This window comes from Polypterus senegalus, chromosome 3, assembly GCF_016835505.1.
Source record: "Polypterus senegalus isolate Bchr_013 chromosome 3, ASM1683550v1, whole genome shotgun sequence".
Lineage (NCBI taxonomy): Eukaryota > Metazoa > Chordata > Cladistia > Polypteriformes > Polypteridae > Polypterus > Polypterus senegalus.
The window spans coordinates 5,252,951-5,325,039 of NC_053156.1; positions in this window are offsets into that span (position 1 = coordinate 5,252,951).

Here is a 72,089-nt window from a genome sequence, read left to right on the forward strand (position 1 = left end):
CTTTTGCTGTTGTATTATTTTGTGCTGTTCCACGTGTTATGAAATTGAATCAGCCTCATTGTAGTGTGGGGGCTGCAGACCCCTTTCTTTTTAATGCTATTAATAAAATACTTTGTTTCCTCAGTATTACACATGAACATGTCTGCTATGCTAGAAGATGACAGCTTCAGGAGTGGCACCGGAATTGTCACATGCACAGAGTACAGCAGCTTTAGAAAATACATTCAGAGCTATGGCTGCTGTTTGTCACTAAACACACAATCCATCAGTGGTGCAGAAATGTAAAATACTTCAGGAAAAAGAAACCAACTGGGCAACACAGCTGAAATGGCGGAGCACAAATGAATTTGGACTTCTGCTTTAGTTTCATTTCAGGATGGCATGAGAATATTTTACAATTGAGAAGAGAAAGGATATTTTTCTCTTATCTGATTACTTCTCAGATTTGATATCCTCACACTCTAAGAGTGTCTTATTTAATGTAATTAATGAAGGTATTTACCCCCATTCAGAAACAGCGTTAAATAGTACTATTCATTCACAGTGCAGTTTCTTTCATTCTTTGCCAGCAAAATCAATAAAGTCTGCTCAGCATTCTTTTAACGGGTTATGTACTTCCTATTGTTAATCATGGTATTGCTTTGGAATCCTTTGATGTTGTTTCACTTTCACAGCTATAAAGTACCATTAACACACTTACTACTTACTACAAGACCTACTTTTGATCCTCTTGATGTTGTTCCACCAGGCCTCGCACTGGAAGCTTTTGATATCTTGGGTCCAGTATTGTTGGCTATAATAAATGCTTCTGTTAGTGAGATAAATTCTGTGTTCAAGAGTTGCTTTGCCCAGCTTTGTCGTTTTGCCAATATTAAGCCTTTCTTATCTCCTAGGGATCTTAAAGAAGTTACTCCTGCTTTTATCGTTTCTCATCTTGATTACTGCAACTCGTTGTATTCTTGGATCAGCAAATCCCTGATAACTTGCAGGTTGTAATTGTTCCAAAATACTGCTGCATGTTTTTTGGTTGGGGCAAGAAAATTTGATTCTATTTCTCTAATTTTAGCCTCTTTATACTGGATGCCTGTTAGTTTCAGAACCGATTTTAAAATTTTACTGCTGGTTTTTAAATCAATACATAGATATGTTCCTGCCTATTTATCTGAATTGTGTGTTCTACAGCAGCCATCCAGAGAGCTTAGATCTACCGGTCAGTTGTTTCTTGTTGTCTGTCGTACTAAGTGCAAAACTAAAGGGAAACGGGGCCGCTGCACCTCGTCTGTGGAATTTATTACCTAATGACATTAAGGAGTCACCCTCACTTAACTTTTAAACCACCAGAACTGGCTATAGTTGTGTCTCAGTGATATTTGCCAGCACATCACAGCTGATCAGTCAGTGCCGTATATTCGTTGAACGGCCAGCTCATGACCACTGCCGGCCCCGGCAGCACTGCAGCATCACCGTCCCTGGGATTCAGCCGCTGCACTAGACTAGCCTGCGAGCATCAGCGTTGGCCTCTGTGTGCTTGCGTGCCACCAGTTCAAATGCAGTTGGCTCAGTGATTAATGAATTTCATCAATGGTTTCAGTTGCATCTTGTACATATAATAATTGATTGTTGCAGTAGTTTTTTTAATAGTTTCTATAGTTCATTGGCAGTGTGTAAAATGATCTGTGTTACAGTAATTGCGATGCTCTTTACATGAAAAAAAAATATGTGTTACATTAAAATTTCACATTTTCTTTGTGAATTGTGATGTTCACTTAAAAAGTACAGCAAAAAAGTATTTGGCTTCAAGAGGTGCATTAACCCCCTCATTGTGTGGATGGAAGTGGAGATCGGTTAAGGTACAGGCTTTTCTTTTCTGTAGATGAAAAGGAGGGATGAGTATTAATACAATGTCTCAGACCCCCATCTCTTGTAGTTACACGCACAATCGAGCCCGCTGACTGTCGCCTAATCGCGTATGTGTGTGACACAACCCCTACCTCCAACTCAGACCCGTCAGGTCAAGGGCCCGAATCAACAGGTTGAAAACACAGGATAGGGCATTGGCGTTGGCTTGAAGAGCACCCCGCCGATAAACAACTTTGAACTTATAAGGCTGCAGGTCCAAAAACCATCTAGTGACACAAGGGTTTGATTCCATATGCACAACAATCCACTGGAGGGTGGTGTGGTCCATAACCAAGGTGATCTCCTGCCCCAGTAGATAGTACCTCAGCTGATTTACAGCCTATTTGATCACCAGGGCTTCCTGTTCCATGGCCGCATACCTTGTCTCCCGGTCTAGCAGTTTCCGGCTCAGGTATATCACGATGTGTTCAGCACCATCAATACTTTGGCTCAACATGGCACCTAGACCTGTCTCTGAAGCATAAGTCTACAGAATAAAAGAAGCATTAAAATCAGGAGCCCTTAATACAGGCTGAGGTTAGGGACTCTTTTTATCCCATACATTGAAGGAAGCCCTCATCTTTGTACAATGTGGATCGTCCATATGGTCAAGGAGCAGGGCTTCGACCTCCTCAACCTTCTTGGAGAATTTTTCCACCTCCAGGTTTGTCGATGGGGCGTCTGTTCCGTCATTGTGGTCAGTGACGTCAGTGGAAGTTCACGGCATGGGGACAGCCAAGTCTGGAGGAATTCCTATCCACTATAAGGCCCAAATTCTCTGAGGGAGTGGTTGATTTCATACCGAGTTTAATCTCAGAACAGTACCACTCTGATATCACCGGAAAAGGAGGATTAGGTAATACTGCTACCAACAAAGATTTAGGGGTGCCATCACAAGTTATAACTTTTTTGGCATCTCTATAATATCTGGTCTCCCTGTGTATACAAGTTAAACTTGTCATTGATTTTTTAAACTGTCGCGGTAGGACAAAGAGACGAGCAACAGTAAACATGTTACTCCTGGAGTCAAACACAGCAACCACCCTGTGAACGTCCACTAATAGCACTCCTGTATTGGGAAGGGAAAGGGGATTAGACACAGCACAATAATTTCTTCTTTTGCCCATGTACAGTCCATTGGCTCTGTGGAGAGCAGGCAGGCGTTGATTATGTGTCCCAGCTCCCCAACTTGAAACAGTGCAGGAGGCCAGGCTGTGTCACTACTGTGTTGGAGGGGCTCAGGGTTATCAACACACACCTACTCCTAGAAAAGCACACTTACAGTTAAATTATACAGCAATAATAACATTAAAAATAAAATTGTGATCTAAAACATAATAAGATCACTTTACACTCATATTTGATCATTACAGTCATATTTGATATTTTTATATTTTGTTCTCTCCTGGATTTTTGCAACAACACTACAAAGACAAATTCCTCACCATATTAGGTTACCAGGCCAATAAAGAGAATTCTGGGAATTCTGGCATTTCACTTGAACAGACATCACAATCAGGAAATACGATACACTGAATCAAATTTAGGATTTGAGTGGACAGTCACATAGTTATTTGGGATTAGTGACACGACACAAATTACTTTCACGTGTTTGAAATCAACATGCTGAGGTTTATCTAAACACACTGACATAAAGCACCAGGAGCATCATGCATAACACTCTGCGTAGAATTCACACTATAACATGGCGTAAGCACAAAAGCGGAAATGTGCTTACACATAAAAAATCCAGATGCATAAATCTGTGCGTTCGCCAGCTTCCACGTTCTTCCACTACATAAATCCCAGTCAGCATGAAAAGTCCCAGAATTACACCTCTTTGAATATGCAAATCAATATAAATAGCCCTTAACTCAGCCTTCTGTGAAAAGGCCATGGCAAAAGCACGGGGAAAAATAGAAGAATTTCAGCGAATACCAAGTGGAGGCAAAGGAAAAACATACTATTTGTGTGTTTAAACAGTGGTATAAACAACAAAAGGAAGTTCATCGAGTGACATAGAGTGTCAGAGAAACTGGAAAGTTCAAGTTCACAAAGTAGCACAGTGCCCAAAATTTAAAAAAAGTTGTCAGATATCAAAGTCGCCATGAAAAGGCAAGTCGTAGCCCATCGTCTGAGTGTCATATGTAAGCTTATTAGGGAACAGAGAAACAAAAAAAGGCTCACAGTGGGAAAAAAGCACGAAATGTCATCTTTAATTTTGAAATTTCCAATTTAATCATGTAGTTTATTTTGTCATTAAAGTAGACACTCTCTTTTTCATTCTTTCCAAGGGCACGAAGCGGAAGCTGAAGCAAACAATGACCAAAGGGGAGATGAACTGCGTCGTCGAAGAACTCCAGGCTCTCCACATCCAGATCCAGAAACTCCAGTCCAGACGGAGGCACCTCAGGGATCTGTTAGTAAATCCTCCCTGGAATCAGAAATCATCAGAGCAAATCGTGGTTTGGTAACTTCGACTTTCAAGGCCAAGTGAGCTTCACCCCTGCGCCGGAGTGACAACGCCAACGATGAAGAATCTGGCCTGTTTCAGCTTTGCAGGCGGGGGTTTAAGGCTAGAACACCTCCATTAGCACAGGCAGGTATCAACACCCAGAACCAGTTCGACTCTGTCTGTGCCCCCAGTTTGCCTTCAACCCCAGGTGATTATTTGTGATTGGTGATTCAATTGTAAGAAACCTAAACATCACATGACCTAATCAGAAATCTTTTGTCTCTTCTTTTCCTGGTGCTTGTGTCCGAGATGTAATGAAATGTGCGCCAACAGTCTTCGAGGGGCACAAGAACAGGGCAGTGGGATCAATTGTGATACACGACGGGGTTAACAACGTGAGACACAACAGTAAGAGATTTTCAAGGTGGACTTCGCAGCACTAATTAAAGCCATTAAGGAGAGGACCCCGGCTGCAAGAATTTTCATCTCAGGTCCCTTACCTCTCGTGAGAAGATGAAATGAGTATTACAGTTGTCTGCTGGCATTAAACATCTGGCTGAAAGGCTTCTGCGAGGGACAAACATCAGGTTCATAGACAACTGGGACCTCTTCTGGGAGAGGCCGCGTTTCTTTAAGAGGGATGGACTGCACCCAAATAGATTCACCACCCGGGTCCTCTCCAAAAACATCACTAAGGTAATTCATTTCTCTTGACTCTCTATTTTTACTTCTAACCCCTTCTGTTATGCTTGTGATATTTTGGTAAGAAAATCTTCCTCAAAAGTGCACTGCATTAATATTCTAATAACTAACTTCAGTGCACGTAAAACATCTAGGCACTACAGCATAAATATGAATAATTTAATTATAATTACACCTCTAGATGAACAATGCATTAAAACTATAAAAACAGATTATAGATTAAATAAAAAATACCCACAGAGCGGTGCTAATAAAAATAATTTAATTTCTATCTAAATACCCATAAATCTTATTAGTGACAGGAAAATTGATTTTATTGTGTAAGTGAAACGTGTTTTAGCTCAGATGATGCGGCTGTTTTAATCGAATCTGCACTTCCAAATTACAGCTTTGCTCATGCGGATCGCCAAGGTAAGAAAAGTGACGGCATAGCAAACATTTACTCAAACCGGTTAAAGTGTAAAGATGTCGGCTTTGGCAAATTCAAGTCCTTTGAGTATCTTGCCATTGTTATTCATGGAGTTTCTCAGTTTCTTGTATTATCTATATATAGACCTCCTAAATACAATGCGTCTTTCTTTGAGGAATTCTCAGACTTGGTGTCAATTGTAATTACGAACTATGGCACACTCCTAATAGTCGGTAACTTTACCTTTCATATCGATAATCAGTGTGACCTAAAAGTAAAAGAATTCATGAACCTCCTGGACTCTTATGATTTTAGCCAGCACATTAGTCAGCCTACACATAAAGCAAGTCATACATTAGTCTTAGTAATTACTTAAGGACTAAAAGTTGATGTGAAGCAGATCGTTGATATAAAAATAATGACAGAAAATATTCACGAGAAGAATATTGTTAAAAAACACTTCTTTGATTCATCAGCAGCTTCAAAATTTACAAACCCGATTCCAAAAAAGTTGGGACACTATACAAATCGTGAATAAAAACTGAATGCAATGATGTGGAGGTGCCAACTTCTAATATTTTATTCAGAATAGAACATAAATCACGGAACAAAAGTTTAAACTGAGAAAATGTATCATTTTAAGGGAAAAATATGTTGATTCAGAATTTCATGGTGTCAACAAATCCCAAAAAGTTGGGACAAGGCCATTTTCACCACTGTGTGGCATCTCCCCTTCTTCTTACAACACTCAACAGACGTCTGGGGACCGAGGAGACCAGTTTCTCAAGTTTAGAAATAGGAATGCTCTCCCATTCTTGTCTAATACAGGCCTCTAACTGTTCAATCGTCTTGGGCCTTCTTTGTCGCACCTTCCTCTTTATGATGCGCCAAATGTTCTCTATAGGTGAAAGATCTGGACTGCAGACTGGCCATTTCAGTACCCGGATCCTTCTCCTACGCAGCCATGATGTTGTGATTGATGCAGAATGTGGTCTGGCATTATCTTGTTGAAAAATGCAGGGTCTTCCCTAAAAGAGATGACATCTGGATGGGAGCATATGTTGTTCTAGAACCTGAATATATTTTTCTGCATTGATGGTGCCTTTCCAGACATGCAAGCTGCCCATGCCCCACGCACTCATGCAACCCCATACCATCAGAGATGCAGGCTTCTGAACTGAGCGTTGATAACAACTTGGGTTGTCCTTGTCCTCTTTGGTCCGGATGACATGGCGTCCCAGATTTCCAAAAAGAACTTCGAATCGTGACTCGTCTGACCACAGAACAGTCTTCCATTTTGCCACACTCCATTTTAAATGATTCCTGGCCCAGTGACAACGCCTGAGCTTGTGGATCTTGCTTAGAAATGGCTTCTTCTTTGCACTGTAGAGTTTCAGCTGGCAACGGCAGATGGCACGGTGGATTGTGTTCACTGACAATGGTTTCTGAAAGTATTCCTGAGCCCATTCTGTGATTTTATTTACAGTAGCATTCCTGTTTGTGGTGCGGTGTCGTTTAAGGGCCCAGAGATCACGGGCACCCAGTATGGTTTTACGGCCTTGACCCTTACGCACAGAGATTGTTCCAGATTCCAGTGAGAAAGAGAGTTAGTGCACTCTGCCACATCCCGGCATGCCTCAGAACTGCCTTCACCCGAGCCCTTTAGCTGCCTCCCATGCGCGCGCGTGCGTGACAATACACACACACATATATAAACATATATATACATATGCATACATATCTACATATATACATATACACACACACATACATATATATATATATATATATATATATATATATATACACATACAATCTTTGGGGTGCAAGCAACTGTTGCTAGGGGTGCCAGAATCCATCAAGGAAGAAAAATGAAAAACATTATTTGTACAAAATCTTAATTTATTTATCCATTCCTAAATAATTAAATGGGCAGGCTATTCCGTATCAGTGCAATACGCTGTTTGTTAAAACGGATGACTCCGCCTTACGCATACAAGTCTGCGTGGATATTATGAACTATCCTATCTGTTCAAGTTCTATTTAAATTTTAAATAGAAGGAATTTTTATTTAGTCAACAGAAATATCTTTGGTAGGAATGTAAGTTAAATGTAGGCATCATTGCATAAATTTTTCTTCACCATACAAATGTAAATTCGCCTTACATTCCAACCAAAAATATTTGTGTCGACTAAATAGAACATGAAAAGATATATTTTACAAATGTGATCACGCAATTCAGATCGAGTTGACGCGCACTACATCGAGCCCGCGTGCTATTGTGGTTTTGCCTGCATGCCTCAATAAGTCACCATCCCCTCGCTCTTACATTTTACCGTTCATCTAATGAATACACTGAGTATGGCTTCACCAAAACAATCATTGATGGCGAATAAAGTATCCATTATTCATAAAGCTTCAATTGGTGATCTGTCTTTCTGCTAACCGCATATTTTTTCATACGTCTCAAACCAAGGGGATGCGAGGGTAAAATGAATTGGGAAGCACGCGTACATACTCAGTGCACCCCCTCTTGAGAATCAAACCTTGGCGCTAGAGGCGAAGCCTCTACAATGCGCCACGGTGTGTGGTTTGTCTATTTGAGAGTATGTAGATCGGGGTATATATATATATACTAGCAGAATACCCGCGCTTCGCTGCGGAGAAGTAGTGTGTTAAAGAAGTTATGAAAAAGAAAAGGGAACATTTTAAAAATAATGTAACATGATTGTCAATATACAGTAATTGTTTTGTGAGTGTTATGAGTGTTGCTGTCATCAAGGATTTGATTATTACTATTTCTTTCAATCAGGTTCGTATTTGTAGGATGCGTTGTGTTCAAGTTACATTCCGTGTTTGTCAATCGTTGTAAAGATAACAGGTGTCATTCATCGATTCGTTTCTTACTGCATCAATAAACAGCTCGTCTTCCTCTTTATCTTAAACGTGACACACTGCATGCACGGGTTTTTTTTACACTGTCTTCCTTTAGTGGGACATTGACTTTTCCCACTGTGTTCTTTGTTTCCGCAGTAGCTGCACTTATGAATATGCTTGTATGTGTCACACGCTTCATATTTTCTTGCTGCCTTCTCAATTGTGTAATTCGGTTTTTGTTCAGCACTCTTTGGAACTGTTGCTTTTTGTCTGTGCACTGCGTCATTTCACGTGAGCCGCTCAGTGTACATGCATCAAAGGTTCCCAGCTGTGCTGGTGCCATCTCGTGCTATGTCCATGGCTGTATTTAATGTTAGCTAAGACCCGGCACTTAAAAGTTTCTCTCGCAGTTTCGCTGAGTTTGTGCCAAACACCACCCTGACCATTTCATCTTCCTCTGCATAAGCACAGTCCTTCACCTGTGAATATTTAGCGGCAGTGTTTCTATTGGATTGCCGCAGACGGACGGCCTTATATGGGCAGGCATTAAATTACGTGGGAGGCGTAACTCTGCCTCCCACGGCCATCGAGCTGCTACAGTATATGGATGAAAAAACAGGTTCCAGTTATGACCATTACACATAGAATTTCGAAATGAAACCTGCCCAACTTTTGTAAGAAAGCTGTAAGGAATGAGCCTGCCAAATTTCAGCCTTCTACCTACAAGGGAAGTTGGAGAATTAGTGATGAGTCAGTGAGTGAGTGAGTCAGTGAGTGAGTGAGTGAGGGCTTTGCCTTTTATTAGTATAGATTATCATTATTATTTATGGTGGCTCCAAAATCCGTACTAACCCCTAATTTCTCTTCTGTTCTTTTTCCAGGTTTCTAGGGAGGCGACCTGTGCCACCACCACCTGATCAAAGCACCGTTATGTCCCTACATTGATGGACTAAAAGCCAGAAGTCTACGTGACCATCATCATCAAGTCCTTCCATGAGAACCCTAAATCCAAAGAGGACTGTTTCATTTATGTTAGGTAGAATGCCCAGAGGAGTCCACATGATCATCATCATCAAATTCTTCCATAAAAACCCTGAATGCCATGAGGACTGATTGAGGTCATTTGTGTTAGGTAGAATGCCTAGAGGGGGCTGGGTGGTCTTGTGGCCTGGAACCACTGCAGATTTCTTTTTCTCCAGCCATCTGGAGTTTTTTTTTTTTGTTTTTTCTTTCCTCCCTGGCCATCAGACCTTACTTTTTGCTATGTTAATTAGTGTTCCCATATTCTAATTTTTATTTATTTTGTATTTTTTCTCTTTCTTTATCATGTAAAGCAGTTTGAGCTACATTGTTTGTATGAAAATGTGCTATATAAATTAATGTTGTTGTAAAACATCATAAACTTCATCTTAAAATCGTTTAATTTACTAGTTTCTCAAATCCTATCATAACTAAAGTAGCATGTTAAATGCTTTGTTTTGTATTTGTTCTTCTATGTGCTCCATGTGTGTGAATCACTACGTGCTTCCGGGCATCCTCTTCCTCTGACAGGATACAGAATCCATAACATCTATATATAATTCACTAAATAAGTCCATGGCAAGCAAGACGCACGCAAGACATGGCAAGCAAGACGCACGCCAACTCACAGAGCCCCGCCCACCAACAATTCACTAAGCGGCCAACTATGGCACACAAGACAGACCATGGGATACGCACAACAGAGCCCTGCCCACCAACAATTCAAGCAAGAGTGAAAGCATTTGCCAAGAATGTTTTCATTAATCAAGAATATATAATTCATTAAGCAGCCAACCAGGGCACGCAAGAAGCAGCACACAAGACAATCCATGTGAAACGCACGACAGAGCCCCGCCCTCCAACAATTCATTAAGCAACCGACCATGGCACGCAAGACAGGCCATGGGATACACACGACTGAGCCCCGCACACTAACAATTCGAGTGAGAGCAAAAGCATTTGCTAAGAATGTTTTCATTAATCAAGAATGAAAGTCGGAGGTTCAAAGACGATCAGATACCGTCGTGGTTCTGACTATAGACGCTGCCGAGTGGCGATCCAGCGGCATTATTCCCATGACCCGCCGGGCAGTCAACCGGGAAACCAAAGTCTGTGGGTGTGACAAAAGTGCAGAAAAAGAACTCGCGTTAGGGTGCGACATTGACACCCCTTTGATACGACCACTTTGGTGTGCTGACTCATAGTCTAAATATCAAATGAACACTTTCACAGAAGGTACAAGTAAAACAAAACAAGTGCACTTCTATTCAAGAATATTACTGAAGAAAAACAAATTGGGTTAGGGTACAACGCTGTGTCATAATCAAGAGGCTGTGGGTTCGATTCTGGGTCCTTACAGTATTTACATTTTTGAGTAGTGAGATGCTATTATTATTATTATAATAGAGTAAAAACATAAATTTGACTTGAGTCTGTACCAGCTGGTGTAAATTTATTGCATTTGCAAAGGTTAGCATTTTTTTATTTTAATTTGATGTATTTTTATTATTATTTTTTTTATTAAGTCTGACAAGTGTTAAGCAGCTGCGGCTTATCTCAAAAAGTAAAGACTCTTCCAAGGACTTGTTCTATAAGCAATTACTGTTGACAAGGCCCCTCACTCTTACAGCCTTCATGAATGATCCACAGACCACCCCTTTGATTGTTCTAAGGTCCTCAAACTCCTTTAATATGTAATAAAAGTCGTCTTATACAATACCTGTATCTTTTTTATCTGTCTGATCACTGTCCATCTCCATATTGTATCTTCACACTGGTAATGCTCCGGCAATTGCCAATAAAAATAATCCCTCACTCCAGGTATGTCCTTATTCAGCTTAAACCAAGCTGTCAGGGTGGTATCTCTACCCCACCTCTATCCAATGTGCATACTTCAGTTTCCTCTCTAAATACAACTGCATACTTATATGAGAATGCTAACAGACAACAAATCAAAACAGCCGCCACACTGCTTTGGGGGCGCAGATATACCGAAAGTTCATGTTCAGGAGTATTCCAATGACAATGCTGACACAATCATGTCCCTTATATACGTATTTGAAGACGTACTTCACATGACTCAGATACAGGTTGAAATTTACTAGCCTTTCATTCGTCGCTGTCCTTCCACTTATCATAACTCTTTAACACTTTCTATTTTTTTAATACCTGTATGGAAATAGTAGTGAATATACTTTAGCATCCAAGTTTGGATGAAGGAAATAAATCCTCTGGCTGTCCCTATTTACATTCCATGAATCTGCTCTAGAACAGATTAGGAGGACCCGCTCCAGAGGTGATTCTCCATCTGGGTGCTTAAACAATGATGGCTACCTCATTTGTCCTTACAGAATTATGTCTCTGTGGATTCCTATCCAGTACATTTGCCACTGTAACAGTGTTTGGTCGAGCACCTGCTGCTCTGTGTATTCCTTTTCAATTTCAAACATCATTCTACACGGTGGAGTGAAAGGATTAATTTCACTCATTCGTCACCTTACCTGATTCATCAGTGCAGGACGGCACCTTGAATTGTCCTGTTGGTGACCTTGTCTGGGTTGAGGATATACAGTTGAGCCTATGGACTTTACTCATCATTTTTTGGTTGTAACACACCTGCCTTATGCTAAAAGTCATCAGTTATCTGGAAACAATAGGGTCCTCTATGAGGAGGAGGGATAATATTCACAGAAAGAACAATTAGAGTACCAGATGTTCTTTAAAGAAATTCACTGAATCTGCACTTTGACCTGTCTGGAACCGGAAGTGGAGTAAGACAAGTCTCTCTTCTGCTCCTCCCCAATAAATCTTTAGCCATAATATTTGCACTGACCGCCCTGACTACACTATAGTCTACAATCCCTACTAAATAATTTAATTCAATCTTGTGAGTTGTTGTAAGATTTTGCGGTCCCCTGCCCCAATGACTTCACACCCCCTGACGCTGAACATCACTCTGTAGTTTGGCTCTGGTTGTTTTTGGTGTCTCCTTTGGCCCGCACTGCTGCAATGGCTGTGGTATTCTTATGATTTCACTCTCCATGTTCCTCTGGATTTTCTACTGCCTGAGTACTGAGTGTTCACAGATGTCCTTAGTAATTTACACATTCACATCCTCATGAAATTCATCATCCCTGGTCTGGTGCATCATATCTTCATTTCCTTTCTCACTGACTTCCTTAGCTTTGGGTTGTTCATGCTGTCTCATCATACGTTTATACATGTGATCCCTTTCCCTAATGAAAGCTTATTGCTTTTGAGATACAGCTGCCTGTTTCTGCCCATCTGGCAGTTACTCTCTGTTTGACATATTTTGTGTTGACATTTTCAGTGCACCATCTACTGGAATGTGTTTTTGTAATTCAGTTAGCAAGAATGTGCACTGCATTTGTCATTTCAACACACGGCGCCTCACAAACATTAGCACTACTTTTACAAATCCCATTCCAAATATCTTATAACAGAGATAGAGAAACCTGACAGGCACAGAGATACACAGAAACACAGACAGACACTTCATATGACTCTGTTATAAGCCATTTAGTACAACCTTCTGTTGGAATGTCAAATGTGATGAATTGTATTACTACAAATGTTTGTGAAGCACTCACTATATGTTGGAATGACAGAGACATGGCTACTAGATGGACACACAGATACGCAGACACACAGACTTGTCCTTTTATTAAGGTGGATAAGCTGATTTCTGTCCGTCTGGCAGTTACTCTCTGCTGGATGTATTCAGTGTTAATGTTTGCAGTGCTGTGTGTCTGCCCCATTGCTATGTCTCTGTGTCATTTAGTACAGAATTTGTACAAGCAGTGTTATTAATGTTTGTTGTATGCCATTTATTGGAATGACAAATACAATGCATTTTAAGACTAATAATGTTTGTGAAGCACCATGTGTTGGAATAACAGAGACAAAGCAAATGGAAGAACAGAACACACAGAAAGATTAACTAAAGTGGATTTCATGGGCTGACCTGCTGTTTTGTGGACAGGAAAACTGTCCGATAATCTGGTGCTGATGTGTGGACTGAAAGTTGGGAAATCTGCTGTACACATCAGGGCGCTACATAACCTGACCTTCTCTTAACTGTGTTAATGGCTGCTGAATGAGTCCATTATAACACCCAAGACTTTCTCATAATCAGTACTTTCAAGTTTCAGACATGCCATTGTGTATTCAAACCTAACATGTTTACTTTTTGTGTAGATGTGCGTGTGTCCGATGATGGGTGGGCTTCCTGAGCAGAGCTGATTTATGACCTAAAGCCTGCTGAGCTGCTGTCCCCTAAAATGCATTGCACTATGTGGATGAATGACATAAATATGTGACAAGTGACACTGCAAGGTGCCTCAATGACTCAAAGACAGATGAGGGGGTCTCACATGAAGTTTGTATTAACAGACCACCAGTGTGCCACGTCTGAACTCTTGTGTGGTGAGGACCACTTCACTGTCTGTGTTGATGAGGAGGGAATGACAACAAAATGACATACAAACTCCTGTAAAGTCGTACGTCTGCCATCACTGAGCAGCTGCTGCTAATTGGTTAATCAAAACTGAACTCGTATGATGGAGATGGCGGTCCTCTCGTATTGTTTATTGTATGGTTCAAAGGAGTTGGTCTCGTCCGATGCGAGAGATGGATGTCTGAAGTGGAGCTCCGCTAGCAGTGGTGCTATTTTTCATATTATTTGCTTATTATTCTGAGATATCCTGTATTTATTCAACCCGAGAGGGACCGCTACAGTATATGTAAGCACATATAAACATGGCCAACAAGAAGGGGGGTTTGAAAGAATCGAAAACTAAAGCTACATCCAAGCTGTGATCAGCAAGCCCCGGTTCAAGATACGGCCTTTCAGAGACAGATCTGGATCAGATGGGCGAAAGCACAGACTCCTCTGGACCACGGTCCGCTACATCGTCGCTGGCTGAGAGTGAAAAGGGTAGCGAAGGTGCGATTGTGAGTGCAGATCTGGATAGCTCGCCGATTGCAGAAGATTACCCGAAACTGGAATGGGCTGTGAAGTTCGCGGCTTCAACGCAACTACGCGAGCCGGAGCAGCAGGGACACCAGCTACAGCAAAGTCTGCTGCTTCGTCTAGGGTACAAGAAAGCACAATTGAGCTATCTGAACTGAAAGTGTTGCTCGCTGAGCTCACGCAAGATATAAAGAAAAGCGAAAAGGCTAATGAGAAAGCAACGGCAAAGGCACTTGAGAGACTGAAACAGGAATTGAAACAGGAGATGAAACAGGCCAATGAATGGCTGCGACAGGAATTCCAACAGGCAAATGAAAGGCTGCGTCAAGAGGTGCAACTTGAGCTTCGACAGGTGCTGGGTAAAATTGAAGAGCGCATTCAGGAAAACTCGGTTAAACTGAGCACGCTTACTGATCAATTGGAGGATTTCAAGGAGACATTCACGAATCGGATTGAAATTGCCGAACATTTAGCTGCCAGTGCCGAGGAAAGAGCAGTAAATGTCAGTTCTGAATGCAAAAACTCGAGAAAAACTTGGAGACAGACTGGCTGCTTTAGAAGATGGGAGTAGAAGGTATAATGTCAGAATTGAAGGTCTGCCGGAGAATCGAGAAAGTTCAAACCCTGTGAAATTCGCAGCTGAACTTTTTTCTAAAATAATCGGGGACGACTTTAAAGCAGAATCTGAGATAGCAGCGCTTACGCGACGCGGATCAAACACCGCCAGACCCGACCAAGATCTTTTATAGTTCGTTTTGAACGATTATCATTTAAGCTAGAGGTGATGGCACTCCTCAGAAACAAGGAAGATATTATATATGAAAATAACCACATTCGTATCTTCCCTGACTTCTCTCCAGCAACAGCTATTAAACGCACAGCCTTCTATAATATTAAACAGCGACTACGGCAAGCCAGTGTCAAATACAGCCTCTGTATCCGCAAAACTGAAAGTGGAATGGCAGGTCAATTCTATGTCTTGCTAGCAAGGAAGAAGCAGAAAATGAATTAAGAAAGCTGATCCCGGGACTATTCTGATACATAATAGTGAGTCATGGCGGTAAATGATAAAGCTAGGATTAATAATCTACTGTCTGATCTATTCGTTTTAAAATACGGGTTTTTTTATCAGCATATATTCTCATATATTCTCATATATTCTTATTATTACTTAGTATTACTAGGGCGCTATCTGTTTATTGTTTTATTGTGCTTAATTACTTTTTCCTCTTTTTTTCTCTCTAATTATTTCATCTCTACCCTAAACGAGACTGTTCAATATCATACCCTTGGTTTACTGTTATTGCTATTACTGCATTAAGACTTGTTATGCTTATTTTGGACACATCTTTAACACCATCACCTGGGTTTATTATCTGGGTGTATCATCTTAATGCACTAAAATTGCTGAAGACTATATATATATTTTAAGTGCAAAATTCTTTTTTTTCTTTTTAAAGACTATATTGGTAACAGATATCTTTATCTTTTAACCATAAAGCGCCATTGCATGGAGGCTTGTGCTTTGGACGTGCTCTGTCTCTGGGTATGTCAGAGGACTGGGACTGCGTGAAGTGGGTTTTAGCCTCACTTGGGGAGGCAAAAAGGGAGGGTGGGTGGTTAAGGGGGGGAGAGAAAGAGAGCAGGCTTGATCTATACCTAATCTATCCTCTCAATCTTTATAATTATAACTATCAACGTAATAATAAGCTGCATGGCAACAACTCTTGGGGAAATAGGAAATTAAGACCTAAACTTCTCACTTCCAGTTAAGACTATAAAATGACATCAAAAACTCAGAATCAGTGTCTCCATGATGGGACAGTTAACTTCGTAAGCTGGAATGTTAAAGGCCTGAATCACGAATTAAAGAGAAAGAAAGTACTTTCTCACCTAACAGGTCTAAATGCTAAAATAGTATTTTTACAGGAAACCCACTTACTAAGCAAGGATCAGTTCCGGCTGCAAAAAGACTGGACTGGCCAAATGTTCCATTCTAGTTTTACAAAGAAAACTAGAGGTGTGGGAATTCTCATACATAGAACAGTACCATTTGTAGCATCAGATGTAGTATTGGATCCTGAAGGGAGATATGTAATGGTCATGGGAGACTTATCTAACTGTAAAATGATTTTGATAAATGTTTATGCACCTAATGTTGATGATAAGGAATTTATACAAAATTTATTTGCATCCATTCCCAATCTGAACACTCATAAAGTTATAATGGCTGGGGACTTTAATTGTGTTTTAAATCCACTTTTAGATAGGACTTCCTCCACAGGGGGAACGCATCTAACACGCAAAGATAATTACAAAGTTTATAACTGATCACAACTTATCAGATCCCTGGAGGTTTTTAAACCCAAATTCAAGAACATATTCTTTCTACTCACCAGTACATCATTGCTACTCAAGGATTGATTACTTCTTTATAGACAATAACTTCTTGCCTAAGATTAAATCTTGTAAATACGATGCTATTGTTATTTCGGACCATGCTCCTATGATCTTGGAGCTGAAATTACTAAGCCCCATACACTCACCCGCAGATGGGCCTCAACCGCTTCTATTAGCTGACGAGAATTGTACTGAATTTATATCCAAACAAATCAAATTCTTTCTAGAGACAAATACATCCCCGAGATCTCTGCAGGAATTCTCTGGGAAACTCTTAAGGCCTTCTTAAGAGGACAGATTATCTCATATCTTTCCCACAGAAATAAATCCGAAGCAGAGAAAGTAGCAGAGATAAAAAGCGAAATTACTAAAATAGATGAAGAACATGCCAGACTACCAAGCAGACTCTACATAGGAGGAGGCAGGCTCTACATTCAGAATTAAACCTCTTGACAACTAAAGAAACTGAACAACTAATTTACAAATCCAGACATCATTACTATGAACATGGAGAGAAAGCTAATAAGCTTTTAGCTCAACAAATTCACAAGCAAGAAGTGCAATGCAATCTCGTAATCACTAACACGAACGGAGATAAAATCATGAACACAAAAATATAATGCACACTTTCAGAGACTACTATAAATCCCTATATACTACTGAGTTTAAAGAAGACAATATACAATCTAATGCATTTCTGGATACATTACAGATACCACAAATAGACGCTTTTAGTGTGGAGGAACTTGATAAACCTCTGGCATTATCAGAATTACTAGATGCTATAAAGTCACTCCAAGGTGGAAAAGCAGCAGGCCCTGATGGCTACCCTGCAGAGTTTTACAAGAAATTCTCCGCTCAGCTAGCTCCCTCCTATTAGCAACATTTACAGAAGCCAGAGATAACCAATCTCTTCCACAAACCTTTGCCAAGCACTAATCATTGTCTTTCCAAAACAAAATAAGGACTTATTACAATGTGCATCATACAGACCAATTTCACTTCTGAATAACGACGTTAAAATACTCTCTAAAATCATAGCTAGAAGGATGGAGAAAGTGCTCCCTCGTAATATCACAAGACCAAACTGGATTTATTAGGGGCCGACACTTATCTTCAAATCTTCGACGCCTGTTTAATGTAATATACTCACCAACTAAATCAAATACCCCAGAAGTATTATTATCATTGGATGCAGAAAAAGCATTTGACATGATTGAATGGAAATACCTTTTTACTATATTGGAGAAGTTTGGGTTTGGCCCGAACATTTGTGCATGGATTAAATTACTGTATACTAACCCAGAAGCTTCAGTTTGCATCAATAACATTTGCTCAGACTACTTTAAACTAGAACGTGGCACTAGACAAGGATGCCCCTTGTCACCGCTGCTGTTTGTGATTGCCATTGAACCACTGGCAATACATTGTCGAAATACTGATCAGATAAAGGGGATTAGCAGAGGACTGGAACAGAAAATCTCATTATATGCAGATGATATGGTACTGTATATATCGGACCCAGAAAATTCTGTGCCTGCAGTCTTAGGAGCACTCACAGAATTTCAAAAGATCTCTGGTCTCAGAATTAATCTGAATAAAAGTGTACTCTTTTCAGTGAATTCTCAAGCATATAATATTAGATTAGATACCCTACCTTTTATCATTGCAGAACAGTTTAAATACCGAGGGGTAAACATCACAAGTAAACATAAAGCTCTTTATCAACAAAATTTCGCCTTCTGCATGGAAAAAATTAAACAAGACTTGCATAGATGGTCAACTCTTCATCTCACTCTAGCTGGAAGAATTAACACTTGTAAGAGCCATTTTCCTAGTTCTATAAAATGTATGAATATTTACTAGATGATAATGCATAAAATATGGGAGGTTCCTAAAACCCCCGTGAATAGAATTGAGTTGGTATTTTCCTGTCATTTCTTAACAGTTTTTGAGTAAACAATGTTCTTTGTAAGTGTTTAGCCTTACCTTGTGTAAGGTACAGAGGCATACGGTTTTATAACCGTGTCCTTGAAAGAATTCTTTTTATGCTCGCATTCGTGCTTATGCACGGTACTGAGCTTGGCGCATATCTAAGTGCCAACGGCCTAAGGGTCTTTTGAGTGTAAAGTAACTCGTAAATTAAAAGATCTAAGTTTTGAACCGTATGTTTAAAGCAACAGAAGAAGAAATAAATAACCTTTAAGTACAGAAGTAACCAAAGCTTCATAAGAAAAACTAAGTTTATAGAAGATAAATTTTCCCTTTTTTTGCCTTTAACTTTCACTAACTATTTTTAAAATGAACTTTTGGACTGAGAGATTTCTTCGACACGCGTCTTACCCGTGCCTGACTTCACCTTACGCAAAGCGGCTACACTAAAGTTAAAAAACCGTATGCCTCTGTATCTTACACAAGGTAAGGCTAAACACTTACTAAAGAACATTGTTTACTCAAAAACTGTTAAGAAATGACAGGAAAATACCAACTCAATTCTATTCACGGGGGTTTTAGGAACCTCCCATATTTTATGCATTATCATCTAGTAAATATTCATACATTTTATAGAACTAGGAAAATGGCTCTTACAACACTGTTAAGATGAATATTCTTCCTAAGCTCCTTTTTTTATTTCAAAACATCCCAATATACTGTAGCGTTCTGTTCTTTATTGTAGAGTTCTGTTCTGCAGTTTGTGTTCTGTGATTTGCATCCCTCTCAGTTATTTATTCTGTTGTCCCTGTTATTTCTGATGGACTGTAATAGAGTGGAAGGTAAAGGAGGTTCCGGAGGGATGGGGGGTGGAGCCGAGGTGGGGGGGAGCGCTGTGTTGTTAAAAAAAAAGAAGGAGATTAGGTAGGAAGAGTGCAGGAGGACACGTTCATGTCACTCTCGCTCGGAGTTTTCTTTAGTTCTGTCTGTTCGGCGTGGTTGCGGCCAACAGCAACCATTTTTTTTGATTAATAAAAGAAGGAATTAACCAAGTGACCGTCTCGGATCGTCATTACGTCTGGGGAGACGCTACACTGGTGTCAGAAGTAAACACCGGCGGATTGTGCTCGGCTTTCGCTAGCAGCTTCCAGCTAACCCTGCATCACCGTGAGCAGCATGGCCGCACAGCGGGACAACGCAGGCGCTCGACCAAAAGTCAAGGAGGAGGTGGAGTACGGTGATAACGCTGATACACCGGGACGTAGGATAGACGCTCTCCGTGATATGGAGCACGTAGCTCGCCTGAGGCAGACGGCCAGGAAGCTAGCTGCTGACGCCGGATTCAGCGCGGGGTTGGTGGGGGACGGCGCTGGCGCGCAAATTCCCACCAGGAAGGAGGTGAAGCCGAACGTAAACAGAAATGGCGGCCCCCTATGTGTCCAGCCGCAGATGAAAACGCCGAAATATTCTGGTAAGACTGACTGGGAGGCCTTTTATGCCCAATTTTAACTGCTGGCGAAGGCTGCGGGCTGGTCCGAAGACATCAAAGCACTTCAGCTGGCTCTGTGCCTCACGGATGATGCCTCACGCTGTCTGCTGTTACTTAGCCCAGAAGAACGGGGTGACTATGAGGCCTTAGTTGGGGCCTTGCAGCGGCGTTTTGGACAATTGAATCAGCCCGCTGTCCTGCGCTCTGAACTGGCTAATAGACAGAGACTGACAAGGGAGCCGCTCCGCGTTTTGGCTGCAGAGATTGAAACGCTGATGAGGAGGGCTTACTCGCACATGCCAGCCGTGGTGCAGAGCGAGCTTGCAAGGGACCAATTCATCCGGGCTCTGTCCCCGAGGGACCTGCAGGTACAGACGCAGCTGGCCCACCCTCGCACGCTGCAGAACGCTTTAGAGATAGCGCTGGAGAGGGAGCTGGTGGGAGCTATGGCTGAGACTGATGCCTTCACCTGTAGCCCTGTTGCAAGGGCCGTGGGTAGCAAAATCCAAGGACCAGAGAAGCCGGCGTGGGTCAGCGAGCTGACAGAGATGATTCGAGCTGTGTCACTCCAGCCCCCGCAGAGCGGCCGACCTCGCCGCGGTGATCTTATCTGCTGGGTGTGCGGCCAGGGCGACCACATCAGCGTGCGGTGCCCAAAGCGTGCTGACCGACAGGGAAACGGCCCAGGGTCTGCGTAGAAGGGACGGCGCAGACCCCTACTCATCAGTCCCACTCCGTGGGTCCGTCGGGGGATAGAGCCCACCTGCAAAGCCGGGGAAGCATGGCTCAGCTTCCCCCAGAAGCAGACGACAGCGCGGAATGGACCAGGTTCGTCGGCTGGACTCATGTTGGGGACTTCTGCCATGTCCCTATCACCCTGAAGGGGGCGCTCTGTGTAGCTCTAATAGATACGGGCTCCACTGCCACGCTCCTCAGACCCGACATGGTTCCAGCAGGGACGCAGTTGGAAGCCACATCCGTCAAACTTTGAACTGTGACGGGGAATTTAACTCCCATGCTGGGGCGGGGGCTGGTGAACATCCGGGTAGGTGGCCTAGTAGTGGACTTTAGGGTGTGGGTTGCAGCTGTACAGGATGAGTGCATATTAGGCCTAGACTTTCTAAGGGCAGCTCGGTGTGTACTGGACTTGGGGAAAAACACACTACAGTTCCCGGGGGGTCCCATGGTGCAGATGGTCCTGCGCAGTCCCAAAGCTCCACTCCAGCGGCGTCGAAAGCAGCGGGGACCCATCAGATGGAGGACATACCCCTGCAGGTGGACCCGCCTGTCCCCGTGCACCCTGTCATCCACACCAGGGGAGATGTACAGCCACAGTCCTTGGTCCAGCAGCCGGTGTCGGGGGAGGCTCACAGGTTGACGGCGATAAAAGAGATCTGGAGGCGCAGCTGTGATGGCCTGCAACCCGAGCAACAAGAGCAGCTGTGGCAGGTGTTGTGGGAATTCAAAGACATCTTCGCACTCTCAGAAGAGACCGGCCTGACACACCTGGTCTACCATGAGATCGACACAGGGGACGCGCGGCCGATCAAGACACGCCCCCGCCGCCTCCCCCTGGCACATCAGGAGGCCGCTGACAGGGCGATTGAGGAAATGCTCAGTGCAGGGATCATTGAGCCGTCCAACAGCCCGTGGGCTTCGGGGGTTGTGATGGTCCACTGTCAGGGATGCCAGGGGCCATGACCCGGCCGGGACGCCAGGAGGGACCGGAAGAGGGTCAGAGCCCTGCCTGGATCACGTGGGGTTTGCCTTCCGGGTTGCTTTGGGGGCCACGGGTCGAGGGCATGGAAGCTCTTCCCTGTAGGGGCCCGTGGTCACCGCCAGGAGGCGCCCCAATGCCTTGGGGACTTGTTTCCCCAGCACTCCCGCCACACCAGGAAGTGCTGGGGGGAAGATTTATAACGCCGCCCGGAGAGCAGCCGGGAGGACAGCCGGCACTTCCGCCACGCTGGGGCATGGCCAACGAAGGAATGGCAGGAACACCAGGTGCTCATCCGGGTCAGCTATAAAAGGGGCCGTCTCCCTTCATTCAAGGCTAGAGTCGGGTGGAAGAAGGACGATGCAGGAGAGAGTGGAGGCGGCCCGAAGACAAGGCATTGTGGCCAGGACTGTAACTGTTTTGGGGTTTGTGCACGTGATTGAGGTCTGTGTGACCATTGGACTGGGTCTTTGTGACCAAATTATTGTAAATAATTATAGTAAATAAACGTGTGGTGGTTTTAAACAACATGTCCGCCTGTCTGTGTCCGGGCAAAGTTCACACCACAAAAAGAAGAGTCAGAAAATGAGGTTCTGCGTAGACTACAGGCCTCTGAACAGTGTGACTAAAAAAGACTCGTACCCGCTACCCCGCATAGATGAGTCCTTGGTTCTGGTGTCGGGGTCATCGTGGTTTTCCTCCTTAGACCTACGCAGCGGTTATTGGCAGGTCCCACTCAGCCCAGAGGCCCGTCCGAAGACCGCTTTCTGCACCGGGAGGGGGTTGTGGCAGTTCAGGGTCCTCAGTTTTGGTCTTTGCAACGCCCCAGCCACATTTGAGCGGCTGATGGAAAGGGTCCTGGATGCCATCCCCCGCCAAGAATGCTTGGTCTATTTGGACGACATTCTTGTGCATGGGGGCTCCTTCGAGGTGGCACTGGGTTCGCTGAGGAGGGTCTTACAGAGGATAGCAGCAGCAGGACTGAAGCTGCACCCAGAAAAGTGCTGCTTCATGAGGAAGGAACTGGAGTTTTTGGGACACAGGATCAGGGGTGAGGGAATCGGCACCTTGGAGGACAAGGTCCGGTCGGTGAGAGACTGGCCGACGCCTACCAGCATCAGGGACTTGAGGAGCTTCCTTGGGCTGGCCTCCTATTACAGGTGGTTCGTCCGGGGGTTCTGCTGTATAGCTGCACCCCTGTTCCGCCTGCAGGGAAAGGGCTGTGACTTTGTGTGGACACCAGAGTGCGAACAGGCCTTCAGCTCCTTGAAGATGGCACTGACAAACGCTCCGATCCTCACCCCCCCCGACCCCAGTCGGCCGTTCATCCTTGACACGGATGCCAGTGGTGTTGGGATGGGGGCGGTGCTGAGCCAAGTGGGGGAGAACGGGGAAAAAGTAGTGGCCTATTTTAGCAGGACGTTCAACAAAGCTGAGCGGCGCTATTGCGTGACCCGCAGGGAGCTCCTTGCAGTTGTTAAGGCCATAGGCCATTTTAGGTACTACCTGTGTGGCCTCCCTTTTACCGTCCGTTCTGATCACTCTGCCCTACAGTGGCTGATGTCCTTTAAAGAACCAGAGGGCGAGATAGCCTGCTGGCTTGAGGGGCTGGCATCATATTCCTTCACGGTGGAGCACAGGGCGGGGACCCGGCACACTAATGCTGACGCCATGTCCCGACGCCCTTGTATGCATGCGGGCTGCAAGTACTGTGAGAAGAGAGAGGCCAGGGAGCTTGCGATCAAGGGGGAGGAGGAGCAAGATGCTACATGTGAGGGGGGTGGACCGGTTTGCAGGTTGGCTCAAATGTTAGACCAAACAGAGTGGAGAGCTCAACAAAGGCTGGACGCTGATCTACAGCCGGTGCTACGCTGGGTGGAGGCAGGCCGCAAACCACAGTGGGAGGAGGTGGCAGGGTGTTCTCCTGCCTCCAAAGGACTATTTGAGAAATTTGATGCCCTTAGGGTGGAGAACGGGGTACTGCAGAGGGCCTGGAAGGAGTCGGCCACTGGAGAGGAGAGGTGGCAGGTGGTGGTTCCCCGGGCCCTGAGGGATTATATCCTCCAGGCATGCCATGGTGCCGCAGGGACTGGTCACTTTGGGGTGGCAAAGACTCTCTGTCGCATCAGGCAGGGGTTTTACTGGGGTCAGGTCAGGAGGGACGTGGAGGACTTCTGCCATCGCTGTGACCTCTGCACAGCGCACAAGGGTCCCCCTCATCAGTCCCGTGCCGAGCTCCAGCAGATGGCAGTGGGGGCCCCGATGGAGAGAGTCGCGGTGGACATAGTGGGCCCGTTCCCCTGTACAGATAAGGGGAACCGTTATATCCTTGTTGCAATGGACTACTTTACCAAGTGGCCAGAGGCGTATGCCATTCCAGACCAGGAGGCAGAGACCGTGGCTGATGCCCTGGTGGAGGGCATGTTTGCAAGGTTTGGAGCCGCAGAGACCATCCACAGTGACCAGGAAGGAACTTTGAGTCGTCTGTGTTTTCAGCCATGTGCGTACGCCTGGGCATGCAGAAGACCCGGACCACACCATTGCACCCCCAGAGCGACGGCTTGGTTGAACGCTTCAATCAAACCCTGGTGAAACAGTTAGCCATCCTGGGACACTCACCTCCCCCTCGTCTTGCTGGCCTACAGGTCTGCTGTACAGGACTCCACCCTATGCACACCAGCCCTGCTCATGTTGAGACGAGAACTGCGCACACCACCGGAGATGACCTTTGGGAGACCCCCTGACGTGCCCGCTGTTCCGCCAGGGCCAGAATACGCCAGGAAGCTCCAGGACAGAATGGATTCAGCTCATGCCTTTGCCCGTGACCAGCTACAAAAAGCGGGCATAAGACAGAAGAGGTGTTATGACATGCGGGCTAAAGGTCATGACTTTCAGGCCGGGGATCTGGTCTGGGTCTATAGCCCGAAAAAAAAGAAGGGTCGGTGTACTAAGTTGGACTGCCACTGGGTGGGCCCTTGTAGAGTGCTTGAAAGACTGGGAGAGCTGGTTTATAGAGTCCAGCTCCCTCCTAGGGGAAGGCGGGTGGCCCTCCACAGGGACAGGCTGGCACCCTACAGGGGCACCGGTCAGCCTCAACAGAGCCCCAGGCGGCCCATGCCCTCTCAAAGGGACCGGGTGGCCACCACCCCCTTCCCAGCTGCTGTTCCATCTGTTGACCCTTTGACTTCCCCCCCTGCGCTGCACCCACCTGCTGCGGGACCACAGGCACAGCCACCTGCGTTCACACCCCGCAGGCCTCGGAGACTGAGAAGACCCCCCGGGCACCTCAGGGACTTTTTATGGGACCCTCGGGACGAGGGTCTTAGTGGGGAGGGAGCAGTGTAGCGTTCTGTTCTTTATTGTAGAGTTCTGTTCTGCAGTTTGTGTTCTGTGATTTGCATCCCTCTCAGTTATTTATTCTGTTGACCCTGTTATTTCTGATGGACTGTAATAGAGTGGAAGGTAAAGGAGGTTCCGGAGGGATGGGGGGTGGACCCGAGGTGGGGAGCGCTGTGTTGTTAAAAAAAAAGAAGGAGATTAGGTAGGAAGAGTGCAGGAGGACACGTTCATGTCACTCTCGCTCGGAGTTTTCTTTAGTTCTGTCTGTTCGGCGTGGTTGCGGCCAACAGCAACCGTTTTTTTTGATTAATAAAAGAAGGAATTAACCAAGTGACCGTCTCGGATCGTCATTACGTCTGGAGAGACGCTACAATACATTAATAAATCATTCTTTAAGCAATTAGATTCAACAATAACCTAATTTATTTAGAATTCAAACCATCCCCGCATCAAAAGAGCGACCCTACAAAAACAAAAGGCAGAAGGCGGCATGGCTCTACCTAACTTCCAGTTTTATTACTGGGCGGCAAATATACAGGCGATAAGAACCTGGACACAAATAGAAGAACATACACAGGCTTGGACCGCAATAGAAGTAAAATCCTGCAGTACTTCTTTGTATTCCTTGCTTTGTGCTCCAATAAACACACGTTATCGGCAATACACTAATAACCCAATTGTGCTCCACTCACTTAGAATCTGGAACCAATGTAGAAAGCATTTTAAGACGGAGAAGCTTCTATCTGTGGCACCCCTGCAAGAGAACCACTTCTTTCAACCTTCACAAACATATGCAGTTTTTAATATCTGGAAAAATTTGGAATTAACTTGTTTAGAGATCTTTATATAGACAACGTCTTTGCATCCTATGAACAATTACATTCCAAATTTAAGCTACACATTTCTTTCACTATCTTCAAATCAGGAACTTTGTTAAACAGAACCTTCCAGATTTTCCTCATCTTGCACCCTCATCCATGCTGGAAAAAATATTGCTCAATCTCAAGGACTTAGACACCATCTCAACAATATATAAAAATCATTTTACAATCCCTTCCTTTCAAAGATCCAAGAGGACACTGGGAAAAAGATCTCTCAATTAATATATCAGAAAAGGAGTGGAAAATAGCAATGCAGAGAATTCACTCGAGCTCCATATGCGCAAAGCATACAATTATACAACTTAAAATTATATATCGAGCACATCTGTCTCGACTAAAACTCTCCAAAATGTTTCCAGGGCCTGATCCAACCTGCGAACGTTGCAACCAAGCCCCAGCCTCACTGGGTCACATGTTCTGGGCCTGCACCAAATTAACATCATTCTGGACAAACATTTTTAATTACCTCTCAGATAGCCTTGGACTCACAATCCTTCCTAACCCATTAACAGCTGTGTTTGGTGTTCTTCCAGAGGGGCTTAAAGTGGAGAAAGACAAACAAATTGTGATTGCATTCACTACACTGTTGACACGCAGACTAATTCTGATAAACTGGAAGAACCCAAACTCTCCTCTTTTAAGTTAGTGGGAAACCGATGTGTTATATTATTTGAAATTGGAAAAAATCAAATACTCAGTTAGAGGATCTGTACAGACCTTCTTCAAAACATGGCAGGATCTAATCAGTAATATTTTAAAATAAGTTTATAAAGTACAGAGAATTTATTAATTTAGGTATTTTTACAAGCCTTAAATTTTACACCGTTTGGCTTGCTCTCTCTCTCGGGGTGGGGATCGATCTGTTCTTAGCATAATTGTTTTTTCGTAAAAACTTGATTGCTATGTATTGATTGTAATAAAATTAATAAAAAAATAAAAAAATAAAAAATAAAAAAAAAAGAATTGACATGACATCTTTACAGACATGTGGTTTTAAACACATCTGCGTCTTTATGTGTGTGCTTTATGTAAATAATCATTTGTAAATTTATCTGTAATTGTGTTTTATCTGTGAACTTCACATACCCAGCCTGCACTCACTGTAGAAAAGGAAACTTGAATTGAAGTTTTTGCTCAACCAAGAAAAGCGTTTTGTTTGAGTGCCACAGGAAAACTTCCAAATGTTATAACAAAGAACTTACTGCTGACCATAGGGACTGTAAATTAAAAAATGAAACTGTTTGGTTGTTCTGGTGCCTCAGTTGAGAGAAGCAGCCCAGAATGTTTTGACCACCCCTGGTACCTTCACCACTGAGGACTGCTCTTCATTTTGTACCTAAAAAAGACTTAATAGCAGTCAAATTGTTCGAGTGTTCAGTTTAATTACAAATTCATACCAAGTATATTACCACTCATCACATCCTGGGGAAAAGCCTCTGATTGGTCCGTTAGGTGTGGCTGAAGCTTCCTGTTTTACATAGTGGCGTGGTCAGATTTGCCCAATGGAGGAAGTGTCCAGTCTTTATAGCCAAATTTATGTGACACAGAGCAGTGTCTCCTCTCATAGTACAAGCAGTTAAAGTTAAAGTTCACCATTACCCTTCTGAAACTTGCCTGGTTGAAGTGACAGTCATGATGAGGGCTGTATCCATGTTGTCTCTGGTGGTGACTGAGTGTCTCATTCAGCTCCATCTAAGCCATGTCAGTGCCCCCCGAGGTGATAAAGGTTTATCAATTAAAAGTACAGTAGGACCCCGTCGATGAGACAAGTTTCCCTCGTGATATGTGTCTGTGATTTATATTCTCAAATTATTCTAAAAGTTCTGTGATGCCACCTAAAACTCTTTACTGTTTGTATTACAAAATCAGAAATTCTTCATGGTGGATAGTAAGATATACTGTGACCAATGAGAAAGAAGAATCTGCTCAAGTCATATGAGCAGTAAGGCCTACACAGAGAAGGTAGACCTGCTGTAATTTACCAAAGCGTTTGATTTAAAGTGCTGGAAAGGTAAAGAAATGAAGGATGTTACTTAGGGGGGCCTGAACATTGTGCTTCTCTGCCTTTGGAATGAATGCTTAGAGCTGCTGACCACAATTTAGTTCTTTAACACTAGAATTACCAGAGCCAACGATAAAAGTCATAAATCCAGCCCACCTTAAATCCCTTCGCACCTCTCCGTCAGCCTCTTTTGTCTTCTAAATGTGTCGATAAACCCAAGCAGCAAGCAGCCTGCTATGCAAAACACCGCCTCAGAACGGGCAAGAAGTTCCCCCAGTTCCTGCCTTGATTGATTATCTAGGAGTGAGCTACCCAGAATTGTAAGGGAAAATTGTTTTATGTGTGTTTTATGTCAACAACAATCTGTATAAACACATCGTTACAACAGAAATGTTTTTCATGTTTTAGTAAGAAATAACAAAATGTATACATGAACTGTATAATGTGTGAAGGCTGATGGCCTGAATAGTACTAATCAGAAAACGTCATCACACTAATGCAATATTAATTAATAATGAACAGCGTTAGATTGGGTGTAAATGTATGGCATTTCTAAAACTTTTTTTCAGTCTTATTCTCTCAGTCATGTTCATGCTCTCCTTCGACCACCCCACCCCCTGCCTCCCCGATCTGACTCTACCTAACAGCGCCAGTATAAATTCACAGCCGATCTGACGCTGTTCATTTTCAAATAATATTGTATTAGTGCGATGATGTTTTCTGATTGGTACTATTCAGGTCATAAAATGGTTTCTTCAAAATGTCACTTATATTTGTCTCTTTCTTTTTATTCAGTGCAGCACGAGCACACAGGTGGCCAGTTGCTTGTGCTATAACACGATTGACTTGGCGGTGATCAACGTACGTGTACTGTACAAGGCATGTACGGGGTCCACTGAGACAAGAAGAGTGTTCATGGCTCACCTTGCAGAGGAGCTTCGTCATCACTTCTTACAAGAAAAGGCGATGGATAAAGTAAAAGAGGATGCAACATCGACAAGTTTCTGTTCCAAGAACACCGCTTCCCCAGCCCCTTCAGTGTAATAGTAACCACAGCACAGAGAGAAGTGTGCACATTGCAACAGGTACACATGTCTTAAACACAGAAATGACAGTCCTTGGGTGTGCGTGAACTGTTAACGTTTGAATTTGATGATTGCATATAGCGCTGAACGGACCTCTCTGTACTGTTCTTTCCTCTGCATGTCCCGGAGTACAAAATAAACAGCAATGTGCACCCAAAAGTGGATACTGGCAAGATCAAAAAACGTGGTCACTGATTACAAGCACAAGAAGGCATGCGAATGAATATGAATAATATGAATAATGTTGCATCAGTGCCACAATGTTTTCTGAAATGTACAATACAGGTCATAAAATGAATTATTCCAAATATCATATATACCTATGTCTCCGTTTTTTGTTAGTGCAAATTTGACATAAAGGACTATAAGGTGCATACTACTTCAGTGTAAGCAGGAACACTCAATAAAACTAAATAAAAAAAAATCAAGTAATTGTAAGATATGAAGAAGACAGATTTACCAGCATTTGTGTGTCAGCTTTAATCTCTCCAGATCAGAGAATCTCCAGTTCCATTGTCTCAAAACACCACTCACATCTCCAGTTATTCCCAGTTTCAAATAAAAACTAACAGCGTCAGATCTGTGGTGGTGGTGCTGGGCTGGGGTGATGTAAGGTGGAGGGTGGGGGGGTTGTATCGTGATTGTGACTGTCAGAATAAAAGTGAAAAAAAAAGTTAACTTTTACAAGTACTAGAGCTAAAGGGATTAAAGGTGGGCCGGATTTATGGGTTTTTTTCTTAGGTTTTTGTAATTCTAGTGTTAATAAATCCGGTTTGGTCTTGTGATATTACTGATGGAAGCACTTTCACAATCCTGCTACCTAGGACTTGTATGTTTTTATTGTATAGTATTAACAATAAGAGCAGCTCACTACTCAAAGTGGTCAATTTGCCGGGGAGCTGCTTTTGAACTCACGACCTCTGGATTATAAGTCAGCGGATCTTATCACTACACCATGGAAGCTGTCGTCTTGGTGTACTTGCACCTTTTGTGAAAGTGTTTATTTGATATTTGGCCATCAGCTTTCACACATCATACAGTTCATGTCTACATTTTGTCATTTATTATTAAAACATGAGAAACATTTCTGTTTTAACAATGTGTTTACATAGATTGTTGTAGACACAAAACACACATCAGATTATTTCCCTTTACAATTCTGGGGAGCTCACTCCCAAATAATCAATCAAGGCAGGAATTGGGAGAACTTCTTGCTCGGCTTTGGGGGGGTTGATATAGCAGGCTAATTGCTGATTGGGCTTATCAACACATTTAGAAGACAAAAGATGCTGACAAGTTTTTTCCGTCGGCTCTGGTAATTCTAGTGTTAATGGTGTCCATCAGCTGGCTTTTGGATGTCGCCTGTTCTCTTGCCCTTTGAACATTTTACCCAGAGTGCTTGTGTTTTTCTCCTGACTCAACCCAGGAGACATTGAGTTAAACATTTTGTTTTAACTCTAATATCTGTGCTGGAATGTTAGCCAAGAGAAGGGAGAATAAAGCACAGATGACAACTGAGGCCACTTCTGTCCACCTCCTGGAACTCCTGCACCTTCAGGTCCGGACCCGATTTAAATGAACCTGTCAGTGTAAGTCGGGTTTCATTAACACACCTGCTTCAGCGCAAGATGGACGTCTGGGACTTGAAGCTTTAGATCTCTCTAAAAGAGAAATCTGCTTTTCTAGGACTGGATTGGCTTACTTCCTTCTGATATTTTTAACACGGATATCTGCTTTATATTAATGACGATCCCACCCTGCACCCTGATACCTCATCTCCTCTCTGCTCACTTTGTTACAGCTGATACATTCTCATGGTATGTTTACAGTAGGAATTATTATAAGAAAAGCAACTGTGTTTGAAAAGTCCACCTTGGAGTGTCACTCCTTTGTTGTTGACCGGACCTGAAGAAGTGAGTCTCACCGCAGAGCACACAGCTAAAGGCCTGGAAGAAGAATCACCCCTCTCCAAATACAGATGGTGGAGGTGACACCCAGTTTTGGACCTCTGCTGACAATGACTTTCCAGAGAAAGACGAGGCCCAGATGGCTTCCTGAAGACCACTTGCCGTATGTCAAACTGTCTGCCGCGCCTGCTGATGCTTGTGTGATATTCACTGTAAAAGCTTCCTGCCGCAGACTCCCTGGTGACTATCAGGTTTTCATTTCTTATACACCTCATATTCATTAGTTTTCATACTTAATCCAATTAACAATAAGCTTGACGTTGTAACCTGAGGGATCAAAACCGCATTACCACTAAGTGTGACCCCAGGGATCGGCCCCTGCTGATTGTTTAAACACCCACCAGTTCTTAGAGACGCATATGTGGTTGTAACAGGGAAACCTCCTTTGAATCAAAATCCTTTTCTCTACCTGCCAGTAGGTAACTTTTTAAAACTATTTTCTAATTAGTGACATGAGGCCAAATGTGTACAATTCACCAAAAGTAATATGAAATTAGTGTTTAAATATATTTCTCTTTATTTTACGTCCCGTATTGCAGCCCAATGTGTGATCAAAGGATGTTCTTTTACTTCCAGCTCAGCAGCCAGGACACTGGGTGGGTGACGTGTGTGAGTTTATCCGCACACCACAGTGCAATTCTACTTCTACTTCACCATTTTAATTGATAATCAGTGGCTGCTGACCATTAACTGTGCTTACCATTTTGCTCTGCTACAGTAACAGTATACGTCTGAATGACGCTGCATGTTTGTGGGGAGACCTTCATAAAATGTACTTTTACAGGTCAGGAGACCACAGAAGTGAATGAGGCTCTTTATGGGCTCCAGAAATCCCTTTGATTTTCATGCTAACAGCCATGTGGAGCTCATCAGGTTACACTGAAGAATGATTTGGACGTGTTCCAGAGTTGGCACTTCTAAAGGCCCTGTTCCAGTTCAAAGTTCATTTGTTTTTTGTTCTAGTATTGTATTTCACAATGAGGACTTGACTAACTACCTGTTCAAATAACACATTTTATTCTTTGATTTAATTTGTGATGGCTCCTTCAGACTGTTTAATAATTGACTCTTTGATAACGTGATGCTCTCCACTATGTGAAATACAGTTTCTTCTGAGTCTTAATTCTAAAGCCTGATTCACATTAGGTGTGTGTGTGTGTTTTTATTTTGTTTTTTTCCCCTTTAGGGTGACGCTTTGTATCCTAGTCAGTTAGGCGTCCCAAAGGTAAAATAGGCCACGCTGGGTCCTGTAGTACATTCAACAACCTTTTCTTGTGACACACAAGACTTCTTCAATTGTCTGTGCACTCCTGGACTGTTCATGGAAGACAAAACCAAAAAACACAACACTTTTAGCAGCATCTTGGAAATGCTTGATAGTCATTCTGTCGTGAAGCAGACTTTGGACAAAGTTCAGATTGACTGCCATGATGCATGCATGACATGACCTTTTGTTATCCTTTTAGTTTAGTTCCTTATGTCGGAGCTCTTGGAGCAATGTGTCTAAATTGTAATACCAGTTAATATTGTAGTGGTGCTACACAAAAGGGGACGTCTTAAATGTGTTTTGTGCCAAGTCGCGTCTAATATAGCGTTGTCCCATTTATATAGTCTATTGTATGTCTGTTTAAATGTTTTCCCCCTGGAAACAAAGGGGGAAGGAGAACACCGTAGAGCCGTGACTCCTTGAGGTCATTGTCCCTGTCAGTCACATCAATTCCATCTGAGCCATTGATATATAAACAAGAGGACAAAAAGAAATGGAGGATCAGTTACAACCAGGACACTTCACTGGAAATCAAAGAAAGACACCGATACGGAATTTACACCCTTTGTACACTCGCTGCTTTCGTCACCAAACATTCGACTGCTTCACCTCCGCTACACAAACCCGGGTTCAGGATCACACAGACACACCGAGGACAGCACGGTGAGACTGATTTTTTCGTTTGGAGAAGGAGCGAAGAGCCATTTGTAGGAATCGTGGGAAAGAGGGGTCCTTTCATCGGTTATCAAGTTTCAGCTCTGGAATGGCCAAATGGGGGAGGCAGCTTGATGGATGAGGTCTCCAGGACTCTAAATAAATCCAAATCATATTATGTGATATCATCTACTGTTAAATCCTGCTCCGTACTTCTAAAATCTTTATTTTTATATTGTATTGAGGATTTGTTCTGTTCTGTGTATTGTATTGTATTGACTCCCCTTTTTCTTTTTGACACCCACTGCACGCCCAACCTACCTGGAAATGGGTCTCTCTGTGAACTGCCTTTCCTGAGATTTCTTCCATTTTTTCCCTACAAGGGTGTTTTTGGGAGTTTTTTCTTGTCTTCTTCGAGAGTCAAGGCGGGGGGGCTGTCAAGGGGCAGGGCCTGTTAAAGCCTATTGCGGCACTTCTTGTGTGATTTTGGGTTATACAAAAATAAATTGTATTGTATTTTCATCACATGATCACACATATCAGCCAGACCAGGTTCACTCTCATTACTCTTCTTCCATTTACTCTTTTGGACTTTTATGCGTGTTTCGTGTTCTCCGTGTGTCATATTTGTTTAATTTCAGTGTAAGGACAATGGGGGGTGTTTGTATATTTCTTGCTGCACATTTTATTATTATATTCTCTCAGTCACTTTTGAGGTTGTGCGTTATGTTGGAGAGGGTTGGGGTGTGAGATATATATATATATAGTAACAAAGGTGCTATATAGGCACCTGACCCGAAACAGATGGACACGGAGGCACGTATAAAAAAGCACAAAGACTTTATATTTCTTCAGCTGTGGGACACGTCTTCCCCATGCCACACAGCTCAAACACAGTCCCCAAAGCACAAGCACAAACACAAAACAATTCTCTTCCCTTTCTTTACCACCACTCCTCCTCAAGCTTCGTCTCCTTTCTCCCAACTCTGGCTCCTCGAGTGGTGGTGGCTGGACCCTTTTATAGCCCACCCGGAAGCATTCCAGGTGATTGACCACCTGGTCCTGATTGCACTTCTAGGTGGGGCTGAAGACTTGTCCAGCTGGGCTGTTGGAAGCAGACAGCCCCCCCTAGCGGCCACCCTGGGCCCCAACCAAGCTGTGGAGGACTCCATCTCCCATGGAGCCCTGCGGGTGGTTGGGAATCACTGTCAGCCAGGCTGCCACCAAGTGTCCCGGGGGAGGTATTGGACCACCCATGTTGGCTCCCCTGGAACATAAGCAGCAGGGGCGTCCCTGCCAGGCATGGGACCCGGCTGTCCTTCATTATATATATTGTGGACTCGGACCCCGATACACACAGACGGACATCATAAGTTCCACCACACACCGTTTATTTACACTATTTACAAGTCAATATCACGTGCACCACAAACCCCAGTGCCTCTTGCACCGTTCCCCCAATGTCCACAGTCTTTGTGCCTTCCTGGCCCCCTCCAGTCCTCTCTCTCCAGCTCCGTCTCTCTTCCACCCGACTTCCGTTCTCGACTGAAGGGAGGCGGCCCCTTAAATAGGAACCCGGATGGGCTCCAGCTGCTTCCCGGCACTCCTCCGTAGACACGCCCCAGTGTGGCGGAAGTGCCGGCTGCACACTCGGAAGCCGTCCGGGTGTCCCCAGTCGTCTTCCCCGCAGCACTTCCTGGTATGGCGGAAGTGCTGGGCTCCAGGGATATTCAGGCACCGGGGCGCCGCCTGGCGGTGGCCACGGGTCCCTACAGGGCTGGGCTTCCAAGCCCTTTACCCGAGGCCCCCAACACAACCAGGGCGGACGCCCCCTCGTGGTCTGGAGGAGGCACAAGCCCTCCTCCGGTCCTTCTGGGCGTCCCAGCCGGATGCCACAATATATATATTTATATATATATTGTAAAGAGACGAGGAGACAGCAATAAGAGTTGGGGTTTTGCCGGCCCCGTATATTGTACACAAAAAAATCTTTCAAAAGAAACTGGTCAAAACTATAAACTAAACAGTTCATAACGCGACGCCGACTCCTGGCGTCGCGGCCATTTTATTGGGGAGGAGCCGGAAGTGGAGGTATGCTGGGAAGGAGCGTGAGGGAGGATGGGAAGGATGACGTCAGGGCAAGATGGCGGAGGAAGGGCGGAAGTACCGCACTGCGGTCAAACCAGGCTTATGGTGAAGGAAGGTCTCTTTTCCTACAAGGAAGCAGAGGGAGAAAGTTAATACCCCGCCATTCCCTGCCGGCGAATGTTTTCCCAGGTGCTCTCGAATCTGTCTGCGGCCTCCTACTCGCGCGTGCGTGACAATATATACATATATATATATTATTTGGAGTTTGTTTCAGTTCTTTTTTATCAATATATATTCACTTTATTATTTTACACACTGTTTGTTTTTTTGCCTATTTGATCGAAGTGATTTCGAAGAGGTGCCTCGCAGTTAGGAGACCCGGGTTCGCTTCCCAGGTCCTCCCTGCGTGGAGTTTGCATGTTCTCCCCGTGTCTGCGTGGGTTTCCTCCGGGCACTCCGGTTTCCTCCCACAATCCAAAGACATGCAGGTTAGGTGGATTGGCGATTCTGAATTGGCCCTAGTGTGTGCTGTGTGTTTGTGTGTGTCCTGCGGTGGGTTGGCACCCTGCCCAGGTTTGGTTCCTGCCTTGTGCCCTGTGTTGGCTGGGATTGGCTCCAGCAGACCCCCGTGACCCTGTGTTCGGATTCAGCGGGTTAGAATATGGATGGATGGATGGATTTCGAAGAGGTATGGCTTGTCTGGTCTAACGTTCCCTCGGTTTGCCAGGCCACGGGTCTTGGTGGTGTAGCTGCCGGTCCGGACGATTACAATACAGTTTATTTTTGTATAGCCCAAAATCACACAGGAAGTGCCGCAATGGGCTTTAACAGGCCCTGCCACTTGACAGCCCCCCAGCCTTGACTCTCTGAGAAGACAAGGAAAAACTCCCAAAAAACCTTGTAGGGAAAATGGAAGAAACCTTGGGAAAGGCAGTTCAAAGAGAGACCCCTTTCCAGGTAGGTTGGGCGTGCAGTGGGCGTCAAAAGAAGGGGGTCAATACAATACAATACACAGAACAGAACAAATCCTTAATACAGCATAAAAATAAAGATTTTAGAAGTACGGAGCAGAATTTAACAGTAGATGATATCACATAATAAGATTTGGATATTTTTAGAGTCCTGGAGACCTCATCCATCAAGCTGCCTCCCCCATTTGGCCATTCCACGGCTGAAACGTTGCTCGGCCAGCCAATCCGATGAAAGGACCCCTCTTTCCCATGATTCCTGTGATCCTCCATCAGGGATGACTTTACCATAGGCAGGCAAACAACTTGGCAGGTAGGCCGTGGCACCAATTGCCGATTGGGTCGTCCGTTCCAATCTGCTATGTTTTGGTACCGTCAATTTTAACAACATTTCATGGTAGTTTTGTGCAGGTGATGCCTGCCATTTCTAAACTGTACACAGACTTTCAAGCAATAGGCAATGCACCACTAAATGCTAAGGGACTAAAACTGACACTTGCTATGTACACAGAGCCTGTTTAGTTGAATCACAAGTCACACTTGTATATTTTTTTTTCCTTCCAACAAACCTGTGACAAGAATATCTTCTGAAAATGGGATGTTAATGAAAAATAAGGTAAATTGCATACAGCTATTTGTTAAACTTGTAATTCACTTGTAGTATCTGACTTTCACACATATCTTTTTTTTCTTTTCTTTAGACGTCCAAAAAGCAACCTACTGGTTCAGGAGACTGTGGAATATACATGTTGATGGTATTTAATTATTAATTATAGACTTTATGTAACCTTATATTCGTGTTTAGATTTTTTTCCCATAATTTCATGCAGCCAGCTCCTCTGGTCTGGTCTAGTGGGTGCCAAATGACCGGTGACTTTTCAGAATAATTTGCAGTTGCTGGTACTTGTTCTGAGGGTACCATTGCTGAGTGCCGGTGCAGGTACCCTGCCTTTTGGGATGCTTGGACAATCGAGGGTGACACCTCACATCCAATAAGGGAAAACAGGCAATTTAAATGAACGTGGAATTGTACATTTTTTAGTGTTTAAATTAGCTCATATAGTGTTACTTTAAATACACCAGTGTGTCTTTTGGTATGTACAAGTAAACTTTTACTGGCATTCTTTTTTTCTCTCAAATGAATGACATTGATATTTTAATGTCTAAAAGTCAGGACCAAGAAGATCATGGCAGCAGTGAACGCCTTGAGGAATATACTGATACAGCCAGACCAAGGTATTCATGTAAAACGTCGTCTACCAATGTAGTTTGATACTCAATTCAACTTTAGCAAAACTCTGATAATGTGCCTCACGGGCATTGCCAGCCATTAAATATAGTTTTGTGGTCTCTGCAGTGTTAAAAGAGTGGCAGAAGTTTTAGTAAAAAAAGGACAATATGTACAAAGAAATAAAGCTAGCCTTTTTGTCCAATTAGAAAGTGCAGCGGGACGTCTTCACAGACTATACAGTATGAGTGCCTTCTAGGGGAGCGTCGTGGCGGGTCTCATGTAGGAGTGGAAAGACGGCTCCACCATTGTCCAGCCGGAATGGCGTTGTCATAGTCCCACTCTGCCTCCCTCGACCTCATAGTGATGGAAGAAGAGAAAGTGCAAAGCGTCGTAGTACTGGCTTGTCGCGGCTTATAAATGGAATCCCGTATCGGCAGTTGTCTGGGCAGTAGCTCAGTGAAGGGAAGAATAAAAAGGGCTTACTTTCACTTTTGGGAGAAGCGCAGTACGTGTCTCAAAGGCCGGCACAGCTATGCGCGTGTGAGTCAGCTGTTCGCCTTTTTATAGTAAATTGTGCGGGGCGGGTGACTGCCACTTTTCACAGATGCATCCAGTTCATTGTGTGCCCGTGGAAGGATGACGTTCAACAGCTTAATTGAATACAAAAGGGAATTTCCGGCCTCTAGGAGGTCTTCCAGATAGGTCGGGCAGAGAGAGACGTACTTGGTAGAACACTGTCTTGAGTTTACCAACCACTGCGGCTTGTGCCTTGATTATTGTAAATATTTTTTTTTCTTGTATAAATATTTCTGGATTTGCTTTGGTGGAGTTATTTATTGGGTTGTGGTTAAAGGTGCACTCTTTATTTTGTATATACACTTTTTCTTTTTCTGTATTTTGAGTATCTTTCTTTGTAAACCCCGTATTATACACTGTTTGGAGGAGCAGCTTCCTGACTTGGATTACTGTGGAGTAAGACAGCTTTATTTGTGTTATTCCTTTAAGTGTACCTGTAAATAAAACCTCATTTTATTTTGCAAGGATCACTTATTTGTGTGTCCGTGTGTCCCTATCTTACACCATCATCCTGGTCCCACTCGGTCCTGCATACTAGACACCTAGAGTGTAGGCTGGTGTCCCCAATTCCCACTACATGGGGTGTCACAAAAACCCTTTGAATTGAACTTGGAATGAAGGATTGTCATGAGTTTTGTCAAGGACCCGTTGTTACCTGAGGAGTGTCAGATTGGTTATTTGGATAATTAGAATAAAAGTATCTACAAAGCTTTTCTGTGACTGACATATTACTTTAGCCAGCATCCAGATTGGTGTAATCGTAATACTCTGAAATAATGGATGTATTCTGAAAGACTACAGGAGTTTGCGTAGTGAACCACTGAGTAATCCTCACACTTTGAACTGTATTCCAAAGTCTCCTCTTTTCTGACGAAACAGAAGAGTTCAGACCAAACTCAGACAGCTTGCACAAGGCAAATATTCCATGTGATAATCGAATGTACTATTTGTGTGTGTCCACCGTGTAGGAGAGCAGGCTGGCCGTGTGGCTGCAGTGGGGCAGCTGACTTCAGAACAACGGGCTCGGGTTTTTGTGGCTGCAGAGATCAGGAGGGTCTCCAGGAGACCTCAACATGAAAAACTTTTGGAGTTCATACTGAAGGACCATGGAGCAGATGATCACTTGCTGCTAACTGACTTCAGATAACAAGTAAAACTTTGGTATTGTAATCTATCTAGCAGCAAAAAGTTATGATGACTTTATAGCGCCAAACTTTTGTATTTTCTTGTCCAACAGGCTGTTGTACCTCGAAAGGTGTCATCCAAATAGTTTAACACTACAATCCCCGAAGCCTACGGAAAAACTTGTAAATTTGTTCGCACTTCTCCATTAGCGTCTTTTGTTTTGCAAATGTGTCGATCAGCACAAGCAGCAAGCGGCCTGCTATCCCATTCCCATCACCCACTGACAGAGCTCAACTCAGGCAAAAAGAAGTTTTCCAAGCTCAAGTTTTGTTGATCTGGGTGTGAGGTGCCTGGAGTTGTAGAGGGTAAATAATACAGGGTGATTCAAAAAGATTCATCTGATTTCATATTTTACAGCCATGAGGCACCTAGGAACCAATGAAATACCAATTGAAAGAGGGGGTCATAGTGTAGTCAAGTCAAGTCAAGTCAAGTTGGGGAGCATGCACTGGTACAGCACGTCGCCGCACCCACTACATGATGAAACAACTCAGGATTCTTTTGCATTCCCCCAGGCAGACACGCGGTCCAGTCCCTCCCTCCGTCTTTCTGCCACAGCCAGGTGTTCCGTGGGTGACCCCTTGGCCTGGTCCAGCCACTCGGGTCCCCAACAATGAGGATCTTATGAGCCGGATCACCCTCGGGGAAACTCTCCACATGGCCGTAGTGCCGTAACTGACGCTCCCTCACAATGCAGGTCATGTGCCTCATTCGGGACTCCATGAGCAACACAAAGTCAAACCAATGGTACCCAAGGATTTTCCAAAGAGACACAATACCAAAGGAGTCCAATCTTCATCTCAGATCACTGGATAGCGTCCATGTCTCACAACCATATAGTAAGACAGGAAGCACCAGGACTCTAAAGACTTGGACCTTCGTCCTTTTGCATAGATATCAGGAGCACCACACGCTCCTTTCCAGCGACCTTATGACCCCCCATGCTCTCCCACTCCGTCTACTGACTTCATAGGAAGAGTCACCAGAGACATGAATGTCACTGCCAAGGTAAGTAAGCCTCTCAACAATGTCGACACTCTCTCCGCATACAGACACACTGCTGATGGCCGTGCCCAAGAGGTCATTAAAGGCCTGGCTGTTGGTTTTTATCTAGGACACTCGCAAGCCCAGACACTCAGGCTCCTCGCTCAGTCTCTCGAGCGCCCTGATCAGAGCCTCCATTGACTACGTGAAGATCACAGCATCGTCAGCAAAGTCAAGATTCATGAGTCTTTCTTCACCAACAGATGCCCCACAGCCGCTGGACCCTACGACCTTGCCCAACACCCAGTCCATACAAGCATTGAACAGAGTAGGAGCAGAACACAACCATGATGAACCCCAGAATCAACTGGGAAAAACAGTTGAAAAAAACTGTGCCTCCACTCTGCACAGCACTCCCAGTACCAGTGTACAGGCCAGCCATGATATCCAGCATCCTCAAGGTGATCCCGCAAACCTCAGGATGTCCCACAGGGCAACAAGGATGATAAGAAAATGCGAGAGATGCAGGAAATGTTGAACACATAGCTAAAACAGAAACGTTTTTTATGTCATAGTACTAACAACAAACTGTAGACATGAAGTGTATAATGTGTGAAGACTGTAGTCCAAATTTCAAATAGACACTTTCGCAAAAGGTACAGGGTGGCATGGTAGCGCAGTGGTAGCGCTGCTGCCTTGCAGTAAAGTGACTTGGGTTCGCTTCCCAGCTCCTCCCCGCGTGGAGTTTGAATGTTCTCCCCGTGTCTGTGTGGGTTTCCTCTGGGTGCTCCGGTTTCCTCCCACGGTCCAAAGACCTGTAGATTAGGTGAACTGGCAATCCTAAATTGTCCCTGGTGTGTACTTGGTGTGTGTGTGTGCCCTGCAGTGGTTTGGCACCCTGCCCGGGGATTTGTTCCTGCCTTGTGCCCTGTGTTGGCTGTGATTGGCTCCAGCAGACCCCCGTGACCCTGTGTTAGGATATAGCGGGTTGGATAATGACTGACAAAAGGTACAAGTATAACAAATCAAGTGTGCTTTTATTCAGAATATAACCAAAGAAAAAGAAATTATGTTAGTGTACAATACTGACTGACGCTTGGGTGGTGCAGTGGTAAGAACTGCTGACTCATAATCAAGAAGTTGCGGGTTACCGTTTTGAGTAGTGAGCTGCTCTTATTGTTACTATTATAGAATAAAACATCCATTTGATTTGAGTCAGTAACAGCCGCTGTACATTTATGGTACTTGTTAAGGTTAGCTTTTTTTTCATTATTTTTCAGTTTTATTCTCGCTGTTACGTTCACGCTCCCCCTGGTCTGACACTGCTTGTTTTCAAATAAAGACGAGCTATAACAGAGGTGAATTCAGATGATGATGAGGGTTCTACATCGGAGCGATAAGAGCAATACCCCAGGAATTTTTGTGAATGGTCTGGACTCCTCAGCGTTTAACCGCAGGTCTTCCACAGACCAATTCAGCCCTCTGCCTCACCAGGCACAGCGGTGTCCGTCAGTCCCTAAAGATCACGCTTTCTAAGACATACACACTCAGTCAATCAGTCGGGATCTCACAGCAGACAGTGCAAATTATTGCAGCGTCACACAGCACAGCCTGCTTTACCTCAGTTCTGCATGTTCGTCCCTTTTTAGAAAGGCCACTTCTCTGCTTGGTGGACGAGATCTCCATGAAACCAACACAAACAATCAGCGAAAAAAATATCTCTTACCTCTTTTAGGTGGTCATCATCTGTGTGTGTTCCCGGACCCTTGTTCCAACCCTTGAATCAGCATTTGGCCTTTTTACAACACGTCGGGCTCACCAAAAAATCTGTTGATGCAGGCTAACACGGCAGGGACATCCTCAGCCCCAGTGAAGGCACTTGGAGACTTCAGAACAGACAGCAGAATTAATCCTTTATTGTGTGATGCGCATAGACTCATCTCAGATGGAACAATGAGCAAACAACTAAAAGCAGCTCTTACATTTATTACAATTCTTATCACACAAGTCATTATTCTTCCTCATCTGACTCCTAGCATTCCATTGCTCAAGTCCTGCCTCTGATTGATTCCAACAATAATTTTTAGTTAGGGTGTCAAACCCCACTCATTTATCTCCTGGGCAAATAACGTGGACGCATTCCAACGCCAGAATTTCAGTTTCTCAGTTATAAACTGTAGCTTTAACACTAAAATTACCAGAGCCTACGAAAAAACTCGTAAATCCGTCCCACCTTAAATCGCTTCTTAAATCCCTTCACACCTCTCCGCCAGCGTCCTTTGTCTTCTAAATGTGCTGATAAAGAGAAGGTAGAAGCAGCCGGCTATTCCATCCCCCCACCAATTTAGAACGTGCACGAACTTCTCTCAGCTCATGCCTTGATTGAGTATCTGGGAGTGAAGTGCAGTTTTAGAGTGGAAATAATCGATCGTTATTTGGAACACACGCATTTCATGTCTGTTCCGTTTCTACAGTAATCTGTGTAAACACATTGTTAAAACAGAAACGTTTTTTATATTCTAGTTGTAGATGACAAAATGTAGGCATAAACTATATGATGTATGAAGCCTGAAGTCCAAATATCAAAGAAATATTTTCACAAAAGGTATAAATATAAGACAACAATTGCGCTTTTATTCAAAAATATAGCTGCAGAAAAAAAGCTGCCTTAACATGTGACACTGACACCCACTAATTACGACCGCCTCCGTGGCGCAATACATTCGGCTACTGACTGGGAATCAAAAGGTCGTGAGTTTGATTCTGCACTATTCCGTTTTGAGAAGTAAACTGCTCTTAATCTTACTATTTTAGAATAAAAGCATACTTTTGATTTCAGTCTGTAACAGCCGGTGCAATTTATGATACTTATAAAGGTTAGCTTTGTTTTTTTTATTTTTTTTATTCACTTTTCATTCTCTCAGTCGCGTTCAGAATCAATCCATACAACCCCATCTGACACGGCTGTTTTCACATAAAGACGCGCTATAGCTCTGCAGTGTACCACGATGCATACTAACGCCAAACACCTAACCCCACCCCCAGGTTCTGACACACAAACGCTGTCGAAGCTGCCTTCTTCATATCTCACTGTCACTTGATTTTCTTTTTATTCAGTTTTATTGAGTGTTCCTGCCAGTTCCCGCATGTTGCTGTATGCTGTTTCTTTTGTACTCCAGGACATGCAGAGGAGAGAATTGTAAAGAGCAGTAACTTTGGCGCTATATGCAATCATCAGACACTCCCCATCTGCCCGTGTCGCTCCAACACAGGAACATATGTTGGTGTAAAAGTATAACAAAACAAGTGCACTTTTATTCAAGTACACTTTTTCCATTGCCTTTTCCTGTAAGAAGCAATGCTGTGGTTTCTATTACACACCTGAAAGAAAGAGACAATATATGTAAAAACATCATCGCACTAATGCAATATTATTTGAAAACGAGCAGATGGGGAGTGTCTGATGATTGCATATAGCGCCGAAGTTACTGCTCTTTACCATTCTCTCCTCTGCATGTCCTGGAGTACAAAAGAAACAGCATACAGCAACATGCGGGGACTGGCAGGAACACTCAATAAAACTGAATAAAAAGAAAATCAAGTGACGGTGAGATACGAAGAAGGCAGCTTCGCCAGCGTTTGTGTGTCAGAACCCGGTTTTTGCATTAGTATGCATCGTGGTACACTGCAGAGCTATAGCGCGTCTTTATGTGAAAACAGCCGTGTCAGATGGGGTTGTATGGATTGATTCTGAACGTGAATGAGAGAATGAAAAGTGAATTAAAAAAAAAAAACAAAGCTAACCTTTATAAGGATCATAAATTACACCGGCTGTTACAGACTGAAATCAAATGTATGCTTTTATTCTAAATGGGATTAATAAAGTATCTATCTATCTATCGATCTAAAATAGTAAGACTAACAGCAGTTTACTTCTTAAAACGGAATACTGCAGAATCAAACTCGCGACCTTTTGATTCCCAGTCAGTAGCCGAATGTATTGCGCCACGGAGGCAGTCGTAATTAGTGGGTGTCAATGTCACATGCTAAGGCGGCTTTTTTTTCTGCAGCTATATTTTTGAATAAAAGCGTAATTGTTGTCTTATATTTGTCCCTTTTGTGAAAATATTTCTTTGATATTTGGACTTCAGCCTTCATACATTATATAGTTTATGCCTACATTTTGTCATCTACTACTAGAATATAAAAAACGTTTCTGTTTTAACAATGTGTTTACACAGATTACTGTAGAAACGGAACAGACATGAAATGCGTGTGTTCCAAATAACGATCTATTATTTCCACTCTAAAACTCCACTTCACTCCCAGATACTCAATCAAGGCATGAGCTGAGAGAAGTTCATGCATGTTCTAAATTGGTGGGGGGATGGAATAGCTGGCTGCTCCTAGCTTCTCTTTATCAGCACATTTAGAAGACAAAGGACGCTGGCGGAGAGGTGTGAAGGGATTTAAGAAGTGATTTAAGGTGGGACGGATTTACGAGTTTTTTCGTAGGCTCTGGTAATTCTAGTGTTAATTGTAATCTGCTCCCTTTTACACCATTCGTCAATCACAAAGATGACCAGTGCCACTCCTGTCTTTATTCAGACTGCACAGGGTCTTTGTCTGCTGAAATAAGATGAAATCGACCAGCATTGACACAGAGTCAGGTCTATCAGGTTTAAGTCAGCTCTCCGTAAAGCCCAGAATGCCACAGGACTTGTATGTGCCATGACCCTCTATAAGCGTGGACAGTTTATCTATCGTATTTGACATCATTTGATTGCACTTTGCCTATTACAGTTTTCTCAGTCTGCATCAGCAGGCATCAAATTTATTTAATGGTTACCGATTGTGAACCAATAAGGGATGTTGTGGCACCACAGACCCCTGACACAACAGCACAGACACAGTTTCAGATTCCAATAAAGAGATTTATTGACACAAATATCGTAATGTATTCACAGTTCAGCAATATGACTCTCCACTTCTCCACTCCACCAGGTGAACTTCGTCCCACCACTCTCTCAACTCGGACTCTCTGGGGGAAGCAGAGCAGCTCCCTTTATACCCAGGGGTACTTCTGGCACAATCACATTGCATCCCAGAAGCACTTTTGGGTCAGAGAGAACCTCCCCTTGATAGGAGAATCTGCCTCCAGCAGCTCCCCCTAGAACCACCCGAGGACCCCAACAGGGCTGCCCACCAAAACTACAACTCCAGCACGGTCTGGTGGAGGCCAAACGGGATACACACCACAGGGATGTCACCACCCAGTGCACTGAGAAAGCGCACAGCCCTGGTAAGCAGTCTTTCTCTGTCCATCCATTAGAATGGCTTTCCAACCCGGAAAGGTGCCACTCACCAACCAGGTCGGGATGCCCACTCACCCACATCCTTCCATTAAAGGGGCCTCCCAGTCAGGTAAGGAGCCATCCCTCATGGCCGGAATGTGAGCTCACCCGTGCTGCCCATTACACAGTGAAGGATGTTTCTGTGTTTTTATGGTTAATGTGGTGATTATTACTTTTGTTCTCCCATTTTCTGTAATGCTGGCTCTCTATTCTAGGATCTTAATTGTTGTGATTAGACATTCAAAGGCAAACAAGAACATAAAACAGAAAGGCAAAATAAAACAGCAATCACAGTAAGCGTTGCACTTGGCATGTTTTTAAACTCCTTTTTTCTTCTCACATTTTATTTTTATTGGTTATGCACTTCACATTGTCTGGGGTGGCAGAATATATAATATATATATACTGTTTTTATTTAATTTTGCTGTTATTTCTCTCATCTATTAAAGATCCCCTGCCCACCCCCATTCAGAAAAGAACATCTGTTTTGTCAAACCAAATAACTGATGATTTCTAATTTAATTCTGATAATTACCGGTCCATAAAAGATTCATTTTAGAGATTCCCAATACAACTGAGAGCAACTCTGCACAATTTGGTCAAACAACATAGAGAGATTTGTATATAAAGATATGTAAAATTTTAAAGAATGGTCACTGAGCAAGATACAAACCTGACAATTATGAAAGGAACAAATTAATTAAATTAGGGATTTGATTTTATTTTTTTCATTTAACTGACACTTGATCCTAAAATGAAAAAACACATTTGACATTTGTTTAGCCATCTAGACTGGCCAAGTGAGACCCTTGAGGTTACACAGAGGGTCTCTGCAGGGAGCTGAACTGGAAACTTTGGCCAATAGACGGCCCTACCTGTGTTTATGTATTTAATTTAAAAAAAAAAATCCCTGTTTTGATTTTAATTTATGAAATGTTGCTGATGGACAGAGGCTCAGACATATTTATGTGTGTGATTTTATTTATTTACAAAAAGAGTAAAGAATATACACCATGAACAAAGAATTACATCAATCAAATATAAAACAAAAAAAAAAATTAGATTGTATTAGGGTTTTAAAAATGGCTTGCAGAGGATGAGTTATTGTGACATGAAGCCTGCAGCTCCTTCAGTAAGTCGACCTGAGAGAATCAAACCCTCAGGCCCAGAGCAGCAGGAGCTGGAAGCGGCTAATGAGCGCCTGGCTGACACCTTTAAACGGCTCCACCGTCACCTCTAATTGACACGACTCTCTGGGTTTGGACTCTTTGGCTTTTCTTAGCAGTTGAAGATGTTTACTGCCTTTGGAGGTCCTCCAGAGCTCACTTGTCACAAGCAGAAGGTGCCACACTCTGGGGTCCCATTTGTCGACTGCTAATAAAGGCCTGCAGACTCCTTGGTGTAGAAGCCTTTGTTGTGCTTGTAATTTAAGAATTTATTCTTTTAGATCTGCTGTAGGCTTTAAGGTGTGTGTGTCAGGTTTTTTTGTTTCAAGCATTTAACTGATATATTCAATAGAGTTAAGTTAAAGTTATAAGCACAGATAATAGAAGTTTTTTTCTGTTTTACAATTAATGAAATTTATAATACTGAAGCTTGAAAATTGCTCAACAGTGATAACAAGAAAGCTGATCATATGTTTTTAAAATAAAAAGCCTCCTTACTTTAAAAATGTAAGAAGAGGGGGAATCCAAAATCATTAAACATACTGTATACTAATATTTCCTAATTTTTAAACAGATAAACTGACCTCGCAGGATGATTTTATCAGTCAGTCCTCTCCTTGTGACCCTTTGCTAACCCTGACATGTCACATTACATGTCGATGTTCACCCCTATGTCTGAGAGGGTGCTGACTCTCTAAAAGTCACCCACGGCACTGGGGCCACAGCAGGTCATCACTGTCACAGGTTTGGAATTTATGGGACGGGATTTACTTTCAGTCCTTACATCAAGTAACCAGTAGGGGGAAGCAGGACTGTATGGACCCCCTAAGTGTACCTCTCAGTGGGCTCATGCCCCTTCAGCTCTCTCTTTAAAGTTCTTTTCCACTTTCCCTCATGTTACTTGTTGGCTATTGGCCTTGTGCTGGTTGGCCTTGGATGGAGTTTACTGCCCACTTTGGGCTCCATTCCCAAATAACTCGATTTCAAGGAGACCTGATCCTGGGGTGATGAGGGTTGCAACCAGCGCCACAACAACCATGGGCAGAAACTTAATATGAATGACTTGGGCCACTGCCCAGCTCTGGGAAGGTGGTCTCCTGTACACCACATTTCCTGTGCCAGGTAGGAGTAGGCAGAGATTTGGAGCTGGTCCCTTCCCTCTTCACTTGCTGTTACTGAGGGAATCCTTTTTAGTTTCTTTTCCTCTACTTATTAATATGTTTAAATTCAGCGGTCATCATATCTGAGCTAAGGTGTGAGTCGGATGGGAGATGCTGCACCCTCCAAACACGGTCCTGGTTGTGGGGTGCTGGCTGACCGGGTGAACTGCACTGGGTTTTGCATCTGGGGGTAGGCACCGGCATGCCTCACTGGGAGGATGGACATCCCACACTCTGGGACTGCACAGAGTTGGGGGTGTACCACTTTGATGCCCTTTCACGGACTACCAACTGGCCTACTCTCATGGCCAGGTAAGCATGTAACTTTGCCACCCGGGACATAAACATACACAGCAGCCACAGTATACAGTTCTGCTCTGATGAAGGTGCCTGATAGACTATGAAGTCCACAGCCTCACCGCCACCACATGTCTACTGGAAGAGATGCCTTAGGGAGATGTGGGGAAACATTTTTAATTCACTGGGGACATAGTCATTTTATGAGAATCCAAAAAACTATTCGGAAGGGTGTCAGCTCAGACCAGAGTTCCAGGTAGAGTCCTGGGCTGACCTCTGGACCCAACACTGGGTGACGGAGCAACGGCCAGGTTTTGGACGTTGGTTTTGTCCCTTGGGTCCTCTGGGGAACAACCTTGAAGGGTAAAAGGTTATACCGTGGGGTGCTCATCCTGTGTGGAAAACAGCCCACATTGAGGGTCCTCCCCCAGGCTGTAGGGTGGTGATTCCGGACCCTCTGTGGAGCATCACTTTTGACACAGGGTCAGCTTTGTGGGCCTAGTCACCCAATGGGCCATGGTGGAGAGTAGCTGGCCTCATGGTTCCACTCCCCCAAAGGAGGGCGCCAAGTTCAGCCTGTCCAGACTTCCGCAGGATCTCCATGGCCTGGTGGTAAGCTGTGGTGCCCCAACATTAAAGATGCCTTTGGAAGGGGTGCCAGGATGACCTGGAATTTGCCCAGGCCCCACAATTTTTCCCCATTCATGACAGGGCTGACCTCAGTCCCTCCAGACTTCAGTTGGCTGCATACCGCTGTAAAACTTCTAAGTCCTAAGTTTGGCTTGAACCTGGGTTCCAGGATGATGAACTGGGCAACCCAAGGTCTCCCTGGGCCTCTTGGCTCTCCCTTGGGCACAGTAATATGCAGGAAAATATCAGCTGGGACCAGGCTTCATGAAGGGTCACTGGGTGCCTTTCAGACTTAGCAGAGCAGGTGAGGCAAAAGCGTACTGCCAGGGCCCGATAGGCCACCCTGAGAGGAACCAATGGCCTGAAAGGCAGAGTGCCGTAATCTCCGCTCCTCTGTGTTTGACAATTTTAGACCTATTTCTAACTTGCCTTTCTTAAGTAAAATCCTACAAAAGGGAGTCATTATGTAGCCAAATGATCATTTGAATAAACCTGCTACTCTTGACAAGTTTCAGTCCGATTTCAGAACAAATCACAGTATAGAAACTGCACTCGTTAAAGTAGTAAATGACTTGCAGGTAAATGTGGATAGAGGCCATTTATCTGTTCTCATCCTCTTAGATCTGAGTGCAGCATCTGATACTATTGATCACAATATTCTTAGAAATCGCCTTACTCAGTGGGTGGGCCTCTCTGGTAATGTCTTATACTAGTATCCCTGGAGCCTACAAAAAAAGTCGTAATGCCAGGCCACCTAAATTCCTTCGCACCTCTTCATTAGCGTCTTTGTTTTGTAATTGTGTCAATCAGCACAAGCAGCCTGCTATCCCTTCTCCCACTGACACAGCTGAAGTTTTCCTAGCTCTGGTCTGTTTTATCCTGGAATGAGGTGTCTGGAATTGTGTACCGTGTCTACAACGATCTGTGTAAATGTATAATGACAAGAAATGTGAGGCAAGAAATGCTGATCACATACCAAAAACAGAAACTTTTTCATGTTACATTAATAATTGAGAAAATGCTGACGTGAAGTGTATAATATGTGGAGACTGAAGTCCAAATATCAAATAAGTATTTTCACAAAGGTGTAATGATTCACCAGCGTTTGTGTGTCTGCTTATATCCTGATATCTTTTACAAGTTGCAAAAATGTACACCATTTCAAATCAAAAACATGTATTTTATTACATAATAGTAATAGTAATAGTAATAGAAGCTCACTACTCAAAACGGGAAGAACCCAGGATCGAACTGTTAACCACTTGATTATGAGGCCGCATTTCCTACCTCTGCACCAGCCAAACAGATGTGTCGGCTCTCTGTAGATTGATTAATGGGCTTCAGTTTTTACACATTGCCAGTAAACTGTAAATTAAATGATTTCTTCTTCTTCTTCTTCTTCAGTTATATTCTTGAATAAAAGCACACTTGTTTTTTATATCTTTTGTGAAAGTGTTTATTTAATATTTGGACTTTAAACTTCACTCATTATACACTTCCCTTCAGCATTTTGTCAATCTTCTTACTATAAAAGCGGTCGTGATGTCCTTCCGTCCCGTGAGTGCTATGCAGGCGCGGAGTTTCACACACGCCCTGTCCATTTTGCAATGCAGGATGGGATTTGTAGTTTCGTTTTTCCAAGTAAAAGATATATAAAAGCGGTCGGGATGTCCTTCCGTCCCGTGAGTGCTATGCAGGCGCGGAGTTTCACACACGCCCTGTCCATTTTGCAATGCAGGATGGGATTTGTAGTTTCGTTTTTCCAGGTAAAAGATGATTTTCTACTCCAGACTGTGCGATATCTTCTTCTTCTTTCTTACTATAAAAAAGTGGTCAGGATTGTCCTTCCGTCCTGTGAGTGGAAAGCGTAGCGGTATTCCACTTATCACAGACTTACTACTTGCAGCTTGCGGTACGAAGCGACATGATGTGAGCAGAGTTCTGGCGCTCCCATCGTTGCCTTGCTTTTGTGCACGTGCTTTTGTGAAAAATAGACAAAATTATGTCTCTGGAAATAATTAATGTTGATGGAGTAAAAATACCTCACCGCGTAGTAAATATCAGGGGGGTTCAAAAGTTCGACCTCAATATAGAAAAAAAGTTTACATTTCATCACAAAAATAACAGAAGCTACGAGTATTAAAGTAATACCGCTCAAATACAATATAACCAAATTAATGAGTTTGTATAAAATATCAAATTGATCTACATATTGAATTGCCTTAAGAAGTGGTCAACTTAAAAGTCAGTCGCCTTAACACTAGAGTTACCAGAGCCTACGAAAAAACTCGTAGGTTCGTCCCACCTTAAAACCGTTCTTCTTAAAACCGTTCTCACCTCTCTGCCAGCGTCTTTTGTTAATCTAAATGTGCTGATAAAAGAAAACCTGCAAGTAGCCAGCTATTCCATCCCCCCAACGACTTAGAACGTGCACAAACTTCTCCCAGCTCATGCCTTGATTGATTATCTGGGAGTGAAGTGGAGTTTTAGAGTGGAAATAATAGATCTTTATTTGGAATACACGCATTTCACGTGTGTTCCGTTTCTACAGTAATCCGTGTAAACACATTTTAAAAACAGAAACGTTTTTCATATTGTAGTAGTAAATGACAAAATGTAAGCATAAACTGCTGCTTGCAGTATGTTTTTATCGGCACATTTACAGGACAAAGGAGGCTGGCGGAGAGGTGAGAACGGTTTTAAGAAGCGATTTAAGGTGGGACGAATCTACGAGTTTTTTCGTAGGCTCTGGTAATTCTAGTGTTAAAAGGCGGGTCAGCCTAGTCATTACTATAACATGAAGATATTTTCTGTATTAGTTATACATTCAATATTTCTTGCCTCACATTTCCTGTCATCGTACATTTATCCAGATCGTTGTAGACACAGAACTGTCAAGAAATGTATGTATTCCAAAAAACAATATATTATTTACCCAATACAATTTGTATTGTTTGTCTGCTTTATTTTTCTTCTTCTTGTTATTATTATTTCCTATCCTTACTTATTATTTTTCTTTTAGGTGATTATAGCTGATAATTTAACCAACAAACAATGGAAATGTATACTTAAATAATGCCGAAAAGATTCAATAGAAATGGGCTGAAGAATTTCATACACCTCCACGGAGCAGACAAACAATTTATAGAATATGCAATAAATTTAATGAAACTGGATCCAGTTGTAATGTTCCAAAAAAGTGGTCTACTGGTCAGTGTTACCACCCAGGAAAATGAGAGTCAAACATTTACAAAGAGCCCCAAAAAATCGAAACAAGTAGTTTATCGTTCCCCATAGATGCAATGTTTAAGTTTGAAAATGTATCAGCCAAAACTGATTCTTGGGTTTTTAGAGGATGACCTGGATTGCTGTTTACAATTCTGCAACGTGGTTCTGAATGAAGAAAGACAAGGCAATGGCATCATTGGTCACATGACATGGTCCAACAAAACATTCATTTGCTGTAAATCTGTGATCCTTTGAAGCATCGGGACTTTGGGATCATTCATCATTGTCGGTCTTATGAAATCAAACTGCCTGGATTGGTTGTAATTTGGTCTAAGAAGCTCATGTCAATCAGGATTTCAACATTAGAATGCAATAAGGATTCAAATATGCACTGTGGGTTTAATTTGTTTAACGTGCAACTGCGATTGTTGTTAATATGAAAATTGCTTTCTTTGTACTGTTTGACGTTTGATCACTGAACAAAGTTTTATGTGATTTTATTTTAGATTAAAAGCCTGATATAATATGTAAGACTGAAACTAGCAACAATCTTAGGAAAATTTTCACTGAATGAGGCTGCTCCACAAAGCTTCTCATAAACAGACAAACCTCATTTGTACAGCCAAGGTGCTGGACTTGAAGAAGTTTACTGCCCTCGTCTTACAATCAAGCTGGTTCCTCTGTTGGGAGTTACTGTATATCTTTTGAATATCTAGCGGTTAGGGTCGTTAGCTGCCCACCTACATTAATCATACCTTTCTATTGTCCCTCTTCACAATCATCCTTTGAATTTCTTTCTGATTTTTCTGAACTGCTGGTATCTATTTGTTCATTGTAGTAAACTCTTCTGGTACTGGGTGACCTCAATATTCACCTTGATAGGATTGCATTGTTTAAATGTACTTTTTTTTAACCATTTTCTCCCTTTATTGAATTTATTAAAAGGATGTAACATTCCATACAATAAAGTCAATCTTGACAAAACTAAATTTAAATCAACCCCTACCTGTGAGAAAGCGAGGAATGCCAACAGCGGAGTAAAACTTTAAGAATAGTAAAGAGAGAACGGAGTCTTTCTCCCGAATATAGATGCTTATTCTAAAATGTTATTGATTAGATCCTGCCTGGTTTTTAAAAAGTTTTACGCAGACCTTCTAAGTTAGAATTTGATTTTTTCCAATTTCAAATAGTATATAACATCAGTTGTCCACTGACTTAAAAGAGGTGAGTTAGAATTCTTCGTGCTAATAGTGAAGTAAAGGCCATTATAGTTTGTTTGTTCTTCTCCACTTTAAGCTAACCTGTGAGCCCACCAAACACAGCTGTTAGTGGATTAGGAGGGATTGTGACACCAAGGCTGTCTGATAGGCATTTCAAAATTTTGGTCCATAAGGATATTAATTTGGTGTAGGCCCAAAACATGTGGCCCAGTGAAGCTGGAACTGAATTGGGACGTTTGCAAGGTTGGATTTTGCCCTGGAAATATTTTGGACCATTTTAAATGAGATATCGTGCTTGATAAAAATTTTTAAGCTGAATAATTGAATGCTCTGCATTGGAGCTTGGCGACAGACAACTCGGCGAAAAGACAACTCGGCGACATCCTTTACCAGTTAGGTAATAGTTAGGTTCAAAGAGATTTTTTAATGATATTTAAATGACAATGTAGGACGCCGGAAAATCCACAGAATCACCTGCTGTATGAGAGTCCCAATACGTTGAGAGTAAAGATATTCCTTAAGCTGTACTCGCAGGTCACCTTTTGCATTCTAAATAATGTTCTCATACGATTACAATCAATACAATTTATATAAAGGAATAGCATTTTTGGTTGCAGAAGATAATGTAAGAAAGAGTTTGTTCCATCTGCAGAATAAAGTTAATTCATCAATTATATAAATTTATTTTCAACATTTTAAATCACGTTGTCATTTAAATATAATTAAAAAATCTCTTTGAACCTAACTCTTACCTAACTGGTAAAGGATGTCGCCGAGTTGTCTTTCGCCAACTAGTCTTTTCACTGGGTTGTCTTTCGCCGAGTTGACTGTCACCTAGTTGCCACCGAACCCTGATCAATGTCTCTTCTGGAATAGAAATAGGTGCGAGGAGAGGAAAGCTGGGCAGATTTCTTTTAGCAAAGTTTTTAATTTGGAGATAGTGGAAAAATTGTGTTGATGGGAAACTAAATTTGGAGTGTAATTGTTCATAGGATGCATAGACTTTATTTATATACAAATCTCTAAATGATTTAATCCCATAAGTTTTCCAAACATTAAAAATTGTGCAAGATTTAGATGGTGGAAAAAGGTGGTTATCATGTAGTGGTGCCACAGATAAAATACTCTCTAACTTGAAGTGCTTCTTACATTGATTCCATATCCAGAGTGAATGAAGGACAATTGGGTTGTTAGTATATTGACAATACCTTGTATTTACTGGGGTACAAAACAAGGAATATAAAGAAGTGCTGCAGGATTTCATTTCTATTACACACCAAGCAAGTGTGTGTTCATCTTCTGGTGTTAGTGTCCAGGTTTTTAAAGCGTGTTTGCTGTCCAGTAAAAATTGAAAATTAAGTAGAGCCATGCCTCCTTATGATTTAGGTCATTCTAGGGTCGCCCTTTGGATGTGCGGATATTTTGAATTCCAAATAAATTAGGTTATTATTGAAGCCCATTTCTTAAAATATATTTTTGAATGTATATGGGGATGATAGATAAATAGAAACAGAAGCTTAGGGATGATATTCATCTTGATAGAGTTAATTCTCTTACTTAAGTAAGATGAAGGGTAAACCAGCTATGCATGTCTTGTTTAATTTTGTCCATGAAAACAGCAAAAAGAGCTTAACATTTACTTGTGATGTTTACCCATGGATATTTAAACTGACCTGCAATGATAAATGGGAAGGTGTACAATCTAATGTTGTTTGCTAGAGAATTCACTGGAATTAATTAAATTAATTTTGAGTCCAGATATTTTTTGAAATTCTGCTAGTACAGTTAGGGCTGCAGGCACAGCATTTTGTGGGTCTGATATATACAGTGCCATATAATCTGCATAGTGATATTTTGTATTCAAGTCCTCTGATAATCCCTTTTATCTCTGATGCATTTCGAAAGTGAATAGCCAGTGGCTCAATGGCAATTGCAAATAGCAGTGGTGACGGGGGCATCCTTGTCTAGTACCACATTCTAGTTTGAAGTCATCTGAAATAATGTTGTTCTGAAGCTTTTGGACTTGTATACAGTAGATTGATCCATGCACATATGTTCAGGTCAAGCCCAAATGTATGCAAAGTTGTAAATAGGTAATCCCATTCAACCATATCAAATGTTTTTTTGCATTCAAAGATAACAAGATCTTTGGAGTGTTAGACTTTATTGGTGAATACATTACATTAAAAAGGGGTCAAAGATTGGAAGCCAAATGTCTACCTTAACACTAGAATTACCAAAGCCTACGAAAAAACTCATAAATCCAGCCCACCTTAAATCCCTTCGCATCCTCCCTGTCAGCGTCTTTTGTCTTGTAAATATATTGATAAACAGCAAGCAGACTGTTATACCATCTCCCTCACCAACGTAGAAAGGGCCCAGCTCAAGCCTTGATTATCTTGGAGTGAAGTGCTGGATTTTTAGAGGGGAAATAGATCATTATTTGGAACACATGCATTTCATGTGTGTTCCGTGTCTACAACAATCTATATAAACACATCGTTAAAACGTTTTTCATGTTTTAGTAATAAATGACAAAATGTAGACACGAACTGTATAATGTGTGAAACCTGAAGTCCAAATATCAAATAAACACTTTCACAAAAAGTGCAAGTGCAATACGACAGCTTCTTTGGTGCAGCGGTAACTGATGTCTTGCAAATTTACCGTTTTGAATAGTGAGCTGCTCTTATTGTTAATATTATGCAATAAAAACATACATTTCATTTGCATCTGTAACAGCTGGTGTAAATTTATAGTACTTGTAAAAGTTAGCTTTTTTTTTCACTTTTGTGGATTTGTTGAGCTAACAACTTACTAGCGTTCTCTCCGTGTTCATAGTAATGATGTTGTTATTTAAAAATGAGTTGGTCTGTTTCTTTTGTTGTCAAAATGTTGAGTTCTGACTGCAAAGCCTGTCTTTTTCTTAAAAGTGCCTCATTTAGAGTTCTGGCATGTTCTTGATCTGTTCTGGTAATTTCACTGATTAACTCTGAGGTCATCTTGGTTTACAATTTATTTTTGTGGAAGAAATGTGAGATAATGTGACCTCTTAAAAGTATTCCTGCGAAACCTCTGAGGATGCATTTGTTTGTAAAAAATCAATTTTGCTTAGATATGAATTCTGTACAGTTCTCGTAAGCAAATGACAGAGGGTTGAAATGCCAGCAGAGAGATCTGATACTGCATCTGATACTGCAAAAGAAATTGTTCTGTAATTAAGATTCCCATACCTCTAGTTTTCTTTGTATAGCTGGAGAGGAATATTTGTCCAGTCCAGTCACTTTGCAACCAAAACAGATCCTTGCTGATTAAGTAAGTCTCCTGTAAAAAATACTATCTTGCTGTTTAGACCTTTTAGATAAAAGAATACTTTGTTCCTCTTTAATTCGTGATTGAGACCTTTGACATTCCAGCTCAGAAAGTTCACTGATTGATCATAGAGACATTGCTTCTGAAACTTTGTTGTCATTTTATAATCTTAAATTAAGGTAGTACATTATTACATATGATAGCTTTAATCTTAATTTCCAATATTGCAAGGAGTTATGGTAATGAAGCCTATTGTTGTGTTGGCACTTTTGGATGGTAAGGACAGATCAGAAATAGCTTGCTCTCTTTCTGTCCTCCACCAGAACCCCCACCCCCCATTTGGCCTCCCCAAGTGAGGTTAGACCCAATCCTCTGACCTGCCTAGAGACAGAATTAAACAAGCCCCCACACAGCACACGTTCATACATAGATGCATGCACACATACATATTGTAAGTTTTTTTAACTCTTTTAGGACTCCCTCAACAAGAAGAAATGCCGAAGCGTGACTGCTGCATCTGTGGAGAACAGCTTGTCCATTTTACCAAAGTATCATAAGGCTGCGGAAACAACTACAAGCCAATCGAGATCATGCTATACGCACCTGATGGTCGCTTTGGGCACTGTGGAGGACTGCTTGTCTGTTGCTGAGGCAACCACAGGTTCGCAGCTCAGCAGCATAGTGCCGCAGAAGCAACACCAAGCTGATTGAGATCACGGTATACACGCCTGTCGCCGATGGGTGATTCAAGGAACATTATAACTGCAGGGAACAGTATAACTTGGCCACTGACCTGGCCCTGACTAGGCCCATTTTCTGTGTCTGTGTATAGGCGAGGGGTAGATTCCGCTGCAATAAATGACAGTGCTGTTCCTGTTTCAAGTGGAATAAAGCTGGTTGTGCTAAAGTACTGAGACTCAGCCTCATGTTTTGGGGTGCAAGACAGGGACTCACGCATCACAATATTTGTAAATACATTGTGTGTAAGACATGCAATATACTGTGTGTTCAGTTTTGTCTTTCTGAAAGATTATGTGTGGTATTTGTACTTTGCTCCAAAAAATGAAACACGGGCTTCCCAAAGAGTCAAATTTATTGGTGTCAGTACATGCAGGATGTGATGTACTCCATGCTGAAATATGACATGCATTGTGTAACTTGTTATATTTTGTGTTGCCCTTGTAGCATACTTTATTTAGTGTATTTTATCGTGAAAGGGGTGACCCTTCTCAAGCACATGAGATATTTTTATTCCCACATCCAGATTCTTTGTTACTTAGACCTTCACGTATGTCCTCCACCTCTGCTCTGGTTCTCTTATTCCTCTGCTCATCTGGCCTGGAAGAAGACACAGCCTGCAGACACAATACAGTTGACCAGGGACTACGGATTGCGACTTCACCGAGGACTGACTGCTCCTGTGCTACACTTCACGAATTAGAAGTCATCTCCTCTGTTCTCGTAACCCCAGACCACAAGATAGAGCAAATACTAATGCAAGTAAGAGAGCTGGCAATAAACTTTATTCAGTCATTATAGATGTTAACATTCTTAAATGTTCTTAAATAAAAAGGTAATTGGATGTGTAAATCAAAGACACAAGCTGACCATTTGAGGAGCTGTCACAGATGATGCTGGTCATGACACTTGAATGTGTGAGGCTTTTCAGTCTCTTAATGGCTGTGTGGCTGTGTTCATTCTGCTTCTCTTCCTTCCTGGTTCTGTTCTTCAATTCAGCAGATGGCACAATGAATACTTTAATTTTAAGCTGATGACTTTTTAAAGCTTGTCAGGACCAAGGTGAACATCCCTAGCCCCCTCTGTCTAATGTCATGTTGACAGACTATATCAGTAAATGTCCATGAGGTGAGCATGAACAAACATAACCAATGGATCAAGAGCTTTGCTTTTACACAAGTGGAAAGTCCAGGAAATGACAAGTAAAACTTGACCTTTATTAAAAATAGAATTGTGCTGTTTAAAGTGTTGACCTTCTAAATCCTACTTGTCTGCTAAAGGTGTCTGCCTGCTCTTCTGACTGCAGAAAAAGTCCCCTCAGTGTCAAACGGCCTTCTGTCTGTAGCAGCAGGTCCTCCTTCTATGTGTATATGAGCTGCTCCATGGAAAGTGTGCTTACAGTTAAATTATACAGCAATAGCAATGTAAAGAATGAATTTGTCTATAATACTTTGAACGATTTAAAAAATGTAATATAAAACATAATACAAATCACTTTAAACTGTGTCATATTTCATCTTTTTATTTTTTGTGCTCTCCTCATATGTGGCATCTATACTAAAAAGACAAATTCATAATCAATATTAGTGCATCAGGCCAAAAAAGTAAATTCTGGGAAGGGAGACACTTTCATCAACTTCATCAGTGGAGCAGATTGTGTAACCTGCAACTCGACAGCCTGTGGTTAGGGGAAAGGAAGAGACATCAAGGGAATAAATAAAATAAAGCTCAGTGCAAACTGGAGAAACCTGAGACGAGAATCTGATACCAGAGAGCAAAGTCAAGGAATTTAACAGCAAAATGACTTCAGCTGTGTGTATTTATATAATGGCACTTCACCTGAACAGACATCACAATCATGAAATATGATGAACTGAATCAAATTTAGGATCTGAGCGGACAGTCACAGCATTGTCTGGGATTAGTGACACGACTTGACACAAAGAACTTTCACAGGTTTGAAATCAACATGCTGAGGTTTATCTAAGCACACAGATATCAATCATCAGGGACCTCATGCATAACACCGTGTGTAGAATTCACACTAAAACATGGTGTAAGGACAAAAGTGGAAATGTGCGTATGCAATAAAAAATTCCAGATGCATAAAGCTGTGCATTTGCTAACTTCCACATTCTTCTGCTCCATAAATCCCGGTCAGCGTGAAAAGTAATGCACGTGCACGCGCCTGCTGCCACTTCCCAGCTCCTCCCAGAATTACGCCTCTTTGATTATGCAAATCAATATAAAAAGCCCTTAAGCTCAGCGTTCTGTGAAAAGGCAATAGCAAAGGCACGGGGGAAAATAGAAGAATTTCAGCAAATACCAAGTGGAAGCAAAGAAAAACGTACTATTTGTTGGTTTAAACAGTGGTATAAACAACAAAAGGAAGTTGATTGAGTGACATAGAGTGTCGGAGAAACTCAAAAGCTCAAGTTCACAAAGTCGTCAAGTGCCCGAAATAAAAAAGAAGTTGTCAGATATCAGCATGAAAAGGCGAGTCGTAGCCCACCGTCTGAGTGTCATATGAAAGCTGAGTAAGGTACAGAGAAAAGAAAAAAAATAAGGACACAGTGAGAAAAAGGCTTGAAATGTCAACTTTAATCTCGAAATTTCCACCTTAATCACGTAGTTGATTTTTTCATTAAAGTAGAACATCATAAACGTCATCTTTAAATCATTTAATTTACTAGTTTCTCAAATACCATCGTAACTAAAGTATGCAAAATCCAAGTTGCTATCATCTTGTTGCAGGTGAGCAAACTCATGTGTCCGATGCAGCATCACGCTCGCCCCACTGGTGCTATTTCGTCGGGGTCCATAGGGGGTGTTGGATCTGGAGAGGTTGTTGGCATGAGCAACAGCGTGCTAAAGTCCACCAGCTGTCTCGGGTCCTCACTTGAGGATTCATCCCCCACCTTGCTGAACAACTCTAGTTCAATTTTAAACCTGGCACCTTGACTGATGTTGTCAGCAGCGAGCCCCTTTCTATCTACTACAGAGGGAGGTGCTTTGCTGGTGGCCAAGACGTGTGGTAAATGGGCATTCTTCTTTCCTATTATAATATAGATGCAAGGGTGAAGTGTCTGAAGTGCCTTGACCACTGGGCTGATAGCCGTGCGGATTAGGATCTGTTCCTTCAGGAAGTCATAATCATCAAGCCTTTCGGGAGTGAGGTTTCACATGACCTGTAGGATCTCCCCGGTTAAGAACAGGGCCACGACAGTTGCCCAGGCTCCCCTGATCCTGCACATAAATGTTGCAGTGCGCTTGAAGTAGAATAGGAAACTCTCTGCATCGTCCGAGGGATCCATCTTCACCAGCACATCTCTGGTGAACATGAAGACAGGAGCATGCACAAGAGCCTCATTTCGCCCCGCCGGTATTGGAATGTTATGTGCTTCTTGGTGTTCCATTGGCGCAAGACCCCACTTCTGCTACCATGTGACATGTGAGTTGCGGTCTTGCACCCCAAAGACATGGTATAATAAGTCGCATTTAGCAATGTACAGTCTCAAACACATGAGATATGGACCTATGAACTCCATTTTACCAGTGTGACATTTCTCTAGCATCTGACCTTTGGTTTAAACAGTGGTATTAACAACAAAAGGAAGCTGATCGAGTAGCACAGAGTGGCGGAGAAACTCGAAAGATCAAGTTCAGAAAGTCGCAAAGTGTCTGAAATTAAAAAGAAGTTGTCAGATATCAAAGTCACTGTGAAAAGGTGAGCCATAGTCCACTGTCTGAGTGTCATATGAAAGCTTATCAGGGTACAAAGAAAAGAAAAAAAAATAGGAACACAGTGGGAAAAAAGCTCTGTGACACTAGAGGGTGCTGTCGCTCCTCAAACCCACTTGAGAAACATCCAAGACACCAGGTTAAAGCACCAGGAAATATTTTAGTTTCTTTTTTCCTTGATATAATGTGCCTTGAAAGCACCACCACCACAATACACAATAAATCAATAATACAATTCTTTTCCTCCTCTCCTCCCAGCAGCTCTGTCACACTCCCTCCCAACTCCGGCTCTCCTGCTGGATCTCCACCAGTGCTTTATATAGTCCTTGACCCGGAAGTGCTTCTCCTCTTCTGCTCATGTGACTTGTTAGCACTTACAGGTCAGAAGGAGAATTACATTTTTCTTCAGCCCGGAAGTACTTATGTCCTTCCATCCCCATGACTTGGGAGTACTACCGGGCTATATTGGAAACTGAAATCCCCTTGTCTTCCTGCAGCATCCCCTGGTGGCACCCACGGTACCCAGAAGAGCTGTGAAGCCAAACTCCATCTCCCATAATGCCCTGCGTGAATCTGGGGCACCGCTAAGCTGCAGGGAAGTCGCCATCTAGCGCCCTGGGGGTTTCATCTGGATTGAGCTGCTGGCCATCTTTCACAGCTAGAAATGTCAACTTTAATCTCGAAATTTCCACTTTAATCACATAGTTTATTTTGTCATTAAAGTAGAACATCATAAACTTCATCTTAAAATCTTTAATTTACTAGTTTCTCAAATACTATTGTAACTAAAGTAGCACGTTAAATAGGCTTTCTCTTCCTCCGACAGGACACAGAATTCATTACATTCATTATATTACAGCTCTCTGAATAATATAAACTGAGATGTATACTTGATATAATTTTCATGATGATAGAAATTAAAGCATGTTATTAAACATGGGGACACGGTGGTGCCCCGTCCAGAGATTGTTCCTGCCTCACGCAAGATGCTTGCTGCGCTGTGCACAACCTTTGATGAAATAATTTATTGCACCAGTACTGTCTCTCTCAAACATACTAACCTCCAATTCCTGTCCTTCCTTTTCTTTCTCCAAGTTAACCAATCGCCACACAATCAGCTCTGTGATAGATGTTAAGCCATCTGTAAGCTTAGAACACCGATTCTTCAAAACTTTTAACACTAGAATTACCAGAGTCTACGAAAAACTTGTAGATCCGGCCCACCTTAAAACCATTCGCACCTCTCCGCCAGTGTCTTTTGTCATCTAAATGTGCTGATAAAGACAAGCAGCAAACAGCTGGCTATTCCATCCCCCACCTACTTAGAACGTGCACAAACTTCTCCCAGCTCATGCCTTGATTGATTATCTGGGAGTGAAGTGGAGTTTTAGAGTTGAAATAATAGACTATTTTTTGAACACATGCATTTCATGTGTGTTCCGTTTCTACAATAATCTGTGTAAACACATTGTTAAAACAGAAACGTTTTTCATATTTTAGTAATAAATGTTACAAAATGAAGGCATAAACTATAAAATGTGTGAAGCCTGAAGTCCAAAGATCAAATAAACACTTTCACAAAAGGTTCAAGAACAACTAAACAGCTTCCATGGCGTACTGGTAAGATTTGCTGACTCAGAGGATTACAAAGACTCGAGTTCGATTCCCCGCTGGGGAAAAAATGTTATTTTTTTTTCTTTTTAACCTTCGCTGCTCTGCCTGCCTGCCTGCCTGCCTGCCTACCTGCCTGCCTGAACTCCCCGTCAATCTATATAGTAATAACAGTAATTTTATTATTATATAGCAGCTTCCCTGTCTGCCTATCATATAGTGCCTTTCCTTCCTATCTATCTATATATCTATCCCCTTAGGTGTTTTTTATATATCTATTATACAGTGCCTATGGGGTGCCAAACAGGCAATTACAATGAATTTTGGAATATATAAAGTCGTTCCTGAATATATAAAGTCAAAACTTGAATATATAAAGTCATTCCTGAATATATAAAGTCAGCGTCAGAGATATCAGACTTCTGAATTCTAGTAGCTGCAGGAGTCCTGTGGAGTTCTGAATTATTATTGTGTGCTCTTTGTTATTATTGTTCACAAATCGTTATTCTGATGTGTAGAAGTCTTATGGTGTGTGTGCTGACTACAACAATGGCTGTCATGTGTGGTCTCTTTTATTATTTTCTTGTCCCTATTTAACAATGTCCTACGTGTCACACATTCCTGCTGCTCACAAGTTACCTCTGGGATAATAAAGGTCTTCTGCCATCCTGAAGAGTAAAAGCCACACATGCAAAGAGAGAACATGGAGATTCAACACCGGCAGTGACCGGGAGAAGGACTGGAACAAGAACACTAAATCAAAAGGGCAGAAGTGCGGACCACCACATCATAATACCTCCTGTACAAACACACATGGGGGTCTGAAATGAGGGGCAACTCTTAAAGTGGAACAAGTAAAGCATCAGCTGAGCAGAGCAGAAATAAAGGAGCTGAGAGTCCGTCAGGAATCGTCTTATACAGTGCAGACCATAATACCTTAAAACACAATTTATGGGTTAGGTTTACTGGTGTACTCATACCTTACATGAAAAATAAAGAAATAAACTCATCTTTACATTAAATAGAAGTTTTTATTTTACAAAACATACTTTGTCATTTTACAAACATTTCACTTTCTTGTTGTTCACATCACCACAGACAACCATTTTGTCTCCTCAGATTCACCATAAAGGGATGAAGCAGACATGGAGTGGACAATCCAGAGACCCAAACCTCCTCCAAAGCACTGGGTGCTCGTCCATCACAGGCCACGAGGAGAACACGAGAACTGCAGACATTTATCAGGCTGCTTTGGAATGGAGAGGCTGCCGTGAAGGCTCTGCATGGACACATTGAATGGGCAGTCGCTCAGTGGCCTTTTGATTTTAAGCGCTGGCTTTACGTCTTCATGGATTATTGATGTGTTTTATGGTGTGCCGTGGACAGTTAAATATCGGAATAGTTTTTATTATTTATTAATAATGATAATGTGATGACAGGGAATCTTATGGGCAGTCATTGAACAATCAATAAAAACTGCTAAAGAGACGACTTGATCTGCATTAATGAACAAAGAAAAAAATATCTTGATGTGTAGTGTGTGCTGAATTTGTACAAAAATACTTCACTGCATTAACCCGACTAGATGGGACTGCAGTGAGGATTATAAAGATGGTTCAAAATCATTGAAGGGTGCTTTTAAAACATGGGAAAAATTTTCAACATAACACATTTTTAAAGAGCCATGACAGGCAGTTCTTCATATCCAAATGTAATTCCTTTATTAAAGGTTTAAGTTTCTCTATTTTTACAGAACTGAGCACAATGCTGTTCTCCGAAGTATTAATTGTGTTCTGTATGAGGTGAGCAGCTGTGGCTAATGAGACTTCACAAATATTAACAAATGTCAGTCTAAAGCAGCAAATCCTACGTTTAATTGTGGACATCAAACAGCACTTTATAATAACTTTCTTTGATAAAGCAGAGAAAAGCCAAACAAAATGACACCTTTTGTTGGCTAACTAAAAAGATTACAATCCACATTCATAATGGCTAACACGGTACAACACCCTAGTACTACATTTAATAAAGCACTAAAAGCATTATGTAATGTTTAACAGATCATGAGTTCATGCTCATTCAAATAGTTATACGTGTTACTAAATGTTAGCTAATGTACTTTTAAACATTGAAAAATGATTTAACAGTGGTTAGATGGGCATTTTTTTAGCCATTGTTAGCACATTTGTCATGTAGGCACTGCACTCACTAATGTCTAGCTGATTAGTGACAAATATCTTTAAATATTACTTACACAGGCTTTATTTATCATATACAAATGTGTGGTTCATGAGTTGAACACTCTATAAGTCTGCTTATTTCATCTTCCATACTTTGCATGTTTACAAATCAGTTATTCATGAATTGTAGATATTTTAAACAATTTGTCCTTTGTAATCATTTGTGCCTGTTTATAAGCCACTTATTCATTAGTTGTGGAGGTTTTTGCAGTACTCAGTCTAAAGTTGCAGCTCTTTGTGCATTATAAGGGTGTGCAAATGGGTTCACTGATACATTCATAGGCACTGGGCTGCAATGTGACCGGGTCTGCACTCTGCTGAAGAAAGCAGCATGACGTGAGGAGAAGTCAGTTGAGCAGTTTAGTTTTATCCTTATAACAGAAATGAACGGCAGGAAAAACTCATTTTGAATCAACATATCATGTTTATTACCTCAATAACAGATTTGTAATGCAGCACATTCTAAAACAAATTATATCCCTCTTTCATCATAAAGAAACAGTAATGCTAAGACAAAACATTAGATAATGTTATTATTATATCATTCAAGTTACATTGTCATTGACAGGAAACCTACAACAGTCCTCTGAAATAGTTTCAGTTCCAAAAATAGTTAGGAAACATTTTTCTGTCTGAAGATGCAAAACAAACATTATTTCCATTTTCTAAAATATTTGTAATAAAACTATTGATGCAAGAACTATACAATTAAAAATACTGGCAAATTTAAAGGAGGTGCTAATGTTTCAAACAAAACAATTGTTTAAAAGTACATTACCTAATGTATAAATTATCATTCAATAACATAACTATTTGAATGAAAATGAACTCATGATCTGTTAAACAGAACATAATGCTTGTTAATGCTTTATTAATGAAAGTTTTTATAAAGTGCTACCCCTCATTTGACCTTCTCAGTCGTCCATTTCAGTTCCTCACAGTCACCTGAGTGTCATTTAGTGAGCCAGCAGTGTGAGGAGTGAAGGCCGACTGCTCCGTCTGCACTCGTCTGTCATCTGCTGCCTTATTGAGGAGGAGTGCGGATTAAACTGCAGGAATAGGAAACGTTAACTTCACAATAAAATGAAGTGTTTAGTTTGATACAAAAGTAAAATAATAAAGTTACAAGTGTTTTGTAGGGTTTGATTCTGAAATAAATCCTCACCTGCCTGACTAAAGTTGTGTCCCTGCTGTGGAGTTTTGAGCTGTGATGTCTGAAACTCTGCACAAATTCCAAGTCCGGATATGAAAAAAACTTTAAGTTTACAGATTTTGGGGACAATTCTGACACATTGCTTGAAAATGTCTGTCAGATAATTAATTCTGCCTCAAAATAACGCAAATCACAACAATCATTTTACTGTATAAAAGTAATAAAGTGAGCAATCATGACATATTTAGAGTGGCCAGGACTCTCTTACATTGACAGTACTTTATGACATATATCTACAGTACTTATTATTAGAGATTCTAGTAATGAGAAGTTTTATAAAGTAATTGTTTTAAATAAGCAATACTCATAAACAGTCCAAACTCTACAAAGTGCAACTGTGACACAAACAACCAGCTGTAGCAGTCGAGTGAGCAGAAAAAGATTCAATTATTAATACATGAGGTGAAGAATTGAAGTGCTAATCTGAAAAAGGAGTCGAGACACAAAATATTCAAAATACCTAAACACTGAAAACGTCTTTTACTTAATGTTCTTTAGGTTTTCACATTTACATTAAACTGACAAATGAAGAATCTGAGCTAAATATTTTAAACGTCAGGATTATTTTAAGTGCTTTTCTGAACCAGGAATAAAGAAAGGCATAAAGAATTGGATTAACTCCAAAGCTGACTTCAGTTACCAACAGGAAGACATCTGATAAGATATACGTGACATAGTTATTAACTTCAACACCTGCATTGCAAATATGAAAAGGCAGCCAGCAGATAATAAAAGCCCCCACGACTACTCCTAATGTTTTTGCAGCTTTTCTTTCAGACGGTTTTGATATTTTACTGTCACTCACCTCCTCAGTTTGCCTCTTTTCTATCATACAGCTGATGGCTCTTGAATGGCTTCTTGCAACTACAAATATTCTGATATAAAACAAATCATCAGTGAGTAAGGAATAAAAAAAGTTATGAGTAAAAGAAAAATAAGCAATTCATTAGAATTAAATGCTGCACAAGTTGGTTCATACAACTCTGTTACAATACCACTATCATTTAATATTATGGCTGTAATTAAAACTGGAAGCAGCCACACTACAGAAATGCTGATATTTGCAACAATCAAAGTTATTTTTGAGCTGTAAAAGAAAGGATGGCAGACAGCAACGTAGCGATCAATGGATATTAAAACCACATTATATATCACAACTACTGTAGTAAGAATATTGGCAAGAGCCTGATACAAATAACAATAAAGAACTCCAAAGTACCAACAAAGTTCAATCAGGCCAATCAAAGTGATGGGCATCACAAAGACACCTGCTAAGAAGTCAGCCGCTGCGAGTGAAAGGATCAGAAGATTAGTCGGCGTGTGCAGCTGAAGAAAATGAGAAATAGAAATGATGACAAGAAAATTCCCAAAGACTGTCAATATAAGCAAAAGACACGAGAAAATATAAAAAACTGGATACACTTCTGCTGCATAAATCACTTTCTTGTAATGATGAGATGCATTAATGCTAGGAAAGCAACGCTCAAGTGTCAGTCCATTCGAGTCCAAGTCTTTCACTTGTGATGCCATCTTGAGAAGAGCCGTCCTGCCTGCACTGCACACTGAGATGTTTATACACTGAGGCCCTGCCAGATTCTCTCGGCTGACGTAATTCACATGAGGCGTCTCTCTGCTGTGTTTGTTTCACAGATCTTCTAATTACTAAATGTGATAATGATATGAATAACGGATGATGAAAGTTAATGACTGTTTCTGTCAGATTTGAGCCACAGAGGAGCACCGCACTTCATTAGTCTGTTAGCCATTATCACTATAAGGACAATAAAACTTTTTAATAAAGATAAAGTGAGATCGTGATATTTTTAAACACTCTGCTATTATATTTTAGTGCTTAGATACAATATTTAATATTAAATCAGCACTTTTTTTACAATAACAACAAATGGTGTTCTTCATGTTTAAGTTCAATTCAGATTAAACAGTTAGTGACTCCACTCATTGCTGTCATACATCTGACTTTTAAAGAGTTTGTGTGCTTGTGTGTTGTTCTCGTTGCTCTCCTGACACAAAGTGTCCCATTCCTTATGTGTCCTGTTACTGCTGACTTCACGTGTCTCCTCTCCTCCTTGTTTCAGTGAAGCACCTTGTGAAGTCTTTAGTCACTCTGTTGTAGTGTAGTTGATTTTGGGGACAGCAGGTCAGCAAGCTGTACAAGGAGCCCACCCATCATAAGACGCCTTCACAAGACGCCCGTTAAAAAGTCTTCAGTCAGGTAGCCATCACATTTTAAGTATGGAGGTAGAAATCGCACAGAGAGAACATACAAACTCATCAAAGAGAGTGTCGAAGATGAGCCTGAAGTTGGTTACTTATGCAGGTTTTCTGTTTTAGTTTAAATTCTGTTATATTTGAAGTATTTAGCCAGTCAATGCTGCTGAAGACTTATTCTTGACCCCACCAGATTTAAAAAATGTAAACTGACAAACTCTAAACAGTTCTGCTTACCTTTTCTTTTAGAAATAAGGATGACACTGAAATATAAAAACTCACATGTTCCTTAAAATTTATGCTGATTTACCTAAAGTTTACACAGCACCTCCTGTTCTATTTCAGTAAAGTTGTCTTTTGTTTTCTACGTCATCTTACTGTAAGCGTGTTGCACTACAAATATGCTGATTTACACAAAAGTTTACTGCGGCAGCCCTCTGAACTTGACATATGTGAGGTTTTGGCCAACTGGCACAGCTCCTTCTACTGTCATGTTCAGTTCTTTTCTTTTCTACACTAGAATGTCACTCTGTATGCCAGACGGTGAACTGGATGTTCTTCATAACTGGCCGTTGAATCTTCCACTCGTCAATTTAATGAACCCGCATATGTGAGTTGTATGCCAGTCTCATACAGCAACAGTGCAAATTAAGACAAGAGCAAACCCCAGACGGGACACCACCCCTTCACAGGACACATACGTCCCAGTGATAGCAGTGGTCATCCTGACAGCAACATTAAATAACAGAGTAGAAATATCAAAGTATAGACTTCTGTTTGATTCTTCTTCTTATTAATACTGCTATTCTGCAGACTGTTACGTGAAACTGAGGACTTGCACAGATCCCACACTCACTTGCTTTTCCTGACCTGGCCCAATGTGTCTACCAGTTTTCCTAGTATAAAGTGCTATTGCTATGGGACAGGGTGCGTTAACAATTGATGTGACATTTGTTTCAGACATGCAGTTTAAACCCATCCGCGTTTTTATGTGTGTGCGCTTTATGTAATTACCGTATATACTTGCGGATTAGTCTGGGCTTGATTTTACCATATAATTTCCGTTATTGTATAATGCCTTTCATATAAGTCGAATACGGAAAACTAGCGCTATTGGTCCAAGAGATTATGGTATTCTAACACCCACCTGAGAGAGTAACCACAGAGCACACTGCTTTTTTTTCTCTCTATTGTGCCTACGTGACCACACGGTAATACCCAAACTATTCTGAAGCAACATTTGCACTGTTTTGTGTTTTTTTGTATCTCACACCATTATACACCTTTATTATAAGCGCGTCCCTTATCTGCAATGGAGTATTCAATAAGAAGAAAATAAGAAGCTGGTTTTAAATTAAAAGTCATTGAAGTGGCAAAAGAAATTGGTAACTGTGCTGCTGCAACAAAATTCGATGTCTGAAAAACTGGGGCGAGGTTGAAGGAAGCAAGAAAATGTATTAAGAGAAATGCCTACGACAAAGTGTGCTCTGCGAACTGGCATTGCCTCATGGCTGGCATTGGAAAATCACATCACCGAATGGTTTTCTGAACAAAGAAAGAACAGATATGTGAATACAAGGACTATGATAAGAACTGAAGCATTGAAATGGTCCAAACAGCATCCAGATCAGTGCAATAATTTCAAAGATTCTTCAGGATGGTGTACCCTGTTCATGAAGAGAAGTGATTTAGCATTATGTCAAAAAACTAAAATAGCACAGAAGCTACCTGCTGATTTAGAAGACAAGGTATTAAGTTTTCAGCAGTATATTATCAAGATGAGGAAAAAATACAATTTTATTTTATTCCTTATAGGGAATATGGACGAGACTTCTATGTGTTTCGATATGTTGGGCAACAGCACAGTGGACACTAAAGGTGTGAAATTGGTTCTGGTATGGAGTACAGGTCATGAGAAAACACGATTTACAGTGGTACTGTTGTGTTTAGCCGATGGAACGAAATTGACACCATATTTAAGCGAAAAACAAAACCAAAAATGGTTGGATGGATGAAAATGGGGTAAATTTATGGATGGAAAATGTGTGGAGAAAATGTCTGAATGGCATATTCAATAAAAGTTTGTTGGTGTGGGACAAGTTTTGTAGTCATGTAACTTACAGAACAAAGTCACTATTAAAAGAAAATAAAGCCACAGCAGCTATAATACCTGGAGGACTAACTTCGATTTTACAGCCAACAAACCATTTAAAGACAATGTATGAGAAGAATGGAACAACTGGATATTAGAAGGTGAAAAATCATACACAAAAAGTGGAGCCATGCAAGCTCCATCACTAGATACCTTGTGTCAATTTGTTCTAAATGCATAGTCGAAAGTCTGAGTTGAAATTGTAATAAAATCGTTTAAAAAATGTGGAATTTCAAATGCAATGGATGGCACAGAGGACGACGAGTTTTGGGAGAATGATGATGAGGAGGAACACGAGAATGAATTAAATTATTGGGATCCCTATAACGAAATGCTAAATAACGAGGATGAACCCGTTTTCAGAGCGGTTTCAACGTCAGAGGAGAAAGATTAAAAAATTGTAAAATACCTACCGGTACCTAGGTATTCTGTTGCAATTGTGTTTGTTTTGTAAAATAAAGTTTATTTTTCGTTTGTTTTGTAAAATAAAATGCATCTCTATATACTGTATAAAAAATCCAACGTCTGTCTGTCTGTATGTCTGTCCGCTTTTTTCGAGAGAGAACTACCGGTACTTAATAGATTTAGATTGGGTTTTTTTCTATAATTTGCTTGAACATTCTGGTTGATTTTGTGACTTCTCTCATTGTGCCAAGTACAGTGGTACCTCTGGTCACAACCGTAATTCATTCCAAAACCAGTACCGTGACCGGATTTGGTTGCGACCCAAACGTAATTTCCCCATAAGATTGTATGTAAATACAATTAATCCGTTCCAGTCCATACGAACTGTATGTAAACTTATATATTTTTTAAGCACAAAAATAGTTAATTATACCATAGAATACACAGTGTAATAGTAAAGTAAATGTGAAAACATGAATAACACTGAGAAAAACTTGAACAACAGAGAAAACAAATATTGTAAGAGTTCGCGCTACACCCTTACGAACCGCTTGCTGTAAACACTTTTTTATGAGTTTTAAGCACAGGGAAAAAAAATTAAATGCCACTTCTCTTGCGAAACTTTTCAAACTTTCCTCTACTGGCTTTAAATTCCTCACCTTCACCACTTGAAAAAAGATTTTTTTTCAGCAAATCACCATGAATCTTCGTGGCTTTCTTGCATATGACCGCTTCGCTTACGCTATGCCCTGCAAGTTGATGCAAAAGAGATGCAAAATTTTGGCAAACTTTTTGATCGTAATCCGATTTGTTCAGAAACGTTCGTGACCAGAGTTTCTACTGTATCACAGTTCGCTTGCTGTACCGATTTATATGCATGAATCAGGGAGAGACGCAGCAGACTGAGGGGAGCAAGGCTGGGCCCTACTCACTCACTCGCCAGCCTTGGGGCATGTACCTTACATCCACTTAGCTAGCGAATGAGAGAACTACTTAATTGATTTTGATTGGGTTTTTTTCTATCATTTGTTTGAACATTCTGGTTGATTTTGCGACTTCTCTCATCATGCTAAGAATCATAGTTTACTTGCAGGAGTGATATATTTGTGCTAATCCAAGACAGAGGCTGCAGGCCGAGGGGAGGGGGAAGAGTGATGTCAGGAGTGGGGAGTGGGGCGGGGCCCACCTCACTGTCCTGTTTCACTACTACGTAGACAAAGCTGCAGAGGACGGCTAGCTTTAACCATTCAAAAAATGTAAGTGTTGTATGTT